This window comes from Coregonus lavaretus (genome assembly GCF_964263955.1).
Source record: "Coregonus lavaretus genome assembly, chromosome: 22".
Classification (NCBI taxonomy): domain Eukaryota; kingdom Metazoa; phylum Chordata; class Actinopteri; order Salmoniformes; family Salmonidae; genus Coregonus; species Coregonus lavaretus.
The window spans coordinates 35,707,964-35,780,052 of NC_140009.1; the positions used below are offsets into that span (position 1 = coordinate 35,707,964).

The window sequence follows — 72,089 nt, forward strand, 5'->3', positions numbered from 1 at the left end:
ACTAAGTGAGTTTCAACGGGTGGATTTGAGTAGACAGTGGAGAGCTTCTTATCTTGCTGGGTCATAGTTTGCACTCTTCACTCTGGGCACAGTGTGATGAGGTGATGTCGAAGGAGTCAGGCACAGGAGGGTAAATCACAGAATAACAGGCTTTATTCTGCAAATACAGAGTCACGCAGTAATGCGTCAAAAACACTTCAGTGCGCAAAAAAGGCGCACTGGAAAATACAAGGCACACAGGGAAATATCCCGGCGATACAAAATACACGGAGCTCCACCGAGCTTCACTCTCCTCCACAATAAACAATCACACACAAAGACAAGGGGGCAGAGGGAACACTTTTACAGGTACTGATGAGGGGATATGAACCAGGTGTGTGTAATAAACGAGACAAAACAAATGGAATGATGAGATGAGGAGCGGCAGTGGCTAGAAGGCCGGTGACGACGAACGCCGAAGCCTGCCCGAACAAGGAGAGGTGGCAGCTTCGGAGGAAGTCGTGACACACAGACGTCAGTTCAACGTCTAGTTTTGATTTACATTTCGTTGAGTTGTCAACTAACGTAGATTCAACATGAAATCAACTAAACATTTCACAATGCCATTGGATTTATGTTAAAAGTTAGGTAAGAAAAGACAAAATACCCTTACGTTGATGACTTTTTTCAAATCCTATCAGTTTTTCACATTGATTCAACGTCATCACATAGATTTTTTTAGTTGAAATTACTTGGAAACAATGTTGATTCAACCAGTGGGTTACCTCTTCTGCTCAGGCCTTAGGGTCTCCACTGTGTTTTCGAACACAGCTTCACAGGCATTAACATTGTCAATCAAACAATTTGTACTTCAGATCTGTACTTTAACTCCTCTCTGTGTTCATTCACTGTCATGGCAAACATGTATGATAATGATAGAAGAGTTAGCTACAGCACAGTATGAGATCATACTGGGAGAGAGATGAGGGATTCAGTCAGGAGTGTGAGAAATGCAGAATGTGAAGTTTTCTGCCATGCAGTATAAATAAGAGAAGGTACACAAAAGTAGCACACATTGGGTACTTCAGATTATCACAGGTGTCTGTAATAATCTCTGGCCCTCTGTGTGGCCTTATCACATGTAAAATATATGAAATCATTGAATAAGATTATTTAAAAATAAAAAATAGAATGACAAAGCTGTAAAACATTATCCTAAATATAAACCATCAACTTAGTGAATACCATTGGTCTTTCATATGAAAGTTTCATCATGAAATACAAACTTGTATTTATTTTACTATGTCAGTTATGTATTTGTTGTCAATGTTTTGGCGTCAAACTAGGGGCAGTTGTGAAAAACTTCAATAGTATGAAGAATTGCAGAGTTAATTGAAAATAATGCCATTGTTGATTAGATGCTTTTTTCATTAATTAGACTATTTTCTCTTGAACCATATATCTACTAGAAACTCATGGACAATATTGACACATATATAATAAATTAATACTATATATGAATATATAATTGTAAAGTTATTCAAGTATATATTACCAACGTTGCCATAGATTTTCTGCTTATTACCAAAATTACTGAAGATTGCGGTAACTTTGGTAAATTACCGGTAGCTTTGCAACCCTAGTAAGTATTACTTACCTTTCATAGGTGTATGTTATAGGTGTCTTCTCTCCCTCTATGTGATGGAGGAGGGGAGTGAGGATCATCCAGAAGAGGAAAAGAGTTGAAGTGTTTATAAGACAGAGAGAATGGTCATATGGGTTTATGTCGCCTGTGTAAAAAGTAGGCCCAGAGTTGTTCCTGGTCAGAATGTCCATGGAAAAACTCCTGGCTCTTATGATAACTGCCAAGGAAAATCACATCGTCAGGGCTGGTTCGATGCCAGCTGACCTCCATCACAGCATCTGGCTCAGAGGATCACCCCTATATTAATAAAATTTCATACTTGCATCTTGTCTCGGTTGTTCATTCAGTTAAGCATGCCCTCGATTGAACTACATTACCACAGAATAAGAGAACGACATAAAAATCTGAAAACAGTTACTCAAAGTTTCCAGTGATTGATACTTTGGCATGGCATGACAGGCTATTGCAAATGCAGCCCGTCCTCAACAGATGATGCCAAAGTTGTCAAAGTATCTTCCACTCCCTGCGTACTGAAGGGTTCGTTAAAGGTTAGAACCACACTGTTCCAGATAGGGCCAAAAATACAGTTCCCAAACCTGATGGACAGAGAGACAGACAAATCAAAGAAAACGTTATTGGTCGCGTTATCGCAGGTGCAGCGAAATTCTTGTGTTTCTAGCTTCAACAGTGCAGTAATACCCAGCAATACAAAACAATACACACAAATACAAAAATAAAGAAATTAAGAAATATCAAAACGAGCAATGTCAGAGTCCGGATTATATATATATACAGTGCATTCGGAAAGTAATCAGACCCCTTGACTTTTTCCACATCTTGTTACGTTACAGCCTTATTCTAAAATTGATTAAATTGATTAAATAATTTTTTCACCTCATCAAGCTACACACAATACCCCAAAATGACAAAGCAAAAACTGGTTTTTCGAAATCTTTGCTAAATTACTTCAAATAAAAAACAGAAATACCATATTTACATAAGCATTCAGACCCTTTGTTATGAGACTCGAAACTGAGCTCAGGTGCATTCTGTTTCCATTGATCATCATTGAGATGTTTCTACAACTTGATTGGAGTCCACCTGTGGTAAATTCAATTGATTGGACATGATTAGGAAAGGCACACCCCTGTCTATATAAGGTCCCACAGTTGACAGTGCATGTCAAAGCAAAAACCAAGCCATGAGGTCGAAGGAATTGTCCGTAGCACTCCGAGACAGGATTGTGTCGAGGCACAGATCTGGGGAAGGGTACCAAAAAAATATCTGCAGCATTGAAGGTCCCCAAGAACACAATGGCCTCCATCATTCTTAAATGGAAGAAGTTTGGAACCACCAAGACTCTTCCTAGAGCTGGCCGCCCGGCCAAACTGAGCCATCGGGGGAGAAGGGCCTTGGTCAGGGAGGTGACCAAGAACCCGATGGTCACTCTGACAGAGCTCCAGAGTTCCTCTGTGGAAATGGGAGAACCTTCCAGAAGGACAACCATCTCTGCAGCACTCCACCAAATCAGGCCTTTATGGTAGAGTGGCCAGACGGAAGCCACTCCTCAGTAAAAGGCACATGAAAGCCCGCTTGGAGTTTCCAAAAGGCACCTAAAGACTCTCAGACCACGAGAAACAAGATTTTCTGGTCTGATGAAACCAAGATTAAACTCTTTGGCTTGAATGCCAAGTGTCACGTCTGGAGGAAACCTGGCACCATCGCTACGGTGAAGCATGGTGGTGTAAGCATCATGCTGTGGGGATGTTTTTCAGTGGCAGGGACTGGGAGACTAGTCAGGATCAAGGGAAAGATGAACGGAGCAAAGTACAGAGAGATCCTTGATGAAAACCTGCTCCAGAGCTCTCAGGACCTCAGACTGGGGCGAAGGTTCACCTTCCAACAGGACAACGACCCTAAGCACACAGCCAAGACAACGCAGGAGTGTCTTCGGGACAAGTCTCTGAATGTCCTTGAGTGGCCCAGCCAGAGCCCAGACTTGAACATCTCTGGAGAGACCTGAAAATAGCTGTGCAGCGACGCTCCCCATCCAACCTGACAGAGCTTGAGAGGATCTGCAGAGAAGAATGGGAGAAACACCCCAAATACAGGTGTGTCACGCTTGTAGCATCATACCCAAGAAGACTCAAGGCTGTAATCGCTGCCAAAGATGCTTCAACAAAGTACTGAGTAAAGGGTCTGAATGCTTATGTAAATGTGATATTTCAGTTTTTATGTTTTATAAATTTGCTAACATTTCTTAAAACCTGTTTTTGATTTGTCATTATGGGGTATTGTGTGTTGATTGATGAGGGGGGGGGGGGGGGGGACTATTTAATCAATTTTATAATAAGGTGGTAACGTAACAAAATGTGGAAAAAGTGAAGGGGTCTGAATACTTTCCGAATGCACTGTATATATCACGGTCGCAAGGCATATAAACTAACAGGTTATAGAGCCAACAACGCAATTATCCAAATTAAATGGGCCTATTTATATAAATAAATTATTAAATATTAAAGCATTAGACCTCTCTCTAAAGGCTTCAGTCATACAAAAGCTATACTTAAATCCGAACTGGTTCTCTAGCAGATTAGTAAGAATGGCTCACCCAGTGTTCAAGAATGGCCTTTTTCCCTTTATTCAGATTACAACTATTCACTTTAGGTTATTTGAAAATAATCTCCAAAATATCGCTATTTTGAAAACAAGCCATAGAAAGTTGGTTGCAATTTCAGTTTAATCCACCAGAAAAGACAGAACAAATATTACAACAAATATTATGGTTAAACTCAAATATACTAATTGATAAAAAAAAACATTATTTTTGTAAAAAATATTTAGAAACGGTATATTCTTTGTAAATGATATCCTAAATAGGACTGGTGGAGTTATGTCACACATGCAGCTAACAAAAATATATGGAAATGTCTGCTCTACCCTAAATTACAACCAAATAATTGCACCATTACCGCAAAAATGGAAGAGGCAAGTGGAACGGGGAGAAAGTAAGGAACTTTTCTGTCGGCCCTGCATTAAAGACCAAAATTGGTTTAAGAAGATTGTGATGAATAAAAAAGTACACCAGTCTCATTTAAGAACCCAAACATTTTGGGAAGAGATTTTTTCGATATACCGATTCCATGGCACATGGTTTATGAACTGATATGCAAAACGACGCTGGATTCGAAACTTAGAGTTTTTCAATTTAAATTATTATACAAAATTCTTGCAACCAATAGAATGTTATATATACAGTGGGGAAAAAAGTATTTAGTCAGCCACCAATTGTGCAAGTTCTCCCACTTAAAAAGATGAGAGAGGCCTGTAATTTTCATCATAGGTACACGTCAACTATGACAGACAAAATGAGTAAGAAAAATCCAGAAAATCACATTGTAGGATTTTTAATGAATTTATTTGCAAATTATGGTGGAAAATAAGTATTTGGTCAATAACAAAAGTTTCTCAATACTTTGTTATAAACCCTTTGTTGGCAATGACACAGGTCAAACGTTTTCTGTAAGTCTTCACAAGGTTTTCACACACTGTTGCTGGTATTTTGGCCCATTCCTCCATGCAGATCTCCTCTAGAGCAGTGATGTTTTGGGGCTGTCGCTGGGTAACACAGACTTTCAACTCCCTCCAAAGATTTTCTATGGGGTTGAGATCTGGAGACTGGCTAGGCCACTCCAGGACCTTGAAATGTTTCTTACGAAGCCACTCCTTCGTTGCCCGGGCGGTGTGTTTGGGATCATTGTCATGCTGAAAGACCCAGCCACGTTTCATCTTCAATGCCCTTGCTGATGGAAGGAGGTTTTCACTCAAAATCTCATGATACATGGCCCCATTCATTCTTTCCTTTACACGGATCAGTCGTCCTGGTCCCTTTGCAGAAAAACAGCCCCAAAGCATGATGTTTCCACCCCCATGCTTCACAGTAGGTATGGTGTTCTTTGGATGCAACTCAGCATTCTTTGTCCTCCAAACACGACGAGTTGAGTTTTTACCAAAAAGTTCTATTTTGGTTTCATCTGACCATATGACATTCTCCCAATCCTCTTCTGGATCATCCAAATGCACTCTAGCAAACTTCAGACGGGCCTGGACATGTACTGGCTTAAGCAGGGGGACACATAAGGCACTGCAGGATTTGAGTCCCTGGCGGCGTAGTGTGTTACTGATGGTAGGCTTTGTTACTTTGGTCCCAGCTCTCTGCAGGTCATTCACTAGGTCCCCCCGTGTGGTTCTGGGATTTTTGCTCACCGTTCTTGTGATCATTTTGACCCCACGGGGTGAGATCTTGTGTGGAGCCCCAGATCGAGGGAGATTATTAGTGGTCTTGTATGTCTTCCATTTCCTAATAATTGCTCCCACAGTTGATTTCTTCAAACCAAGCTGCTTACCTATTGCAGATTCAGTCTTCCCAGCCTGGTGCAGGTCTACAATTTTGTTTCTGGTGTCCTTTGACAGCTCTTTGGTCTTGGCCATAGTGGAGTTTGGAGTGTGACAGTTTGAGGTTGTGGACAGGTGTCTTTTATACTGATAACAAGTTCAAACAGGTGCCATTAATACAGGTAACGAGTGGAGGACAGAGGAGCCTCTTAAAGAAGAAGTTACAGGTCTGTGAGAGCCAGAAATCTTGCTTGTTTGTAGGTGACCAAATACTTATTTTCCACCATAATTTGCAAATAAATTCATTAAAAATCCTACAATGTGATTTTCTGGAGAACAAAAATCTCAATTTGTCTGTCATAGATGACGCGTCCCTATGATGAAAATTACAGGCCTCTCTCATCTTTTTAAGTGGGAGAACTTGCACAATTGGTGGCTGACTAAATACTTTTTTTCCCCACTGTAGCTTGTTTTTGGTTGCAGGTTCAGAAATGGCTGAAGAACTGCAACATTTACCTGGAGTTAACTGCAAATAGCACTACTGGGTGATCTGAAAAGTGATTGTCAATCGACCAATAATATAATAATACTCTTAGCAAAAAAATTTATCTTTAATTTACAATCTGTAGAAACTTTGAAAATAGAAAGGCTCAGAACTTTTGTAAAACATCACAGCACAGTTGAAAAATACATGGCAAATATAAATCAAAGCTGGATGGTGTTCGGTGATAGATGGGAGGGGTTGAGGGGAGCTGAAAGGTGGGACTAAAAATAACAAAAATAACAAGATAACTAATGTAAAATATACTGTGTCCGTAAAATGTATATAGGTTCAGAACTTTTGTGAAACATCACAGCACAGTTGAAAGCTATATGAACACTGGTCAACGAGCAGCTAACCCCTTACCCCTGAATTTCTACCATCATTAGAATAAACTTCCCACTGGGCACAACACGTCATTTCAAAGTACAGAATTGGGTAATATTTGGTAGATACGTTGATCAATGACATTCCAACCTATTTTCACCCACTCAAAAAGACAGCCAAAAGTTTATTGAATTCCCAATGTGTTATCACTATGCTTTCAACCATTTAAAAGCACAACAAAGTTCAAATAGGAAAACAATGTCTAATATTTTGTTTATACAACAACGTAATGTGTTATCACTGTGCTTTATCTAATAGCACAACCAAATGACCTGGATTGCAGTTGAGATTACATTAAAGTACATGGCGCAAGTGATTAATATCTTATAGTGGATATTACGCTGAAAGTCTGACGTTTCAAAGGTACAAATTCTATTTTTTTTTATACAAGGTTTGTCTATGTTGAAAATTGGTGGCCATGATGACATAATACTGTGGTTAAATTTTACCCTCAAAACAACAGTTTATGTTGATTACTTTTTTTTTCTAATTGAAGGTATTTTCCACGTAGATTCCACGGTAACACTTTACTTGACACCCAGTGTCATAACCATGTCATAATATGACCCTGTCATGACCCATATATTTACACCTGTTGTGACATATAGTATATTGCGTTATTTTATGGCTGGTAATGACACCTTCATACATTTATTGTTTCAGATACTGGGGAAATAGAGAGGCAGCTGGCTAATAACTAATTAGAAAACATCAGACAACAGAAAACATCTCACTCACCATAGTGTGGGATAAATATTATTCCTCTGCAAGATCTCCCTGAATGGATAGAAGTTTAGACACAAATGTGCTTATAATGTTATGTTTGAGAGTACTCCTCATATTCTTTGTTTCCTATTGGTGCAGTGCAAAGCATGTACATGACACTGAGTCTGTCACGTGAGCTAAGTCTAATATCCAACCTACACAGTACCTACCTACTGGAATAAAACTCTAAATTGACCTAGTCAACGTGGGGCATGGTGTGAGTAGCGGATATGTGGGTCATTTAGACACAACATTGACTACAGTCAAGAATACTAACAGCATTGCAGCATAGGCATTTTGAAAAGGAACCTTTTAATGCACTCAACCGTAGTGAATGGGGATAATAATTTGTGATAGACAGATAGTCAACTCGCATAAGTGGACAAAGATTTTAAGTCCTAAACGTATCTCTCTCTTTCAGCGCTGGATAAAGAAAAGGCAGATGCAGCACATTTCAGTCAGCGTGTACTCCTCTGCCCCTCTACTCTTTACCCTCTCCATCCCCCAGTCACTGGCTGGCTGTAACCACATTATTGTATCACTGCCACACACACACACACAGTTAGTTAACCCCACGTTTGGACTTCAAACCAGATGGAACTAGACAGAGAGATATACTAGCTGGGCAATTCGAACAAGCAAGATGCCACGTTTCCATAACAAAACTCACACAGCAGCCTAAATAGTTGTGTGGTTGCTAAGCAGAGTAGGTAATGTGGTTGATCTTAAAGCAAATCTCAAAGGAATCCCCTCTTATCCCACAGGAAGTAATGCAACAAGTCAGTAACTCCCTTTTACATACTGTGAAACCATGGTTATGTTCCAACATTAACACTAGCATACTTCCAGCAATGAAGCAATATACTGAGCATGCAGTCTAAGACGTGGTATGCTAATTGCATTTTACTTAATGTATCCTATGTATCTGCACTTGCAGAACAGAAGTGAACATACCACAGGAAAAAGGTTAAACCTAAACACATGCCCAGAGGGACTACTACTTAGCCTGAGTGGCAGTCTATTAAGTACTATCATACCAACTCTGTCACTCATGGTCATGCCAAAAATGTTGGGAAGAGCACAAATCTGGGACCAGGCTAACTTCAACAGTACTCACTGAGGCTCCCAGGATGATGAAGATGTGGGAGTCAGATGGATGGGAGAGCTCTCTTCTCAGCTGTCCAAATACCTCAGAAAGGGTGAGACACTCAGGAACACCACTCATCTCTCTCTGTTGTGTTGTCTCTGTATGTCAAGCTTGGTTCCATAAAACAATAGCAAAAGGAAGATCTGAGTAGGTCTACTATGTCTGTGAACTTACCCTCTTATTCATTGTTGTCTCACTCTTTTCTCTGTGTTATCCCATTCACTCACAAAGGAGGGAAATTCTGTCATCATTGCACAGCAGAAATTGCGAAGTGAGGCATTGCTGCAACCCATTACTGCAAAGAAAGAATGTCTGACTTTGTCACTCAATACATTTCCTTATGGACATGGCTTCCCTACATTCCAGACTGTGGTATAGGTATTACTGTCATCCAGAGCTCTGCTGTAACCTATTGTTATAAATACAGGATATCTTTCTTCTTGTCACTCAACACACACATATCCCCCTCATGAAGACAATGTTCAGGCTGTAGCGAATGGAATAGACAGTACGCCACTGAAGATTTTCTTCAATAATTCATCTACTTGATGTGTTTCAGTCTAAGCCTTATTGTTTTGAAGTAATCTGTAAGGGAGCATGCTGCCATCGTTTATTACTCATTGATTAATGTTCAGATTGTGACGGGCAAGGCATGAAAGACAAGTCCCAACACATTAGCTACATCTCCACAGTTCAACAGGCCTGGTTTGGCAACTACCTTTCATTTCATCCCAGAAATACACAGGCCTACTCACTCTTCAACTCGCTTCTTTCAATCTTAGTTACAGTCACAGTCTCACACGTGTCATTTTTGTTGAGTTTAAAATTACAGAAATAAATGCATGGCTTTTGTTGAACTTTAGTCTCAGTCTCACATATGTCATTTGTACTAAGTTTTAATTAATTATCTGAAGGAATGACGTTAAGAGCACCAAACCACAAGATATTAATTGACTAGCCTATTCAACAGCTCAGTCAGTCACAAGGAGGAATGTTTATTATTGTAGGAAAGGCTTCACTATGTAGGGAATATGGTGCCATTTGGGATGCAGACCAAGTCTCTTATCAGTATCTAGGTTCCGATATGAACCATGGTCTTACCTCCAGAGTAATAAAGTTGGACCAATATCAAGCAGCACTAGCATCATCCCTCTGGATCCTGTAGGACTGTGCACGACCCCACATAATCTATACCAGGCGGTGTCAGAGCAAGGCCCCAAAAAATGTTGTAGACTCCAGCCACAGACCGTTCTCTCTGCTATCGCACGGCAAGCGGTACCAGTGCACCAAGTCTGGAACCTGAACAGCTTCTACTCCTAAGCCATAAGACTTCTAAACAAGACTGCTAAATAGCTAATCAAATGGCTACCCATACTACCTGCATTGACCCTTTTTTGACCTAACCCTGTTGCACTGACTCTACCCACACATATTTACACTGACACCCCAACACACAGTATATATATATTTTATCTTTAACTCTGCATTGTTGGAAAAGGACCCGTAAGTAAGCATCTCACTGTTAGTTTACACCAGTTGTTTATGAAGCATGTGACAATTTGATTTGAAACACCAAGTCTGTTCTAAAAACAAGAACAAGGCACGATATTCAGCACCCCTTATTAACCTTGCCAGATAATTTGCATACATTTGCATTGAACCGCTGTAGTTTACAACAATTATAATTTCTAAAGTGGAAGTTGTGAGAGTTATATTTCAGTGTTTCAGTGAAACGTAAGTGAGGGAGGCCCCGCTCTCTCGCTTTCCCAGATGTTTAGTTAATTTCATTCCGATCTCCTTTGCATTATTGTAGCCTTTTCTGTAGCCTGTCAACTATGTGTCTGTCTATCCCTGTTCTCTCCTCTCTGCACAGGCCATACAAACGTTTCACACCGCGTGGCTGCTGCAACTCTAATCTGGTGGTCCCTGCACGCACGACCCACGTGGAGTTCCAGGTCTCCGGCAGCCTCTGGAACTGCCGTTCTGCGGCCAACAAGGCAGAGTTCATCTCAGCCTATGCTACCCTCCAGTCCCTCGACTTCTTGGCACTGACAGAAACATGGATTACCACAGAGAACACTGCTACTCCTACTGCTCTTTCCTCGTCTGATCATGTGTTCTCGCATACCCCGAGAGCATCTGGTCAGCGCGGCGGTGGCACAGGAATCCTCATCTCTCCCAAGTGGACATTCTCTCTTTTTCCCCTGACCCATCTGTCTATCTCCTCATTTGAATTCCATGCTGTCACAGTCACTAGCCCATTCAAGCCTAACATCCTTATCATTTATCGCCCTCCAGGTTCCCTTGGAGACTTCATCAATGAACTTGATGCCTTGATAAGTTCCTTTCCTGAGGATGGCTCACCCCTCATTTCTCTCTGCCTCCTTTCCACTCCTTTCCTCTTTTGACCTCACCCTCTCACCATCCCCCCCTACTCACAAGGCAGGCAATACGCTTGACCTCATCTTTACTAGATGCTGTTCTTCTATTAATCTCACTGCAACTCCCCTCCAAGTCTCCGACCACTACTTTGTATCCTTTTCTCTCTCACTCTCCTCCAACACTACTCACTCTGCCCCTACTCAGATGGTAATGTGCCGTCGCAACCTTCGCTCTCTCTCTCCCGCTACTCTTTCCTCTTCCATCCTATCATCTCTTCCCTCTGCTAAATCCTTCTCCCTCCGTTCTCCTGATTCTGCCTCCTCAACCCTCCTCTCCTCCCTTTCTGCATCTTTTGACTCTCTATGTCCCCTATCCTCCCGGCCGGCTCGGTCCTCCCCTCCTGCTCTCTGCTGTTAAAGCCACTTTCTACCACTAAATTTCAAGCCTCTGCCTCTAACCCTAGGAAGCTCTTTGCCACCTTCTCCTCCCTGCTGAATCCTCCTCCTCCTCCTCCCCCACCCTCCTCCCTCTCTATGGATGACTTCGTCAACCATTTTGAAAAGAAGGTTGACGATATCCAATCCTCATTTATTAAGTCAAATAACACTGCTGGTCCTGCTCACATTGCCCTACCCTATGCTTTGACTTCTTTCTCCCCTCTCTCTCCAGATGAAATCTTGCGACTTGTGACGGCCAGCCTCCCAACAACCTGCCCGCTTGACCCTATCCCCTCCTCTCTTCTCCAGACCATTTCCGGAGACCTTCTCCCTTACCTCACCTCGCTCATCAACTCATCCTTGACCGCTGGCCATGTCCCTTCCGTCTTCAAGAGAGCGAGAGTTGCACCCCTCCTCAAAAAACCTACACTGTCAAAAAACCTCCGATGTCAACAACTACAGACCAGTATCCCTTCTTTATTTTCTCTCCAAAACTCTTGAGCGTGCCGTCTCTAGCCAACTCTCCTGCTATCTCTCTCAGAATGACCTTCTTGATCCAAACCAGTCAGGTTTCAAGACTGGTCATTCAACTGAGACTGCTCTTCTCTGTGTCACGGAGGCTCTCCGTACTGCTAAAGCTAACTCTCTCTACCCTGCTCTTATCCTTCTAGACCTATCTGCTGCCTTTGATACTGTGAACCATCAGATCCTCCTCTCCACCCTCTCCGAGTTGGACATCTCCGGCGCTGCTCACTCTTGGATTGCGTCCTACCTGACAGGTCACTCCTACCAGGTGGCATGGCGAGAATCTGTCTCCGCACCACGTGCTCTCACCACTGGTGTCCCCCAGGGCTCAGTTATAGGCCCTCTCCTATTCTCTCTATACACCAAGTCACTTGGATCTGTCATATCCTCACATGGTCTCTCCTATCATTGCTACGCAGACGACACACAATTAATTTTCTCCTTTCCCCCTTCTGATAACCAGGTGGTGAATCGCATCTCTGCATGTCTGGCAGACATATCAGTGTGGATGTCGGATCATCACCTCAAGCTGAACCTCGGCAAGACGGAGCTGCTCTTCCTCCCGGGGAAGGACTGTCCGCTCCATGATCTCGCCATCACGGTTGACAACTCCATTGTGTCCTCCTCCCAGAGTGCAAAGAACATTGGCATGACCCTGGACAACACCCTGTCGTTCTCCGCTATCATCAAAGCGGTGACCCGATCCTGCAGGTTCATGCTCTACAACATTCGTAGAGTACGACCCTACCTTACACAGAAAGCGGCACAAGTCCTAATCCAGGCACTTGTCATCTCCCGTCTGGATTACTGCAACTCGCTGTTGGCTGGGCTCCTTGCCTGTGCCATTAAACCCCTATAACTTATCCAGAACGCTGCAGCCCATCTGGTGTTCAACCTTCCTAAGTTCTCTCATGTCACCCCGCTCCTCTGCACACTCCACTGGCTTCCAGTTGAGGCTCGCATCTACTACAAGACCATGGTGCTTGCCTACGGAGCTGTGAGGGGAACGGCACCTCCTTACCTTCAGGCTCTGATCAGACCCTACACCCAAACGAGGGCACTACGTTCATCCACCTCTGGCCTGCTAGCCCCCCTACCTCTACAGAAGCACAGTTCCCGCTCAACCCCGTCAAAGCTATTCGCTGCTCTGGCACCCCAATGGTGGAACAAGCTCCCCCACGACGCCAGGACAGCGGAGTCACTCACCACCTTCCGGAAACACTTGAAACTCTACCTCTTTAAGGAATACCTGGAATAGTATAAAAGTAATCCTTCTACCCCCCCCCTCCCCATAAAAAAAAGTGGTTTTCCCACTGGCCATCCTAAGTTGAATGCACCAATTTGTAAGTCACTCTGGATAAGAGCGTCTGCTAAATGACGTAAATGTAAATGTTTTGAATACAGTACTCAGTTCATGCGATATAATATGTAAAGTAGTACATAAGCAGAACCAAAACAACTACAGAGTCTTGTAGAATCCAACCAAGCATCACAATGGTAGCAGCTATTGGATGCATTGACATTCAATTGACTAATCCACAACCATCTTCTTTTATTGAATGCTTAAGGAAGGCTGTAGTTGACATCACATCTCTTCGAGTGCATGATGTTAATAAAAATAAAAACAAGATATCTCAAAAGTATTAATTCAATTTCTATCATATGTTTATAGTAATAGTTTTCATTATCTGAGAATATCTCCTAAACGTAAAAGCTGAGACAAACATTTACATTTTTGCAATTTATCCAGAGCGATTTACAGTAGTGAGTGTAAACATTTTCGTACTAGTCCCACATGGGAATCAAACCCACAACCCTGGCGTTGCAAGAGCCATGCTCTACCAACTGAGCCACACGGGACCTGTCATTTTACTCGTATGACAAATAATCCAACTGTATACAGATAAAAACTTTATTTAAAATATTGACACCTTTCCCTTTGGCAGATATATGCATTGTCACAGCAACAACATTCACTGTATCTACATTCATTACCTGTCAAGATAAATTAGACAAGCAAAACTATGATTTAAAATCTGGAGTGTAAAGAGAAGGCACTTCTGGGTTGAGGTCCTTGTTGTCTGGAAGAGACCTCCCGCCTGCCACTCCAGGGTCGTGTCCAGTAGGGCACACAGTGGTAAAACGTTTTGCCATGGAAAACTAAAATATGTGTTCTTACTAGATAAGTTCAGGTAGTAGGCCTGTTCTCCCCGTTTCACTCCATTCCAAAACATTTTCTCCCTACTGAACACGACCCAGGCTGCTGAGTTCACTGTCCACACACTCCACGAAAAGTACAGAGGCCATCTAAAGCCTTCATTCCTGAGTCTCCATCATCATAAATATATAGTTAAAACAGTGGTTATCCTTCACTTAGGTGTGCACTGCCATAGCACAGTCAGCACTCTACATTCAACCTGTCCACTCCACTTAGGTCATCAATGGTCTCTAGTGCTTATGCTCCATGTTGTGTCCTGTTAGGTTCAGCTAGTACTGGTGCTGGTACTGCCTGCTTGACCCATAGTCTATGGGTAGATCGATAGGGTCTATAGGTTGGCTGATAGCATCTATGGGTCGGAGGTCAGGGGTCGGAGGTTAGGGGTTAACTGAATGCCCAGTGCTGGTTGAGGTCAGCTTCGTTACAGTAATCCATCACTATCTGGCCCCCTTTCAGGAGTAAGCACTTTCCACTTGCTGGGTTCTTGAGGAGATTCTCCTAGAGAGGGCAGAGGGTTAAAAGTACAGCGTAAGACCATGTACTGCAGTGGGATAACATTGGGTCAGCTGTAGCTCAGTTGGTACAGCATGGCGCTTGCAACGCCAGGGTTGTGGGTTCGATTCCCACGGGGGGCCAGTATGAAAAATGTATGCACTCACTAACTGTAAGTCGCTCTGGGTAAGAGCGTCTGCTAAATGACTAAAATGTCAAATGTAAATAAATTATCACTCTAGACCTAATCCCTTGTGCGTTGTGACAGATCGTTAACAGATAGTTACCTAAGTAGATGAAATGCATTTCATTGCGTTTATTACATCAGTCACACATGCTTCACAAAAGCACTCTTCAAGAAGGAGGAGTCTAAAATATCTCTCCTCCCAGCAGATCGAGAAATGTGTATGTGTGTGATATATATATATATATATATATATATATGCGTGCATGCTTGTCCAGGTGATGCTTCCTTACCTCTGTAAAGAGCCACTCCTGTTGTGGGGCCACGCTACTCCCTTGTCCCTTCAGTGTACAGAGCTCTATCTTAACCTGGTCTGGCTGGGGGTTGGCCTGCAGACACAGCTGCTTCCCTATGTTGTGACGCAGCTCCTTATGGGACGTGTACTCAAAGTACTGGGGAAACAGGAGGAGAGATAATCATATGTAGTCAAACATCACTTTCATATGGTGCTGGGGACTAAATAAAAATTACATTATTGAAGATCTTCAGGGCTCAATGTGTCTTAAATAAAAGTTAAACAAAAACTTTGCCTTTAAACCTGAATATTCACTTCCAAAATTGACTGAACATACTGTAGTTGAATGCTTATCAATATCAGAATATCCCTTCACACAACCATAGAGTGCAGAGTAGGCTGGTGAGAGGAGCTATAGGAGGACAGCCTATTGTAAGTCAATCATGTGGTTTCCATATGTTTGATACCATTCCATTTATTCCATGCCATTACAATGAGCCCATCCTCCTATATATCCACCCACCAGCCTCCTCTGTTAGAGTGAGTGAATGTACAGTACCTGGTTACCCCCCATATTGTGGCACGCGTAAATGATCAGTGGCTTCCCTCCTTTGTTGTTCTCTCCCACATCCAGACAGCTCTGAGCACCAGAGTTCTTAATCTGCGCGCGCGCACACACACACACACACACACACACACAGTTATCAATGAACACTTATGCATCGCCGTCACGTACAGTACTTTCCTAGTCACACTTTATTTGGATAGTCCATCTGTAGATGCTCTTCAGATGGTCATACTATCAACAAACTATTTGTTGATAAGCAACTGCTTGCTAAGGTTACGGTTAGGTTTAGAATAATGGGTCAGGGTTAAGGTTAAGTTTAGAGTTAGGGCTAGTATAGTTATTTGAAATGTTACTTAGTCTGTAGAGCATCTACAGATGGACTATCCAAATACTTCTAGCGTTTGTTTTAGGCTGCCAGGATTTGCACTTTTGAGACATTTCTATTGGTTTCATGGCAACAGGCAAGCTCAATCATGCACAGCTAAAGAATTTCAAATGACTTAAAATAGTATTTGAAACCAGGTCTGATAGTTTGTACGCCTGAATGGAACAAAACGTACCGCTCCAAACTTGGTAGGGGTGAGGTCTGGCACGAACACCTCGGGGTAAATAGTATTCAGATACCAGGTGAAGTTCTTACACTGCAGCCTCTCCCTCAGATTCACACGCTCCGAGATGTCACCAAATCCTTTCTGCAACACACACAGAGTTGTGGAAAGGAGTGAGACAGGAACAAGTGTCTTCCTCAATCCTGTGCATTTATTGTTAACTTTAAAGTAATGGTCCAGTGAAAATCGGACTTTTAAAAGTTCATATTTTGTTAACTCACGCAAATGTTGTTGACTCGTCCGATACTCGTATTTGTGGCCAAAGCATACATTTGAGAAAATTATATATATAAAACAAAAACAAAAAAACGTTAAAAACCCACCTCAAACTTTTATCTCAAACAGACCATTTAAAAAATGCTTGCTATTTCCTCAGATTATGATATCATAATCCTGAGGAGGATGAGCTGGCCAATCAGCGATCTACTTGCATGAATATTTAATGACCGGTATACGCCCACACCATTCTGTTGTTTGGGTACGCCCACACTATTCCAACACAGAAAAGCTGCTTTTTAACATACTTAATTACCATTTATTGGAAGGAAAACTATTATTTCACTCATAAGTAATTAAAGGTAATATTTAATAGAAATCTGGAAAGAATGGACAGTTACTTTAACCCCATATACCGGTAGTCATATCAAATCAAAGTTTATTTGTCGCATACATAGATTTGCAGATGTTATCACCGGTGCAGCAAAATGCTTGTGTTTCTAGCTCCAACAGTGCAGTAATGCCAAAAATAAAATAAAATAAACACAATGCCACAGATGTCTGAAATTGAGGGAGCGTGCAATTGTCATGCTGACTGCAGGAATGTCCACCAGAGCTGTTGCCAGGGAATGTGATGTTAATTTCTCTACCATAAGCCACCTCCAACGTCATTTCAGAGAATTTGGCAGTACGTCCAACTGGCCTCAAAACCCCAGAAGACCACGTGCATGGCGTCGTGTGGGCGAGCGGTTTGTTGATGAAAAAGTTGTGAACAGAGTGCCCCATGGTGGCGGTGGGGTTATGGTATGGGCAGGCATAAGCTACGGAGAACGAACACAATTGCATTTTATCGATGGCAATTTGAATGCACAGAGATACTGTGATGAGATCCTGATGCCCATTGTGAGGCCCATTTTTTTGTTAAAGGTATCTGTGACCAACAGATGCATATCTGTATTCCCAGTCATGTGAAATCCATAGATTAGGGCATAATACATTTATTTCAATTGACTGTTTTCCTTATATGAACTGCAACTCAGTAAAATCTTTGAAATTGTTGCAGGTTGCATTTATATTTTTGTTCAGTATACATGTAATGTATATACATATAATGGTGTGTAAAGACAGTATATGAATAGAAAAAGTGTGCACAGCAGTAGTTATATTGAATGAGCCATGACTATAATACATTATATACATACAAAGTGGGTAAAACGTTATGTAAACATTATTACAAGTGAGCAGTGTTCAATGACTATGTACATTGTGGGGTACAGGGTACAGTATCGGGTGGGAGCTGGCTAGAACAGTGACTAAGGCTAGTGGTGACAGTTTAACAGTCTGATGGCCTGGAGATAGAAGCTGTTTCTCAGGCTCTCGGTCCCAGCTTTGATGCAGCTGTACTGTCTCCACCTTCTAGATGGTAGCGAGGTGAACAAGCCATGGCTCGGGTGGCTGAGGTCCTTGATGATCTTCTTGGCCTTCCTGTGACACCGGGTGCTGTAATGTCCTGAAGGGGCGGCAGTGTGTCCCCGGTGATGCGTTAAGCTGACCATACCACCCTCTGGAGAGCCTTGCGGTTTCTGACGGTGCAATTGCCGTACCAGGCGGTAACACAGTCCGACAGGATGCTCTCAATGGTGCATCTGTAGAAGTTTGTGAGGTTCTTAGAGGGGGCAAGCCAAATTTCTTCAGCCTCCTGAGGTTGAAGAGGCGCTGTTGCGCCTTCTTCACCACGCTGTCTGTGTGAAGGGACCATTTCAGGTTGTCAGTGATGTGCACGCCGAGGAACTTGAAGCTTTTGATCCTCTCCACTGCTGCCCTGTCGATGTGGATGGGGGCGTGCTCTCTCTGCTGTCACCTGTAGTCCACAAATCAGCTCCTTTGTTTTGTTGAGGGAGAGGTTATTTTCCTGGCACCACTCTGCCAGGGCTATCACTTCCTCCCTGTAGGCGGTCTCATCATTGTTGGTAATCAGGCCTACCACTGTTGTCGTCAGCAAACTTGATGATTGAGTTGGAGACATGCGTGGCAACGCAGTCATGGGTGAACAGGGAGTACAGGAGGGGGCTGAGTGGGTGCCCCGTGTTAGGGATCAGCATGGCACAAGTGTTGTTGCCTATATAGGCACTCATAAGAACATATTTATTGTAGTTTAGCCTATTCCAGATAATAAATAATGTCTTATAATAAACAGATTGCAGTATGCGCAGACTGATGCATTTTGCACAGTAGTGTGTTGTCTAGCAGTTAGCCTTGATTCAGCTTTTCCTTTTGTGTCGAGCGAATGTGAGATTACCAAGTCTGGCAACACAAGATTATCTACAATTATTACGGAACATGGAGTGAATTAAAATATGCCATGGACTTAACCCTCTTCTCTCACCTCTTGTGACATTACAGCAGCGTTCTGGTTGCATCCGTTGTAGATGTTTAATGCAAAGCACTATATCTAACAGTACAGTATATGAAACTTGGAGTTGATTGAGAACATAAGCCTACCTCCTTGGCCATCTTGGCAGCATTACTATTGCGTCGGTAGTAGATGTGTTTGTAGTCATCCATCCAGACCTCTGCGAGTCGTACCTGGTTCCTCGTGATGACCTCAGTACCTTTAGGGAAGGTGTGGGGTGACTTGGTACGGAACACGTGACCCACCACGGAACACGGAATGATCTCCAGCTGGCCCCCACACTGCCACACCTGGGAGAAAGTTCATTGAAGTTAGCTGGCTAACTTAGTGACCTGCTTTGTCACTGGAGGCACAAGGACACCGATTATTCACTGTTGAATTGTATTGATGACATTCTGTGAACACTGTGCGATTCTGTAGCAGCTGACAAAGTCAGACAAAGTTGCTTTGACTTCCTACAAGCCTTTTGGGCTGGTGTTTACAGAACATTTGGTGCTGTCTGATTAGGATATAAAGGGCCTGTCTCCAAGAGGCCAGATATACATTTTCTCTGCTTCTGTGCTGGGTGGTGTCTCCTTGTTACAACTTGTAATAAACCAGATAGTTAAAGTTAATCAAAAATCTACAACTGTGCTTGTTTTTGTTTACCTGGAAATTCCTATTACAGATACACATGCTCACAAAAACAGGTTAACAGGATTCCTAAGACCTTTTCTGAGATGCTTTGTGGATACAGGCCCAGAGCCATATACAACGTCGAGGTCACATGACACCATTCAACCAATTGAATTTAGGTAATAATCAACAGAATGTCTTTGAGAGAAACCATAATAAGCAAACACTCTATATATGGCTCTGTTTTAGACTATCTTTAGTATTTGATAGATATTCCACTATAATAACATTGTTAGAGGAAAGGGAAGAGGGGAAACTAACCCTAAAGGACATCTCCACATTCTCACCCCCCCAGATCTCCATCTTGTCATCGTACGTCCCGATGTGTTCAAAGTACTTCTTGGAGATGGAAAAGAGACCACCGGCAAAAGTTGGAGTTCTGAATGAACAGACATGCAGAGATGAGTAACAGATACTGGATGTCCAATGCAACATTATGGAATATACACAGTCTGATTGCCGAGTAGTGATCTGATACATATTTCAAGTGCAGAAATATAACATATGCTGAATTGTACGATTTTTTCAAACGAGTATATTCCACAAACAACCTCAGCAATCACAGCACTATATTCACTACACATACTCTACCGGACAGACCTCTCCACTAGCTGTCGGAAGACAACGTCCTCTATGAAACATGTTTGGTGGGTCCCTAGCCCTTACTTGACGGGGTAGGTCTCGTCTTTGCGTTTGTTCCGCTCATGCTCGGGGATGCCTTCCCAGCCGAAGCTGAGGCTCCAGTCAAAGTTCCCTCTGTTGTGGGCCTTAGCGGTGGCTACAGGCTTGTTGAAGGCAAAGTTATTCAGGTTGATGGTGGTGATCTCTGGGCTGACCACGGCCGTGGGCTCCTCTACGATACGAGCCAGCAGGGGCTCCAGCCAGCCGTGGAAACACTCACCTGGGGACGGGAGAGGGTAGTGTTCACCAGGTGGAAAACTTGTACAACAAGGAGGTAGGTTGAGATATAATGAATGGAACTCAGTTGGCAAACATTGTGGTTCAGTTGGCAAACATTGTGGAGCGTTACAGATCGAGATATAATGAATGGAGCTGACACCACTCCCAATTCTACACGACAGAAAATCCTGTCTATTCTACATAATACTGTTCTATGTGAGCGTTGTGTAACGTTGCATCCTCCTGGCCTCAACAGACCCCCAGGATGAGTCCTGAGCATTCTGTCAATGATATGTCCTCTGTGTTCACAATTGCCTGACAACGTCACATATGCAAACGCCCTTGTCGGGATGACCCTGGCAATTCACAGTATTTGTGTATGTTATTGTATACATTTTATACATCACTGCAAAGCCTTTATTTCCAGTCCATTAGTATCTATTGCCTTGCATCTGTATTTATAGCCCTTCGTCACTCCACTACTTTGCATATCTCTAAGCATTCGTGAGTTGAATGGGGTCATACATCTAGTTCTAGCAGGGAAACCTGAAGAGCAGGTTTCAACGGTTCACTATTTTAAAAAAGAACCCCAGGTAGTAAATCTGTTCTAAACATGTATACAAATAAAGTTGTAACACAATGGTTGTAAATGGATTGATCTCTTGAGAACCATTTTACCCTATCCTTCCTTGTGGGCTAGGTTAAAGGGGTGATGGGGTCAATAAGGAGTGGGTTGTGTTGCTCTGGCCTTGTGAGCTAGCTAGTCACATCTCCTATCATATTGTTTGTGCTTTTGCTTTTGAATAGAAAGTAAAGGAAAGGAAATGTACAGTAGGAGGAGGAGGTCGAGTCAAAGGGCAGTGGGCTGGTATCCATATAGACTCTGGCATACATCTGAGCCTTAGGCCACCATGCATATATTCCTAGTTGGCTAGCTAGTCACAGTGTGCATCCAGGAAGGTAGGTGTCTCTCCCTGGTCCCCCTGAGATTTAGTTAATTAATCCATCCATCACTTGTGGGCTAGTTACTCAAAGTGTGCATTCAGGAAGGTGAGTATATTTCTCTGTGCCCCCCTGGCCCCTAGGAGCTTGGCTGTTATCAGGCACTCATTAATTCATCCATCCATCCATCATGGGCTAGCTACTCACAGTGAGCGTCCAGGAAGGTGAGTATCTCTCCCAGGGCTCCCCGGGCCCCCAGGAGCCTGGCAGTGATCAGGCCCTTCCTCTCCTTCTGTCTCACCACCTTCACTATCTTCAGCTGCTTCACGTACTCATCCAGCCGAGTCCCCAGGTGTTCTGGTAGAAAGGAGAAAACACATGCCTGTTATGACATTATTTTATTTTATTAAGGTGCTCTGGAGCATCGGAGGGAATCACTTAAAGGGACAGTTCACCCAAAGGACAAAATTACATTGGTTTCCTAACCCTATAAGCAGTCTATGGACAAGGTATGGACAAGGCTTTTGGTTTTGTTTACCTGGCCACTCTTTCAAATGCAAACTTTTTAGCATTTGGGGCACAATCCAATGTAAGTCAATGGTACCCATATTAGCATTTTTGTGCTTCATGTACAAATCTATAAGTAACTTAATTCAGTTATACAATCCATTTTCTTATACCTAAGGATGATTTGGACATGAAGCGCAGAAATGCTAATATGGGTGCCATTGACTTTGCATTGTGACACAAATTCTAAACAGTTAGCATTTGAAACAGTGGCCAGGTAAACCAAACCAAAGCATCGTGGTCCTCTGTAGCTCAATTGGTAGAGCATGGCGCTTGTAACGCCAGGGTAGTGGGTTCGATCCCCGGGACCACCCATACGTAAAAATGTATGCGCACATGACTGTAAGTCGCTTTGGATAAATGCGTCTGCTAAATGGCATATTATTTTAATTTTTTTATTACAGTCATACCTTGTCCATAGACTGATTACAGGATAAGGAAACAAATATGTCATTTTGTAATTTGGTTGAACTATTTAAAAAAATAGACATCAATTAAACAAACACTAAACTTCATGCTTCGTTAGGAATTTGGCTGTCTCTTCAGGTAATACAACATTATTTTCTTCAGGTGAGGGTGCAGCGGTTAATGACTGGAGGTTAAGACCAGCATCTCTAGGGAACTGACTGACAGAGAGCAGGGGTGTGTTCAGTGACATGTACATTGGAATGTAATAAATAGAGCTGACACAATTCCCAATACTACCAGTCATATCTGTTCTACATAATACATTGCTTTCTAAATGTGATGGGACAGGACGGTAACCACACCCAGTCATATTGAGAACAGACCAAACTGTAGAGGTCTGAAACTGTGTCACAAGTTTCAGTTTAGTATTAATAACACGCACTGTATGCAATGCACTGGCCACAACAGACATCACACTTCTTCCACAGCATATTATTTTTAACCACGTGAAAACGCAGCTAGCTACTATACAGGTGGTGGTTAAAACACGGCAAGAGACTAAACCAAACTATATGGTCAGGAGGTTCCAAGGCCCAGAAGTAGATATTGAACTAGGTGTCAAAGCACATCCTCTCTTAGTCTTGATTAGTGAAGCTAGGCCAATGCAACATCCTGTTCTTAAGAACAGTACCCTTAGTTTCAGAATGACTGACAAAACGTTTCGCTGTGGTGTGCCCATACAATGATGCCACAATGGGTAGACCGGCGGCCATTTTGAGTGCACCCATAGCATTCATTTTCTCTGTGCCCACCTGCGGTGCTGGCGTCGTCCACCATGATGATCTCAGTGAGAAGGGCAGCAGGGGAGGTGTGGAGGACACTGTAGACGGTACGCAACAGGGTGGACCAGGCCTCGTTGTGGAACACTATGATTACACTGGTGGTGGGGAGGGGAGGGCAGCGACGGAACTTACGCTCCACACACCTGGGAAGAAAAGGAAGAGCAAGACACTGTTCGTCATAAAAAGGAAAAACTGTCAATATTATCTGCACTGTATTTGAGTTCACATGGGGGGTGTTTGTGTCTACGTAGATGCCCTAGCCATACAATATATACAAAACATCCCTTAGCAAATATGCGTACATAAACCAAACTGATTGTGCTTTTTGGAGAAAACACCACTCAGGCTTTTCACGGCTATCAAGGTTTTGAAATGTCAAGGATTTGAAATGTTGATTAAATAAAGAAAAAGAAACATCTACAGTAATACAGAAGTAAACAAACACCGTCCCTCCATCACCATGGTTACTCTAAAGACCAAACATTGAGGACCGGTTTTCTGGAAACGGATAGACTCATCCTAGATTAGCAAGATTCTCTATTGAAAATTATTATTTGAACAAGACTAGGAAACCGCCCCCAAGAATAATACACTACCCACCCCTCAACCCTCCTTCCATCATCATGGTTACAGTTAGGCTCAAAGTCTTAGGGTGCGTCGCAATAATACAGTGGGGAAAAAAAGTATTTAGTCAGCCACCAATTGTGCAAGTTCTCCCACTTAAAAAGATGAGAGAGGCCTGTAATTTTCATCATAGGTACACGTCAACTATGACAGACAAATTGAGAATTTTTTTCTCCAGAAAATCACATTGTAGGATTTTTTATGAATTTATTTGCAAAATATGGTGGAAAATAAGTATTTGCTCACCTACAAACAAGCAAGATTTATTTCTCTCACAGACCTGTAACTTCTTCTTTAAGAGGCTCCTCTGTCCTCCACTCGTTACCTGTATTAATGGCACCTGTTTGAACTTGTTATCAGTATAAAAGACACCTGTCCACAACCTCAAACAGTCACACTCCAAACTCCACTATGGCCAAGACCAAAGAGCTGTCAAAGGACACCAGAAACAAAATTGTAGACCTGCACCAGGCTGGGAAGACTGAATCTGCAATAGGTAAGCAGCTTGGTTTGAAGAAATCAACTGTGGGAGCAATTATTAGGAAATGGAAGACATACAAGACCACTGATAATCTCCCTCGATCTGGGGCTCCACGCAAGATCTCACCCCGTGGGTTCAAAATGATCACAAGAACGGTGAGCAAAAATCCCAGAACCACACGGGGGGACCTAGTGAATGACCTGCAGAGAGCTGGGACCAAAGTAACAAAGCCTACCATCACACTACGCCACCAGGGACTCAAATCCTGCAGTGCAAGAGGTGTCCCCCTGCTTAAGCCAGTACATGTCCAGGCCCGTCTGAAGTTTGCTAGAGTGCATTTGGATGATCCAGAAGAGGATTGGGAGAATGTCATATGGTCAGATGAAACCAAAATATAACTTTTTGGTAAAAACTCAACTCGTCGTGTTTGGAGGACAAAGACTGCTGAGTTGCATCCAAAGAACACCATACCTACTGTGAAGCATGGGGGTGGAAACATCATGCTTTGGGGCTGTTTTTCTGCAAAGGGACCAGGACGACTGATCCGTGTAAAGGAAAGAATGAATGGGGCCATGTATCGTGAGATTTTGAGTGAAAACCTCCTTCCATCAGCAAGGGCATTGAAGATGAAACGTGGCTGGTTCTTTCAGCATGACAATGATCCCAAACACACCACCCGGGCAACGGAGTGGCTTCGTAAGAAGCATTTCAAGGTCCTGGAGTGGCCTAGCCAGTCTCCAGATCTCAACCCCATAGAAAATCTTTGGAGGGAGTTGAAAGTCCGTGTTGCCCAGCGACAGCCCCAAAACATCACTGCTCTAGAGGAGATCTGCATGGAGGAATGGGCCAAAATACCAGCAACAGTGTGTGAAAACCTTGTGAAGACTTACAGAAAACGTTTGACCTGTGTCATTGCCAACAAAGGTTATATAACAAAGTATTGAGAAACTTTTGTTATTGACCAAATACTTATTTTCCACCATAATTTGCAAATAAATTCATAAAAAAATCCTACAATGAGATTTTCTTGATTATTTTTTCTCATTTTGTCTGTCATAGTTGACGTGTACCTATGATGAAAATTACAGGCCTCTCATCTTTTTAAGTGGGAGAACTTGCACAATTGGTGGCTGACTAAATACTTTTTTCCCTCACTGTATCTTGTTTCTTCTAAAAATGTGCAGTCGTTCACTACTTCCCACAAATCTAAAAGCATTAGATTGGTATAGGCATGTTTATTATACCAGTCATTTCCTTTCAAAAAGAGTGAAGGGAAGTGAACAAGTGCACATTTTTGGATGAAGGAGAGATAATTGGGACATAGTCTTACTCTGGTGGCCGGGTGTCATCTCCTAGGCTACGGCTGAGGGAGATCCTGTCGGAGGAGAACTGGTTGAAACAGTTCTTGGTTATCCCCTCTTCCTTCTCTTTCTCCTCCTCTGGTGTCATGTTGTTTTTCTCGTAGCCCCTCCCATCGGCCCCGGGCCCCTGGGGGTCCTGTGGGGGCCTCTCCAGGGCCGGCTTCAGCTCTGCCTGATTGTAGTGACCTGGAGGACAGTGGCGGTCTGGTGTGGCCTGCTGCTCCTCTACCGAAGGGGGTTGGGGAGCTCCGATCTGGAAGCCCAGGTTATTGTTTCTTTATTTTATCATTTGATTTAGATTTATTGTATAATGAACAAAAATATAAAATGGAACATGTAAAGTGTTGGTCCCATGTTTCATGAGCTGTAATAAAAGATCCCAGACATTTTCCATACACACAAAAAGCTTATTTCTCTCAAATGTTATCCACACATTTCTTTACATCCCTGTTAGTGAGCATTTCTCATTTGCCAAGATAATCCATCCACCTGACAGGTGTGGCATATTAAGAAGGTGATTAAACTGCATGATCATTACACAGGTCCACCTTTTGTTGGGGACAATAAAAGACCACTCTAAAATGTGCAGTTTTGTCACACAACACAATGCCCCAGATGTCTCAAGTTGAGGGAGTGTGCAATTGGCCTGCCGACTGCAGGAATGTCCACCAAAGCTGTTGGCAGAAAATGTAAATGTTAATTCCTGTACCATAAGCTGCCTCCAACGTCATTTTAGAGAATTTGGCAGTACGTCCAATCGGCCTCACAACTGCAGACCACGTGTATCCACGCCAGCCCAGGACCTCCACATCCGGCTTCTTCACCTGCGGGATCGTCTGAGACCAGCCACCCGGACAGCTCATGAAACTGAGTTTGCACAACCTAAGAATATCTGCACAAACGGTCAGAAACCGTCTCAGGGAAGCTCATCTGCGTGCTCGTCGTCCTCACCAGGGTCTTGACCTGACTGCAGTTCGGCATTGTAACCGACTTCAGTGGGCAAATGCTCACCATCGATGGCCACTGGCACGCTGGAGAAGTGTGCTCTTGACGGATGAATCCCGGTTTCAACTGTACCGGGCAGATAACGTATATGGCGTTGTGTGGGCGAGCAGTTTGCTGATATCAACATTGTGAACAGAATGCTTCATGGTGGTGGTGGGGTTATGGTATGGGCAGGCATAAGCTACGGACCACGAACACAATTTCATTTTATCGATGGAAATTTGAATGAGATCCTGAGGCCCATTGTCTTGCCATTCATCTGTCGCCATCACCTCATGTTTCAGCATGATAATGCACAGCCCCATGTCACAAGGATCTGTACACAATTCCTGGAAGCTGAAATTGTCCCAGACATGTCACCCATTGAGCATGTTTGGGATGCTCTGGATCAACGTGTACGACAGCGTGTTCCAGTTCCCGCCAATATCCAGCAACTTTGCACAGCCATTTAAGAAGAGTGGGACAACATTCCACAATCAACTGCTTGATCAACTCTATGCGAAGGAGATGTGTCGTGCTGCATGAGGCAAATGGTGGTCACACACCGGATACTGACTGGTTCTGATCCACACACCTACTTATTTTTAAAAATTGTTTAAGGTATCTGTGACCAACAGATGCATATCTGTATTCCCAGTCATATTAATTTATTTAAATTGACTGATTTCCTTATATGAACTGTAACGCAGTAAAATCTTTGAAATTGTTGCACGTTGCGTTTATTTTTTTGATCTGTCAAACAAACAAAAAAGGATGGTCATTAAGTAAACCCACCGCCTATTCTACACCCCCCCACCAAAAGGACCCATACAGGTACCTGGAAGCCCAGGTTGTTGACTGCTCCTCGAACCATCACCAGCACCCTCTCCTTGCGTTCCACCAGATCCTGGAACCAGGGGTCCTGGGCAGAGTTGGAGCCAGAGCCCACTTCCTTCTGTAGGATCACCAGGACCACCATGAACAGAGTTCCCCCAGCCAGGGCCAGCTTCAGGGGGGACATGCGCCGATGCAGGAACAGACGCATGGTGGGTCAGAATTCAAAATGGCCACCGCTGAGAAAGAGAGAGGGGGGGAAACGGAGAGAGAAAAGTGAGCGAGAGGAAAGAGAGTTCAGTGTTTCCCCTATATTAATTTAGCAGCGGCACAACCTGCTACACTTCCAGGTTTGGCTACACTTCCAGGATTACAAGATAGCTAGCTAGTTACCTTGGAAGATTCTCGGACGATCTCTAACTTTGTAAAAAATGATTTTAAAGCTAGGGTAAAAACGATGGTGGAAAATGATTTAGGGTATATGTTTTGACCATTGTTGAAACACTCCTCCCAAAACCAATTAGACATTTACATTTACATTTACATTACATTTAATTATTAGCTTTTTCAATTAGCTTTTTCAATGTGTAAACTGATGTTTTTAAACTGCGGTGCTTTGTGTTTTATGTTGTTGTCACGAATACCGCCGAGGCTGCTCCTCCTCCTTGTTCGGGCAGGCTTCGGCGTTCGTCGTCCCCGGAGTACTAGCTGCCACCGTTGGATGTTTCGATGTTTGTTTGGTCATGTCTAGTTTAGTGCACCTGTTTCGTATTCTGTCCTGATTATGTCACCTATAAGTTTCACTGTATTATGTTTGGTAGTTGTGTATTATTGTCCGCCTGTTGTTTGTCCTTTTGGTATATTTTGTGCATTAGTGTTTTACGCGTTGCGCGTAGGTTATCGCCTCCTGTGTGTTCGAGGCCATTTATTTTTGTATTGTGTCATTGAGTCTAGTAAAGTCGTTTTGACTTATCCGCTGTGTCCTGCGCCTGACTTCACCACCACATCCACAAGTATACCGTGACAGTTGTAAATGTTTGAAACTGTGTCCTGCTTTTTTTGGCCAGGTCTCTCTTGCAAAATAGATTTTTAATCTCAATGAGACGAACCTGGTAAAATAAAATGGTAACTAGCTAGCTAGCTTGTAATCCTGGAAGTGTAGCCAACCCTATTACTAGATGTATGTAATAATTGTTAGCTAAGATACAGTAACGTAACGCTAGCTAAATAACGTTTTGGGTTAATATAGAATTGTCCTGTGATGTCATTGAGATTAAGAGATAAAAATTCAACTGTTCTCGATTTACAGATGAGTTTCAAAGGAAGAGAAAATAGTGACCTCATGAAGTGACCTCAGTCACTTAACCCCCCCAAAAAAAATCTCCCTGGTGGGGGGGGAGGATCCTAGGGGAAACACTGGAGTTAATTTTTAACTGGAGGCATTACATAGTAATAGCAGTGAAGAGCTGGAGTATTTGAGACCATTTTCTTCAATAGACACTGGACTCAACCCTGATAGAACAAAACAAAACAGAAAACACTCAAATACTTTCTTTACCTGACACCAAGGTGAATCTATGGCAACTAAGGATACGTTTTAAAATGTAGTTCTACCCAAAACCAGTCGTCTATAATAACTACATGCCAAATGTCAAAAGATGTGGTCCAGTCAGCTCTTCTTAACCAGCATGTACTGTCCCTGTGTACCTAGCCACTCCCATAGCACTCCTCCACTGTCATAGCTACTCTCCCTCCCGCTCTCCTGAGTAGAGGTGGAGCCCCAGAGGAATAGCCTCACACACACACACACACACACACACACACACACACACACACAGAGGGAGTAGAGAGAAAGAACAAACCTCTCGGTAAACAACCTGGAATATTGCACCAGTATTCACCTGCTCTAGCCAAGAACATACCTATCATATACCCACCTATTCCACTCCCTCCCGGATGCACATGGGCCTTCCCCTGTTGGCTGACTTAGCAGCTCACACACACATTAATGAATGACGCCTTACATAAACACACACACACACACTAGTAGAATGAGTATGACTGGACTTATGACAAACACACTGGACATATTTAGCTCCACAGCTAGCCTGAGTCCCAGATCTGGGTCCCACTCATTAGTGCACATCGTAGTAAAATGTAGTTTACCGTTTCGCAACGGAAAATGTAAACAAGCGTTTCTTATTTCTTAAGTTCAGGATACCCTTTGGTGAACACTGCTTAGGGCCTCTTCATTTATCATTAATTTAAGCCAGTCCTCTCAAGGAAATCCTACCTCCTTCATAATTGATCAAAGACACTCTCATGCTTCCAGAGCCCAACAATGGGCACACAGTGCACTATCCCTGACTCAAATGTCATCTTAAATTGACAACCTGTTTGGCTTGTTCTTATACCGGTAACAGACATGGGTAATGTGAAGAAAGGAAGACAGGTAGGTGAGAGGCTTGCTGCCTCAACTCTTTCTAGTTCTACCATATGATATGGAAAATGTTTTCAGAAGAACTTTGAATGAAACGTCTGCCCTTCAATTAATGTCATTAATGTGCCAAAATGCCTTTAAAAAAAGGTCCAATGCAGCCATTTTTATCCCAATGTTGAATATTTTCTGGGTAACTACTAAGTATCTTCCTGCGATTGTTTTCAATTTAAATGGTCAAAAAGAAACAAAATTAGCTTCTTAGCAAAGAGCAATTTCTGAAATAAATAATTTTACTAGGACTGCCTGGGAGTGGTCTGAGTGGAGAGAGGAAAACTGAAAACTAGCTGTTATTGGCAGAGAGGTTTGGAAGTCTCTTTCTTATTGGTCTATTAAAAGGATCAGACCCTTTATTTCCATTTTCACCTAAAATGACATACCCAAATCTAACTGCCTGTAGCTCAGGACCTGAAGCAAGGATATACATATTCTTCATACCATTTGAAAAGGAAACACTTTGAAGTTTGTGGAAATGGGAAATTAATGTAGGTGTTTATAACACATTAGATCTGGTAAAAGATAAAACAAACAAAAATACATGCGTTTTCTATAAAAAAAATGGTTCCGTCATCTTTGAAATGCAAGAGAAAGGCCACAATATAATATTGCAGTTTAGGCACAATTTAGATTCTGGCCACTAAATGGCAGCAGTGTGTGTGCAATGTTTCAGATTGATCCAGTGAAGCATTGCAATACTGGACTATTTTGTATCAAGTCTGCCCAAAAGTGCAGAATTGGTCAATTGATACATTTTCAAGTACATAACTATAGAGAACATACAAAAATGATATGGTAATACAAAATATAAGTTTACACACTCCCAGGAATGTCATACATGATGGATCATTAGCTTATACACTAACTTTTACACATCTAGATGGCTGGGCGGGGTGGTTGTGGAGCCAGAGACAGCAGGGGTTCAAACTGTAGAACCGAGTTCCTACATTTGAATATAAAAATTGATATATTCAAACAAAACTATGCTACATTTTATCTCTGGGACCTTTAGGATGACAAATCAGAGCAAGATTACTGAATGTAAGTACATTATTTACCTTCAGAGGTGAATGTATCAAACCAGTTGCCGTGATACGTTTTTTGTTGTTGTGCACTCTCCTCAAAAAATAGCATGGTATTTTTTCACTGTAATGGTTACTGTAAATTGGACAGTGCAGATAGATTAACAAGAATTTAAGCTTTCTGCCCATTTTAGACATATCTATGTCCTGGAAAGTTTGCTGTTACTTACAACAGTCGTGCTAATTACATTAGCTTAACCATCCCGTATACGGGACACCAATCCCGTAGAGGTTAACTAATTTACCAGGCAGGCCAAAACTCCATCCCACCAAAACAGGCTTAAATTTCAGGCGGTCTTTTCAAACCGCTCTTACACTAATTTGGGCATTATCATGTTTCACAATATTATTCCAACCTCAGTGTTGAAATATATATAAAACACACTGGGCCTTTAATATTTTGTTGCAAAGTTCTTGGACAAACAAATAATGGATGGAATTTGTACCATAATAATATTGCACCTCAAAGTCTTCCCTTTATGATTATCAGTGAATGCAATGCCAAATATAATTGCACTACGCATGCAGTGAGAATAGGAGGTCCACCCATAAAACTGGTTTACCAGCCATTTACACATACCAGAGACAGTACAAAAGTTCAGAAACTGAGGTGGAGTGATGTGCACCATCCATGCTACTGCTAGACACTACACTCAATGTACAAAACAATAGGAACACCTTCCTAATATTGAGTTTCACCCCCTTTTGCCCTCAGAACATCCTCAATTCATTGGGGCATGGACTCTACAAGGTGTCAAAAGCGTTCCACAGGGATGCTGGCACATGTTGACTCCAATGCTTCCCACAGCTGTGTCAAGTTGGCTGGATGTTCTTGGGTGGTGGACCATTCCTGATACACACAGGAAACTGTTGAGCGTGAAAAACCCAGCAGCGTTGCAGTTCTTGACACACTCAAACAGGTGAGCCTGGCACCTTCTACCATACCTGTTCAAAGGCACTTAATTATTTTGTCTTGCCCATTCACCCTCTCTCTGAATGGCACACCATCCTACAATCCAAACTAGATGCCCTCAACCTCACGCAAATTATCAACGAACCTACCAGGTACAACCCTAAATCCGTAAACATGGGTACCCTCATAGATATCATCCTGACTAACATACCCTCTAAATACACCTCAGCTGTCTTCAACCAGGATCTCAGCGATCACTGCCTTATTGCCTGCGTCCGTAACGGGTCCGCGGTCAAACGACCACCCCTCATCACTGTCAAACGCTCCCTAAAACACTTTAGCGAGCAGGCCTTCCTAATTGACCTGGCCCAGGTATCCTGGATGGATATAGATCTCATTCCGTCAGTAGAGGATGCCTGGTTGTTCCTTAAAAGTAATTTCCTCTCAATCTTAAATAAAAATGCCCCATTCAAAAAATACAGAACTAAGAACCGATATAGCCCCTGGTTCTCCTCAGACTTGACTGCCCTTGACCAGCACAAAAATATCCTGTGGCGTACAGCATTAGCATCAAATAGCCCCCGCGATATGCAACTTTTCAGGGAAGTTAGGAACCAATATACACAAGCAGTCAGGAAAGCAAAGGCTAACTTTTTCAAACAGAAATTTGCATCCTGTAGCACTAACTCCAAAAAGTTTTGGGACACTGTAAAGTCCATGGAGAATAAGAGCACTTCCTCCCAGCTGCCCACTGCACTGAGGCTAGGAAACACTATCACCACCGATAAATCTACAATAATCGAGAATTTCAACAAGCATTTTGCTACAGCTGGCCATGCTTTCCATCTGGCTACCACTACCCCGGCCACCAACTCTGCACCCTCTGCTGCAACTTGCCCATGCCCCCCCCGCTTCTCCTTCACACAAATTCAGACAGCTGATGTTTTGAAAACGCTGCAAAATCTGGACCCCTACAAATCAGCTGGGCTAGACAATCTGGACCCTTTCTTTCTAAAACTAGCCGCCGAAATTGTCGCAACCCCTATTACTAGTCTGTTCAACCTCTCTTTCATAACGTCTGAGATCCCCAGAGATTGGAAAGCTGCCGCGGTCATCCCCCTCTTCAAAGGGGGTGACACTCTAGATCCAAACTGCTACAGACCTATATCCATCCTGCCCTGCCTTTCGAAAGTATTTGAAAGCCAAGTTAACAAACAGATCACCGACCATTTCGAATACCACCGTACCTTCTCCGCTATGCAATCCGGTTTCCGAGCTGGTCATGGGTGCACTTCAGCCACGCTCAAGGTCCTAAACGATATTATAACCGCGATTGATAATAGACAGTACTGTGCAGCCGTCTTCATCGACCTGGCCAAGGCTTTCGACTCTGTCAACCACCGCATTCTTATTGGCAGACTAAATAGCCTTGGTTTCTCAAATGACTGCCTCGCCTGGTTCACCAACTACTTCTCAGATAGAGTTCAGTGTGTCAAATCGGAGGGCCTGTTGTCTGGACCTATGGCAGTCTCTATGGGGGTGCCACAGGGTTCAATTCTTGGGCCGACACTTTTCTCCGTGTATATCAATGATGTCGCTCTTGCTGCTGGTGACTCTCAGATCCACCTCTACGCAGACGACACCATTTTGTATACATCTGGCCCTTCATTGGACACTGTGTTAACAAACCTCCAAACGAGCTTCAATGCCATACAACACTCCTTCAGTAGCCTCCAACTGCTCTTAAACACTAGTAAAACTAAATGCATGCTTTTCAATCGAACGCTGCTGGCACCCGCCCACCCGACTAGAATCACCACTCTCGACGGGTCTGACCTAGAGTATGTGGACAACTACAAATACCTAGGTGTCTGGTTAGACTGTAAACTCAACTTCCAGACTCACATAAAGAATCTCCAATCCAAAGTTAAATCTAGAATCGGCTTCCTATTTCGCAACAAAGCCTCCTTCACTCATGCTGCCAAACATGCCCTCGTAAAACTGACTATCCTACCGATCCTTGACTTCGGCGATGTCATTTACAAAATAGCCTCCAACCCTCTACTCAGCAAATTGGATGTAGTCTATCACAGTGCCATCCGTTTTGTCTCCAAAGCCCCATACACTACCCACCACTGTGACCTGTACGCTCTTGTTGGCTGGTCCTCACTACATGTTCGTCGTCAAACCCACTGGCTCCAGGCCATCTATAAATCACTGCTAGGCAAATCCCCGCCTTATCTTAGCTCATTGGTCACCATAGCAGCACCCACCCGTAGTCTGCGCTCCAGCAGGTATATCTCACTGGTCATTCCCAAAGCCAACACCTCCTTTGGCCGCCATTCCTTCCAGTTCTCTGCTGCCAATGACTGGAACGAATTGCAAAAATCTCTGAAGCTGGAGACTCTTATCTCCCTCAATAACTTTAAGCATCAGTTGTCAGAGCACCTTACCGATCACTGCACCTGTACACAGCCCATCTGAAATTAGCCCACCCAACTACCTCATCCCTATATTGTTATTTATTTTGCTCTTTTGCACCCCAGTATCTCTATTTGCACATAATCTCTTGCACATCTAGCATTCCAGTGTTAATACTATTGTAATTATTTTGCACTATAGCCTATTTATTGCCTTACCTCCATAACTTGCTACATTTGCACACACTGTATATATATTTTCTGTTGTATTTTTGACTTTATGTTTTTTACCCCATATGTAACTCTGTGTTGTTTTTATTGCACTGCTTTGCTTTATCTTGGCCAGGTCGCAGTTGTAAATGAGAACCTGTTCTCAACTGGCTTACCTGGTTAAATAAAGGTGAAAAAAAAAAAAACACGTGCACAATCCATGTCTCAAGGCTTTAAAATCCTTCTTTAACCTGTCTCCTCCCCTTCATCTACACTTTGAAGTGGATTTAGCTGGTGACATTAATAAGATATCATAGCATCCACCTGGTCAGTCTGTTATGGAAAGAGCAGGTGTTCCTAATGTTTTGTAAATACCCCATTCATAGACGCCAACTACTTTTTGCACCTATTTTGTTAAGAGTCCCGATGCTTTCTAAACACGCATCGATTGCGGTACGGTTTTGAAAACATAAGGAATGTATCTTTCATATCAGCGAGAAATAATTTTCTAAAAACTAAAGGTTAAATTACTACACACCTTTATAGAGTTAGTGTTCACACACGGACATATCTCCACGTTACAGCGCGTGTTTGCGGAAGACAGAGGTGACCACCTGTTCTAATTAGCCATCTAGCGTGGTCTGAACGACTAACTGTGTGTAACGGAAGAAGGCCGCCAGAAACGTGTTGTAACTGAAAAATACTGCAACTGTGTTAAAGCCGTATAAAACGGTGTACAGTAAGTGTATCTTTTGGATTTGTAAATGTGATGTGATATGAAAGTAGAAAGCTTAATGTTTAGGAGAACTGTATAGCAATTGATTCACGTTTAGATGGAATATTTGGCTGTCTCTGAAAATAACATACAGTTAGCTCCAAAAGTATTGGTACAGTGACACATTTGTTGTTGTTGTGGTTCTGTACTCCAGCACTATGGATTTTTTATGATACAATGACTGACTGATATGTGCGTCTAACTTTCTCACTCATTATTCACGATTAATTCAGGACTATATGTAATCATGGGAGTATCCACATTAATGTATAAGTGTTAAGAAACATTATTCTTATTGACATTTTTTTAAAGTGAATCAAATGACAATACATTATGTACCATTCATTTCTATTGGGAACAAAATAATCAGAAACAACCAAAACAACCAGCAAATGCAGCTAAGAAATGTGTAGTCACAAGCACGAGCTTGATGTAGTCATTGCGTGCTAGGAATATGATATAATATAACAATAATACAAATACTTAACTTTTTATTACTTTAATACACACACTGTATAAGTGAATATGTCCCAATACTTTTGGTCCCCTAAAATGTACAAAAAGTGATGTACTGTCTAAGCTGTTCACCCAATATGGATGAAAATACCCTCAAATTAAATCTGACTGTCTGCACTTTAACCTCAGTCATTGTATCATTTAAAATCCAAAGTGCTGGACTACAGAGCCAAAACAACAAAACATTTGTCACTGTCCCAATACTTTTGGAGCTCACTGTATAAGGTCCTTGGACCTTAAAGGAGTAATGGTAGGACATTACTTATGAGTACAACCTTCGCCTAATCAGAAACTACAGAGAGACACTAAGTGAACATCAAAACGGCAACAATGTAACACTACTGTACTAAATAGGATTTTGAAAGTAAGTAACTACCGAATAATGGAAGGCAATGTATGCCCTGAACTGATCTACAATGAATTCAATTTCCAAGTAAAATGTTGTAGTTTTATAAACGGTCCGTGCTATACTGGATCCTTGGGACGTCCCTTACCCATTGAAGCTGAAATGTAATGGTTAAAGTTAGGGTTGTGTCTCCCGAGTGGCGCAGTGGTCTAAGGCACTGTATTGCAGTGCAAGCTGTGCCACTAGAGATCCTGGTTCGAATCCAGGCTCTGTCGTAGCCGGCCGTGACCGGGAGACCCATGGGGCGGCGCACATTTGGCCCAGTGTCGTCCAGGATAGGGGAGGGAATGGCCGGCAGGGATGTAGCTCAGTTGGTTGAGCATGGCGTTTGCAACGCCAGGGTTGTGGGTTCGATTCCCAGGGGGGGGAGGCAGTATTTTTTTAAATATATATATAAAAAAGAATGATGTATGCACTCACTAACAGTAAGTCGCTCTGGATAAGAGCGTCTGCTAAATGACTAAAATGTAAATGTTAGGGAAGGGACGTCCCAAGGACCCGTAACCCCGGATAGCACTGACCGCTTTTAAACATGTTGCCTCATCTACTAAGAAGATCTCTTTCAGCTCGAGCGTGTAAAATGATGCAATTTAGCAGGAAATTGGTTGTGACAAAAATATCAGGAAGTATTTGACTGTATCGCCGATTATAAAATACGAGTTAGTAAAAAAAAAGTGTTAATATAAAGGTGTCCCATTGATTTACACAATAACAAAATAACTAAATGTATGACAGATAGGATAAAATAGAACCATAACATGTCACCATCTTTATCGTTTATCTCAATTTACTTATCTTGTTATCCAGTGTCTCACAGGAAATTACATACAGTTATATGAAAACGTAAAGGCTACATTGTTGCAATATAAATTCACCCTATCTTGTGCAACAAGAAATAACACAATTCCTGGTAAGATACAAGAGGCGCAATGATGCGTTGTCTCCGGAAGATCTTTCTTTATGTCTTACCTGGGAACCTGTTCACAAATTTGAAGACGGCCTTACTGTGTCTTTGCGACGCTCTTTATTGAGTAATGCGAAGACGATAGATGGACGTAAATATGAACTTCAAAAGGCTTTTACTCAGCGCGAAAACGATACACTAACATCACCAATGATTTACATATACATATATATATATACACCATTGAGCACCACCACCGCGGCTTCCCCTTTGAACGTAACAAGTGACATTGGTTGAAATTATTAACTGCAGTCTCCAGGGTCCTAAAGGGAACTCAGTTCGGTCCGACCATTTCAAACACACATCCCACTGGGCACGGACACGTCTGTTCCACGTTGGTTCAACGTAATTTCAATGAAAAGACGTGGAAACAACGTTGATTCAACCAGTGTGTTCCTAGTGGGATGGGCTACTCGTTCTTTGCAACCAAGAATAGAACCTTAACATTTGTAGCATAGATAATTTAACTCTACATCATAATCACTCCGATTTTCAAGAAAATTACATTTGCTTTGTCAATAGGAAAAATAATTCACATTGTTTAATTAATGCTCAGCATAGAGTACTGTAGCCTAAGTTAACACAGCCATTACCTCAACAGAGTTACATTATTCATGTCAAGAAATTAAATACCATCTCCACTACCTCTGTCTTTAAACCGTAGAGGGATTTATTCAGGCGGCATCCCAAGTGGCGCCAAATTCCCTATATAGTGTACTACTTTTGACCGGGGCCAATAGGGTCAAAAGAAGTGCCCATATAGAGAACAGGGTGCCATTCATGTACTTCAGACATTGAGAAGAACTGAAACAGATTTTTTGACAGAGATGAATAGGAGAGAAAAGTGGAAGTGTGGTCTTTCACTGCCCTCCAGTGGTACTAGCTAGATCCTTCCGTATGGTGTGTTGGGAACAGAGAGCTAGAGATCTCTACTTGGAAATAACCCGTTTTTGCTTGGAAATTGCCATTGAGGACTTCCACAATTTTAAATCCTGACTAGTCTCCCAGTCCCTGCCGCTGAAAAACATCCCCACAGCATGATGCTGCCACCACCATGCTTCACCGTAGGGATGGTGCCAGGTTTCCTCCAGATGTGACGCTTGGCATTCAGGCCAAATAATTCAATCTTGGTTTCATCAGACCAGAGAATCTTGTTTCTCATGGTCTGAGAGTCCTTTAGGTGCCTTTTGGCAAGCTCCAAGCGGGCTGTCATGTGCCTTTTACTGAGGAGTGGCTTCCGTCTGGCCACTCTACCATAAAGGCCTGATTGGTGGCGTGCTGCAGAGATGGTTGTCCTTCTGGAAGGTTCTCCCATCTCCACAGAGGAACTCTGGAGCTCTGTCAGAGTGACCATCGGGTTCTTGGTCACCTCCCTGACCAAGGCCCTTCTCCCCAATTTGCTCAGTTTGGCCGGGCGGCCAGCACTAGGAAGAGTCTTGGTGGTTCCAAACTTCTTCCATTTAAGAATGATGAGGCCACTGTGTTCTTGTGGACCTTCAATGCTGAAGAAATGTTTTGGTACCCTTCCCCAGATCTGTGTGCCTCGACACAAAGGACAATTCCTTTGACCTCATGGCTTGGTTTTTCCTCTGACATGCACTGTCAACTGTGGGACCTGATATAGACAGGTGTGTGCTTTTCCAAATCATGTCCAATCAATTGAATTGACCACAGATGGACTCCAATCAAGTTGTAGAAACATCTCAAGGATAATCAATGGAAACAGGATGCACCTGAGCTCAATTGTCGAGTCTCATAGCAAAGGGTCTGAATACTTATGCAAATAAGGTATGTTTTTGATTGGTAATACATTAGCAAAACATTCTAAAAACCTGGTTTCGCTTTGTCATTATGGGGTATTGTATGTAGATTGATGAGGATTTATTTGTATTTTTATCCCTTATAGAATAAGGCTGTAACGTAACAAAATGTGGAAAAGTCAAGGGGTTTGAATACTTCAAACACATTCCCTGTGGTATTATGCACCCTTTCAGTTTGTTTACCAACTCATTACACGGTACCCTGTCCTGTTTATTCTGTTTAGCCTCAGCCCAAACTTTATCGCCATTACCAGTTGTTGTCTTAGCTCTCTCTAATAACACCTGTGATTGCTTTATGCCTCTCTCCCATGTCAATATGCCTTGCCTATTGCTGTTCCAGTTAGTTCTTATTATACAATTTCACTGTAGAACCCCAAGTCCCTCTCAAACTGCCTCAAATAGTTCCTTTGTTCCACCCCCCATACACGCCGAGACCAGCTCAATCGGTGCCTCCAGTGATGCTATCTCTTTCATTGTTACCCAACGCTTAGGTTTACCTCCACTGTACTCATATCCTTCCATATCCTTGTCTGTACATAATGCCCTGAATCTTTTCTACAACGCCCGAAAATCTGCCCCCTTTATTCTCTGTACCCAACGCACTAGAAGACCAGTTCTTAAACCCTTTAGCCGTATCCTTATTCTAGTCCTCCTCTGTTCCTCTGGTGATGTAGAGGCTAACCCAGGCCCTGCAGCCCCCAGTATCACTCGCACTCCCCAGGATATATCATTTGTTGACTTCTGTAACCGTAAAAGCCTTGGTTTTCTGCACGTTAACATCAGAAGCCTCCTTCATAAGTTTGAGTTATTCACTGCGTTAGCACACTCCGCCAACCCTGATGTTCTAGCAGCATCTGAATCCTGGCTTAGGAAGGCCACCAACAATTCTGAAGTTTCCATCCCCAACTACAACATTTTCCGTCTAGATAGAACTGCCAAAGGGGGTGGAGTTGCAATCTACTGTAGAGATAGCCTGCAGAGCTCTATCATACTATCCAGGTCTGTGCCCAAACAGTTTGAGCTTCTACTTCTAAAAATCCACCTTTCCAGAAATAAGTCTCTCACTGTTGCCACTTGCTACAGACCACCCTCAGCCCCCAGCTGTGCCCTGGACACCATATGTGAATTGATTGCCCCCCATTTATCCTCAGAGTTCGTACTGCTTGGTGACCTAAACTGGGATATGCTTAACACCCCGGCCATCCTACAATCCAAACTAGATGCCCTCAATCTCACACAAATTATCAACGAACCTACCAGGTACAACCCTAAATCCGTAAACATGGGTACCCTCATAGATATCATCCTGACTAACTTACCCTCTAAATACACCTCCGCTGTCTTCAACCAGGATCTCAGCGATCACTGCCTTATTGCCTGCGTCCGTAATGGGTCCGCGGTCAAACGACCACCCCTCATCACTGTCAAACGCTCCCTAAAACACTTTAGCGAGCAGGCCTTCCTAATTGACCTGGCCCAGGTATCCTGGATGGATATAGATCTAATTCCGTCAGTAGAGGATGCCTGGTTGTTCTTTAAAAGTAATTTCCTCTCAATCTTAAATAAACATGCCCCATTCAAAAAATACAGAACTAAGAACAGATATAGCCCCTAGTTCTACTCAGACTTGACTGCCCTTGACCAGCACAAAAACATCCTGTGGCGTACTGCATTAGCATCAAATAGCCCCCACGATATGCAACTTTTCAGGGACGTTAGGAACCAAACCAAACTAACAAGCAGTTAGGAAAGCAAAGGCTAACTTTATCAAACAGAAATTTGCATCCTGTAGCACTAACTCCAAAATGTTTTGGGACACTGTAGTCCATGGAGAATAAGAGCACCTCCTCCCAGCTGCCCACTGCACTGAGGCTAGGAAACACTATCACCACCGATAAATCTACAATAATCGAGAATTTCAACAAGCATTTTGCTACGGCTGGCCATGCTTTCCACCTGGCTACCACTACCCCGGCCACCACCTCTGCACCTTCCGCTGCAACTTGCTCATGCCCCCCCCGCTTCTCCTTCATACAAATTCAGACAGCTGATGTTCTGAAAGAGCTGCAAAATCTGGACCCCTACAAATCATCTGGGCTAGACAATCTGGACCCTTTCTTTCTAAAACTAGCCGCCGAAATTGTCGCAACCCCTATTACTAGCCTGTTCAACCTCTCGTAACATCTGACATCCCCAGAGATTGGAAAGCTGCCGCGGTCATCCCCCTCTTCAAAGGGGGTGACACTCTAGATCCAAACTGTTACAGACCTATATCCATTCTGCCCTGCCTTTCGAAAGTTTTTGAAAGCCAAGTTATCAAACAGATCACCGACCATTTCGAATCCCACCGTACCTTCTCCGCTATGCAATCCGGTTTCCGAGCTGGTCATGGGTGCACCTCAGCCACGCTCAAGGTCCTAAACGATATTATAACAGCGATCGATAATAGACAGTACTGTGCAGCTGTCTTCATAGACCTGGCCAAGGCTTTCGACTTCGACACCGCATTCTTATTGGCAGACTAAATAGCCTTGGTTTCTCAAATGACTGCCTCGCCTGGTTCACCAACTACTTCTCAGATAGAGTTCAATGTGTCAAATCGGAGGGCCTGTTGTCTGGACCTATGGCAGTCTCTATGGGGGTGCCACAGGGTTCAATTCTTGGGCCGACTCTTTTCTCCTTGTATATCAATGATGTCGCTCTTGCTGCTGGTGACTCTCAGATCCACCTCTACGCAGATGACACCATTTTGTATACATCTGGCCCTTCATTGGACACTGTGTTAACAAACCTCCAAACGAGCTTCAATGCCATACAACACTCCTTCAGTAGCCTCCAACTGCTCTTAAACACTAGTAAAACTAAATGCATGCTCTTCAATCAAACGCTGCTGGCACCCGCCCACCCGACTAGAATCACTACTCTCGACGGGTCTGACCTAGAGTATGTGGACAACTACAAATACCTAGGTGTCTGGTTAGACTGTAAACTCTCCTTCCAGACTCACATTAAGAATCTCCAATCCAAAGTTAAATCTAGAATCAGCTTACTATTTCGCAACAAAGCCTCCTTCGCTCATGCTGCCAAACATGCCCTCGTAAAACTGACTATCCTACCGATCCTTGACTTCGGCGATGTCATTTACAAAATAGCCTCCAACCCTCTACTCAGCAAATTGGATGTAGTCTATCACAGTGCCATACGTTTTGTCACCAAAGCCCCATATACTACCCACCACTGTGACCTGTACGCTCTTGTTGGCTGGTCCTCACTACATATTCGTCGCCAAACCCACTGGCTCCAGGTCATCTATAAATCACTGCTAGGCACATCCCCACCTTATCTTAGCTCATTGGTCACCATAGCAACACCCACCCGTAGTATGCGCTCCAGCAGGTATATCTCACTGGTCATCCCCAAAGCCAACACCTCCTTTGGCCGCCATTCCTTCCAGTTCTCTGCTGCCAATGACTGGAACGAATTGCAAACATCTCTGAAGCTGGAGACTCTTATCTCCCTCACTAACTTTAAGCATCAGTTGTCAGAGCACCTTACCGATCACTGCACCTGTACACAGCCCATCTGAAATTAGCCCACCCAACTACCTCATCCCCATATTGTTATTTATTTTGCTCATTTGCACCCCAGTATCTCTTTTTGCACATCATCTCTTGCACATCTATCATTCCAGTGTTAATACTAATTGTAATTATTTTGCACTGTAGCCTATTTATTGCCTTACCTCCATAACTTGCTACATTTGCACACACTGTATATATATCTTCTGTTGTATTTTTGACATTATGTTTTGTTTTACCCCATATGTAACTCTGTGTTATTGTTTTTATCGCACTGCTTTGCTTTATTTTGGCCAGGTCGCCGTTGTAAATGAGAACTTGTTCTCAACTGGCTTACCTCGTTAAATAAAGGTTAAATAAAAAATATAAATAAAAAAATAAAATAAAATTGAAGTAGTAGAAATGGACTACTTAAAAATGGAGATGGCCTCAATGTCGCTGCCCATACCCTCACAGACGCCATAATGGGACAGATACAAAGATGTGTCGTCTAACTAAGTCTATGGTTCAGAAATAAAAAACATACACTATATATACAAAAGTATGTGGACACCACTTCTAATTAGTGGATTCAGCTATTTCAGCCGCACCCGTTGCTGACAGGTGTATATAATCGAGCACACATCCATGCAATTCTCCATAGACAAACATTGGCAGTAGAATGGCCTTACTGAAGAGCTCAGTGACTTTCAACGTGGCACAGTCATAGGATGCCACCTTTTCAACAAGTCAGTTTGTCAAATATCTGCTATGCTAGAGCTGCCCCGGTCAACTGTAAGTGTTGTTATTGTGAAGTGGAAACGTCTAGGAGCAACAACGGCTCAGCCGCAAAGTGGTAGGCCACTCAAGCTCACAGAACGGAATCGGCGAGTGCTGAAGCGTGTAGAAATCATCTGTACTCGGTTGCAACACTCACTACTGAGTTCCAAACTGCCTCTGGAAGCAACGTCAGCACAAGAACTGTTCGTCGGGAGCTTCTTGAAATGGGTTTCCATGGCCAAGTAGCTGCACAAAGGCCTAAGATCACAATGCGCAATGCCAAGCGTTGCCTGGAGTGTTGTAAACCTCACCGCCATTGGACTCTAGAGCAATGGAAACGCGTTCTCCGGAGTGATAAATCACGCTTCACCATCTGGCAGTCCGACGGGCGAATCTGGGTTTGGCGGATGCCAGGAGAATGCTACCTGCCTGAATGCATAGTGCCAATTATAAAGTTTGGTGGAGGAGGAATAACGGTCTGAGGCTGTTCTTCATGGTTCGGGCTAGGCCCCTTAGTTCTAGTGAAGGGAAATCTTAACGCTACAGCATACAATGACATTCTAGATGATTCTGTGCTTCCAACGTTGTGGCAACAGTTTGGGGAAGGTCCTTTCCTGTTTCAGCATGACAATGCCCCCCAGCACAAAGCGAGGTCCATTCAGAAATGGTTTGTCAAGATCGGTGTGGAAGAACTTGACTGGCCTGCACAGGGACATGACCTCAACCCCATCGAACACCTTTGTGATGAATTGGAACGCCGACTGCGAGCCAGGCCTAATCGCCCCAAAATCAGTGCCTGACCTCACTAATGCTCGTGGCTGAATGGAAGCAAGTCCGTGCAGCAAATATTCCAACATCTAAAGGAAAGCCTTCCCAGAAGAGTGGAGGCTGTTATAGCAGGAAAGGGGGGACCGACTCCATATTAATGCCCATGATTTTGGAATGAGATGTTCGACAAGCACATGACCACATACTTTTGGCCATGTAGTGTACTTAGGTGTACACTATCCCTTTAGGCCTGCTCCCATCTAGCCTCCAGGGTTGGGGTCAATTCCATTTAAATTCCAGTCAATTTAGAAAGTAAACCTTAATTACAATTCCACATTTTCCTCATTGAAAAGCATTGAAGAGAATTGGAAATAGATTTTTCAGTGTACAGCCGTGGTCAAAAGTTTTGAGAATGACACAAGTATTGGTCTTCACAAAGTTCGCTGCTTCAGTGTTAGGAGATATTTTTGTCAGATGTTACTATGGTATACTGAAGTGTAATTACAAGCATTCCATAAGTGTCAAAGTCTTTTATTGACAATTACATTAAGTTTATGCAAAGAGTCAATATTTGCAGTGTTGACCCTTCTTTTTCAAGACCTCTGCAATCCGCCCTGGCATGCTGTCAATTAACTTCTGGGCCACATCCTGACTGATGGCAGCCCATTCTTGCATAATCAATGCTTGGAGTTTGTCAGAATTTGTGTGTTTTTGTTTGTCCACCCGCCTCTTGAGGATCGACCACAAGTTCTCAATGGGATTAATGTCTGGGGAGTTTCCTGGCCATGGACCCAAAATGTCGATGTTTTGTTCCCCGAGCCACTTAGTTATGTTAGGCCTACTGCTGCTAGGTAGCTCTCTCTCTGCTCTCCCCCTCCCCTCTGTCTGTCCTTGATTGCAGGAGTGAAGTCTGGTGTGCGGGAGTCAGGGTTCCAGCTGCAGCTCATTCACCATAATCACCTCAGCCTTTAAGACCCGGTCAAACTTTCCACTCATCGTCAGATCATAGTCAAGACGACCATGTTAGTCTCGCTGCCGACTCAACCTGTTTGTTTTCGCTCTTTGTGTTTTTGGCCTGTTCTATTTACTTTTCTCCTGTGCCACAGATTATGGGAACCTGACTTCTGCCTCCGCTTCACTCCTGCCACCACCATCCTGCTCCCCACTACCGGACCTCCCTTTTGGACTCACCACGGACACTAGGACATTACGGTACCACACCTGCCCTGACCTGGATCTGTTACCCTCCCTGTAACCTGGACTTGTAAATAAACCTGTTAAACCTTCTCTGGCTTGGTGTACTTGTCTGCATTTGGGTTCTAATCCAGTTAAATCATGACAGTATGATCTGACCAACATGAACCCAGCAGACAGTAGCTCGGATACCACCCCAGAGTGCACTCAAATTCGGACTGCTATATCCAATCAGGACATTTTACTTGGCCAACATGATACCCTGTTTAAGACTATTGCTGAGAACAGTCAGGTGCTGTTCAATTACTCACCAATCAGGTGTCTGTCCTTACTACCCAAGTTAATAATGCAACCCTCGGGCATGGCATACAAACTGCCCCTTCTCCTGCTCCACCTGTTTTTCCTGGCCCTCCAGCCCAGATCAGAGAGCCTTTTGTTCCTGCTCCAGAGCGCTATGATGGGAACATGGGAACCTGTGGTGAATTTTTGACTCAATGCTCGTTAGTGTTTGAACAACAGCCCCTCACCTACGCCTCAGAAAGAGCCCGTATTGCCTACCTTATCAACTCTACTAGCGGTTCCGCTCGTGCCTGGGGATCCGCGGTCTGGGAGAGTCAGTCGGACATTTGCAACGCTTACGTGGCCTTCTCCACTGAGATGAGGAAGGTTTTTGACCACCCCGTACGGGGCAAGGAGGCTGCGAAACGGTTGTTGTCTCTTCGGCAGGGGGTTCGCAGTGTGGCGGAGATGGCAGTGGAGTTTCGGACGTTAGCGGCGTTGAGCGGTTGGAATGACGAGGCATTACAAGGAGTGTTCATCAATGCTTTGTCTGAGACTTTAAACGATGAGTTGGTGTCATATGATGTATCGCCTACGCTGGATAATCTTATTTCACTCACAATCAGGTTGGATAATCGGATTCGGGAGCGCCGCCGGGAGAGGAGTGTTAGTTCCAAGCAACTGGTCTGTCGTCAACAAACTCCTTCCCGCATCTTCCCTACGGAGAAAGCCGAGTCTTCCCGAGTCGATACGAGGAGCACTGAACCCGAAGCCATGGAGGTGGGTCGTGCACGGTTGTCCTCAGAGGAGCGTGCACGTCGTATTCAGGCTCGGGTCTGCCTGTATTGTGGAGAAGCTGGTCATTTCGTTCCTTCCTGCCCAGTTCGTCCGGGAAAAGGGCCGGCTCATCATTATTGGGAGAAGTTTTGGTGAGCCGAGCAGCGGATTCTTCCTCTTCTCCCCGCATTCTGCTCCAGGCATCCCTCCAGTGGCAGTCCCAGAATTTCTCGGTTAGTGCGCTGGTTGACTCTGGTGCCGATGAAAGCTTTTTGGATCGAGAGTTGGCTCAACAAATGGAGTTAGAGACTGTTCCTATGGACTGTCCGCTGCAGGCTAAGGGTCTAAATGGACAATTGTTGACCCGTATTACTCATCAGACTGTTCCTGTTTGTCTCAGAGTGTCGGGTAATCATCAGGAGAACATTCAATTCCATATAATTGACTGCCCACAGACCCCCCTGGTCCTTGGTATCCCCTGGCTCATAAGACACAATCCACACATTGATTGGGTGACCGGTAGAATTGTTTCATGGAGCACATTTTGTCATGTGAATTGTTTGTGTTCTGCTCAGACCCCTGCCAGCACTGTGCCTCAACCTCCACTGGAGTCCATGGATCTTTCTGCTGTCCCTGACGTGTATCATGACCTGGCATCCGTTTTCTGCAAACACAGAGCTACTTCTCTTCCTCCTCACCGGCCTTACGACTGCGCCATTGACCTCCAGCCAGGAGCCCCTCTCCCCAGCAGTCGCCTGTACAATCTCTCCCGCCCGGAGACGGAGGCTATGGAGAACTACATTCGGGACTCCTTGGCGTCAGGTATTATTCGTCCTACCTCGTCACCTGTAGGAGCGGGATTCTTTTTTGTTGCTAAGAAGGATAAGACCCTCAGACCCTGTATTGATTTCCGTGGACTTAACAACATCACCATTAAGAACAAATATTCTCTGCCTTTAATTAACTCTGCTTTTCCCCTCCTTCATGGTGCAACTATCTTCACTAAACTGGATCTACGAAATGCGTATCACCTGGTGCGCATTCGTAAAGGTGATGAATGGAAGACTGCCTTCAACACACCTTTGGGACATTTTGAGTACCTGGTTATGCCTTTTGGGTTGTCCAATGCCCCTGCCGTTTTTCAGGCACTAGTCAATGATGTCCTTCGGGACATGTTGAATCGGTTTGTTTTTGTCTATCTGGATGATATCCTGATTTTTTCAGAGTCCTCCCAGGAACACGAACTGCATGTGCGCCAGGTGTTGCAAAGGTTGTTGGAGAACAAACTGTTTGTGAAGATGGAGAAATGTGAATTTCATGTGTCTGAGACCTCTTTTTTGGGTTACATAATAGCTCAGGGGGAGTTGCGGATGGACCCAGCTAAGATCTCTGCTGTCACGGACTGGCCAGCCCCCTCCACCCGCAAACAACTTCAACGATTCCTGGGGTTTGCGAACTTCTACAGGAGGTTCATCAAGGACTACAGCCGCATTGCGGCGCCACTCACCGCTCTCACCTCCATCGCACGACCGTTCGCTTGGAATGAAGGGGCCGAAGCAGCGTTTGAAGAACTGAAACATCGCTTCGCCTCGGCTCCCATTCTGATGCAGCCGGACCCCGACCGCCAGTTTGTCGTGGAGGTGGATGCATCCGACACTGGGGTAGGTGCGGTGTTGTCACAACGTTCACCGGAAGATAACAAACTGCATCCCTGTGCTTTCCTTTCACGGAAACTTTCTCAGGCAGAGAGGAATTATGATGTTGGCAATCGTGAACTGCTCGCCGTGAAGCTGGCTCTCGAAGAGTGGCGGCATTGGCTGGAGGGGGCGGAACAACCCTTCATCGTTTGGACGGATCATAAGAATCTGTCATACATCCAGTCAGCGAAGCAGCTCAACCCCCGTCAAGCCAGGTGGGCACTATTTTTTGGTAGATTCAATTTTTCTCTGTCTTACCGTCCTGGGTCATGCAATGTCAAACCTGACGCCCTGTCTCGTGTTTTTTCTGCTGTTGATACTGGTAGTAACCCTGAACCCATCTTGCCTCCTACCTGCAGTATTGCGGCCATTACATGTGACATCGAAGGGATTGTTAGACAGGCTCAACATCATCAAGCTGACCCTGGGAGCGGTCCTCCTAACCGGTTGTTTGTCCCTGAGTCTGTTCGCTCCCAGGTACTTTAGTGGGCTCACTCGTCTCCCCTTACCTGTCACCCTGGAGTTACTCGGACCCTTGACTTTGTGCGACGGAAGTTCTGGTGGCCCAGGATGGAGGCGGACACTCGAGCCTTCATTGCTGCTTGTACGGTATGTGCACGTAGTAAGAACTCCACCCAGGCCAGCGCTGGTCATCTAAGACCTCTGCCAATACCCAGCCGGCCCTGGTCCCACATTGCCTTGGATTTTGTCACTGGACTTCCCCCCTCGTCTGGAAAGACTGTCATTCTTACTGTTATGATCGTTTTTCTAAGTTTGCTCATTTTTTGGCCCTACCTAAACTGCCCACTGCCAGAGAAACGGCTGATATTTTGGTTGAACATGTGTTCCGCTCTCATGGTCTACCCACGGATATTGTCTCTGACAGGGGTCCCCAGTTTGTCTCCCAGGTTTGGAAGGCTTTCTGTAAAGCTTTGGGCATTACATCCAGCCTGTCCTCTGGATATCACCCCCAGACCAACGGGCAAGCCGAGAGAGCGAACCAGGAGATGGAGACCGCTCTCCGCTGTGTCACAGGGTCTAACCCTGGGTCGTGGAGCTCCATGCTCCCCTGGGTGGAATATGCTCATAACACCTTGACTAACGCTTCCTCTGGTTTGTCTCCCTTTCTGTGTGCTCTGGGTTATCAACCTCCCCTGTTCCCTTCTCAAGAGAGGGAACTGGCGGTACCCTCGGTGCAGTCCCACATGCGCCGCTGCTTCAAGGTCTGGAGGAAGGCCAGGGTAGCTCTGTCCCGAGCTTCGGCGTACATGCAGAGGCAAGCCAACCGTCACCGGTCCCAGGCTCCCGGTTACTCTCCTGGTCAAGAGGTATGGCTTAAGTCACGTGACCTTCCGTTGAAAGTGGAGTCTAAGAAGATGGCGCCTCGTTTTATAGGACCGTTCAAGATACTGTCTATTGTTAACCCCTGCGCGGTTAAGCTACAGCTTCCTGCCTCCCTACGGGTTCATTCCACCTTTCATGTTTCCCAGATTAAGCCTGTGTCGGTTAGCCCTCTGTGCCCGCCCTCTCGTCCCCCTCCTCCGCCCAGGATCGTGGGTGGGGGTCCGGTCTACACTGTCCGGCGACTTCTGGATGTTCGCCGCCGGGGTCGTGGTTTCCAGTACCTGGTGGATTGGGAGGGTTATGGTCCTGAGGAACGTTCCTGGGTGCCCAGGAGCTTCATTGTGGATCCTGCTCTGGTCCGTGAGTTTCATAGGTTACATCCTGATAAACCCTGTCGGTCGCCAGGTGGCGTCCGTAGAGGGGGGGGTACTGTTAGGCCTACTACTGCTAGGTAGCTCTCTCTCTGCTCTCCCCCTCCCCTCTGTCTGTCCTTGATTGCAGGAGTGAAGTCTGGTGTGCGGGAGTCAGGGTTCCAGCTGCAGCTCATTCACCATAATCACCTCAGCCTTTAAGACCCGGTCAAACTTTCCACTCATCGTCAGATCATAGTCAAGACGACCATGTTAGTCTCGCTGCCGACTCAACCTGTTTGTTTTCGCTCTTTGTATTTTTGGCCTGTTCTATTTACTTTTCTCCTGTGCCACAGATTATGGGAACCTGACTTCTGCCTCCGCTTCACTCCTGCCACCACCATCCTGCTCCCCACTACCGGACCTCCCTTTTGGACTCACCACGGACACTAGGACATTACGGTACCACACCTGCCCTGACCTGGATCTGTTACCCTTCCTGTAACCTGGACTTGCTCTTCCCCTATTATTGGAAACCTGGACTTTTTGAACATTGTAAATAAACCTGTTAAACCTTCTCTGGCTTGGTGTACTTGTCTGCATTTGGGTTCTAATCCAGTTAAATCATGACAAGTTATCACTTTTGCCTTATGGCAAGGTGCTCCATCATGCTGGAAAAGGCATTGGTCGTCACCAAACTGTTCTTGGATGGTTGGGAGAAGTTGCTCTCAGAGGATGTGTTGGTACCATTCTTTATTCATGGCTGTGTTCTTAGGCAAAATTGTGAGTGAGCCCACTCCCTTGGCTGAGAAGCAACCCCACACATGAATGGTCTCAGGATGCTTTACTGTTGGCATGACACAGGACTGATGGTAGCGCTCACCTTGTCTTCTCCGGACAAGGTGTTTTCCGGATGCCCCAAACAATCAGAAAGGGGATTCATCAGAGAAAATGACTTTACCCCAGTACTCAGCAGTCCAATCTCTGTACCTTTTGCAGAATATCAGTCTGTCCCTGATGTTTTTCCTGGAGAGAAGTGGCTTCTTTGCTGCCCTTCTTGACACCAGGCCATCCTCCAAGTCTTTGCCTCACTGTGCGTGCAGATGCACTCACACCTGCCTGCTGCCATTCCTGAGCAAGCTCTGCACTGGTGGTGCCCCGATCCCGCAACTGAATCAACTGGCGCTTGCTGGACTTTCTTGGGCGCCCTGACGCCTTCTTCACAACAATTGAACCTCTCTCCTTGAAGTTCTTGATGATCCGATAAATGGTTGATTTAGGTGCAATCTTACTAGCAGCAATATCCTTGCTTGTGAAGCCCTTTTTGTGCAAAACAATGATGACGACACGTGTTTCCTTGCAGGTAACCATGGTTAACAGAGGAAGAACAATGATTTCAAGCACCACCCTCCTTTTAAAGCTTCCAGTCTGTTATTCTTGTCCTCGTCAACACTCTCACCTGTGTTAACAAGAGAATCACTGACATGATGGCAGCTGGTCCTTTTGTGCAGGGCTGAAATGCAGTGGAAATGTTTTTTTGGGATTAAGTTCATTTTTATGGCAAAGAGGGACTTTGCAATTAATTGCAATTCATCTGATCACTCTTCATGACATTCTGGAGTATATGCAAATTGCCATCATCAAAACTGAGGCAGCAGACTTTGTGAAAATTAGTATTTGTGTCATTCTCAAAACCACGACTGTACTTCCTGTATTGACTGGAATTGAAATGGAATTGACTCCCAACCCTACTAGCCATCCACCATCCTGATCGATGTGCTCTCGTTCCTTTCACTTAATGGACAAGTAAACTTTTTATTTTACCAAATCTGTATTTTGGATGTATATGAAATGTTAAAGAAGTGTCCAGACAATTTACACATTTTTGAGAAACTTAGCCCACCAGCGGTAGACTTCCTCATGCTTCTATAACATGCCATTTACATCCAAAATACAGATTTGGTTAAATAAAAAGTGAACTTGTCATTTAATCCATGTAGCGAAACAGAATGTCAGCTCATGGGATCAGGTGTCACAGCGACGTGTATGCGGTAGGCGAAGTCAAGAGCAGGACACCGAGCTACTGGCAGAAACTTTACTGGATGCAGTGCAAAATACAAAGTACACAGGCAACCTCAAACAGCAAGGAAACAATAAGACCCGCACACATGGGCAACTGCCGCAAAGACCAAAACAATAACGCACAATACACAATGTGAAACAGAGTGTTATAAAGGGAACACAATAAAACATAATGGGAAACAGGTGTAAACAATAAAGACCAAACAAGACATACACCGAAACATCGATCGGCAGCAGCTAGTACTCCGGGGACGACGAACGCCGAAGCCTGCCCGAGCAAGGAGGAGGAGCAGCCTCGGCTGAATCCGTGACAGTACCCCCCCCTCGGGGACGGCCAGGAGGACGCGGAGCAGGGTGAGTCGGATGACTCCGGTGGAAATCCCTCAACATGGAGAGATCTAGGATGTCCCTCCTAGGGACCCAGCACCGTTCCTCCGGACCGTACCCCTCCAACTCCACGAGATATTGCAGGCCCCCCATCCGACGCCTCGAATCCAAGATGGAACAGACTGATGTCCAGCGGGGGCGGAGGAGCCTCTCGTACCTCACTCTCCTGGAGTGGACCAGCTACTACCGGCCTGAGGAGAGACACATGGAACGAGGGGTTAATGCGGTAATTAATGGGCAGTTGTAACCTATAACATACCTCATTCAATCTCCTCAGGACTTTAAATGGCCCCACAAACCGCCGACCCAGTTTCCGGCAGGGCAGGCGAAGGGGCAGGTTTCGGGTCGAGAGCCAGACCCGATCTCCCGGTGCATACACCGGAGCCTCACTGCGGTGGCGATCGGCGCTCGCCTTTTGCCGCCTGATCGCTCGCTGTAGATGGACATGCGCAGCGTTCCAGGTTTCCTCCGAGCGCCGAAACCACTCGTCCACCGCAGGGGCTTCGATCTGGCTCTGATGCCAAGGTGCTAGGACCGGCTGATAACCTAGCACACACTGAAAAGGCGTAAGGTTAGTTGAGGAGTGGCGAAGTGAGTTTTGGGCTATTTCTGCCCAGGGGATATATTCCGACCACTCCCCCTGCCGGTCCTGGCAATAGGACCTCAGAAACCTACCCACATCCTGGTTCACTCTCTCCACCTGCCCATTACTCTCGGGGTGAAACCCTGAGGTAAGGCTAATCGAGACCCCCAGACGTTCCATAAACGCCCTCCAGACTCTAGAGGTGAACTGGGGACCCCGATCAGACACTATATCCTCAGGTACCCCGTAGTGCCGGAAGACGTGTGTAAACAGGGCGTCAGCAGTTTGTAGGGCTGTAGGGAGACCTGGCATAGGAATGAGACGGCAGGCCTTTGAAAACCGATCCACAACGACCAAGATCGTCGTATTCCCCTGGGAGGGGGGAAGGTCCGTGACGAAATCCACCGAGAGGTGAGACCACGGTCGTTGTGGAACGGGTAGGGGTTGTAATTTCCCTCTAGGTAGGTGTCTAGGCGCCTTACACTGAGCGCACACTGAGCAGGAGGAAACATAAACCCTCACGTCCTTAGCCAAAGTGGGCCACCAGTACTTTCCACTAAGGCAGTGCACTGTCCGTCCAATACCAGGATGGCCAGAGGAAGGTGACATGTGAGCCCAATATATTAATCGATCACGATCCTCGAGCGGCACGTACCTCCGACCCTCTGGACACTGTGGGGGAGTAGGATCGGTACGTAACGCCCGCTCGATGTCCGCATCAACCTCCCATACCACCGGTGCCACCAGACAAGACTCCGGAAGTATGGGAGTAGGCTCAATGGACCTCTCCTCTGTGTCATATAGTCGGGACAGGGCGTCTGCCTTAGCGTTCTGTGACCCTGGTCTATAGGTGAGCGTAAATACAAATCGGGTGAAAAACATAGCCCACCTAGCCTGGCGAGGGTTCAGCCTCCTCGCCGCCCGGATGTACTCCAGGTTACGATGGTCAGTCAAAATGAGAAAAGGGTGTTTAGCCCCCTCAAGCAAATGCCTCCACACCTTCAGGGCTTGCACCACAGCTAACAGCTCCCTGTCCCCCACATCATAATTGCGCTCCGTCGGACTGAGCTTCTTAGAAAAGAAAGCACAGGGGCGGAGTTTAGGTGGCGTACCCGAGCGCTGAGACAGTACAGCACCGATCCCAGCCTCGGACGCATCCACCTCAACTTGGAACGCCAAAGAGGGATCCGGATGTGCCAGCACCGGAGCCGAGGTAAACAGGTCCTTCAGATGCCTAAAAGCCCTGTCCGCCTCAGCCGACCACTGCAGACGCACCGGACCCCCCTTTAGCAGGGAGGTACTGGGAGCTGCTACCTGCCCAAAGCCCCGGATAAACCTCCGGTAGTAATTGGCAAAACCCAAGAACCGCTGCACCTCCTTCACCGTGGAGGGAGTCGGCCAATTGTGCACGGCTGAAACACGGTCAATCTCCATCTCCACCCCTGACGCGGACAACCGGTGTCCCAGGAAGGAGATGGACTCCTGGAAGAACAGACATTTCTCCACCTTTGCATACAGGTCATGCTCCAACAGTCTACCAAGCACCCGACGAACCAGGGACACATGCTCTGCGCGGGTAGCGGAGTATATTAGAATGTCATCAATATACACCACTACACCCTGTCCATGTAAGTTCCGGAAAATCTCATCCACAAATGATTGGAAGACTGAAGGAGCATTCATTAACCCGTATGGCATGACGAGGTACTCATAGTGACCCGAGGTGGTACTGAATGCTGTCTTCCACTCATCTCCCTCCCTAATACGCACCAGGTTGTACGCGCTCCTGAGATCCAATTTTGTGAAGAATTGCGCCCCGTGTAATGACTCCGTCATACTAGCAATCAGAGGGAGAGGATAGCTATATTTGATGGTGATCTGATTGAGACCACGGTAGTCAATACACTGGTGTAAACCCCCATCTTTCTTCTTCACAAAAAAGAAACTCGAGGACGCAGGGGAAGTGGACGGCCGTATGTATCCCTATCTCAGCGATTCGGCGACATATGTTTCCATAGCCGCCGTCTCCGCCTGAGACAGAGGATACACATAGCTACGTGGAAGCGCAGCGCCTACTTGGAGGTTTATCGCACAATCCTCCTGTCGATGGGGTGGTAATTGAGTCGCCTTCTTTTTACAGAAGGCGAGAGCCAAATCAGCATATTCAGGTGGAATGTGAATGGTGGGAACTTGGTTCGGACTTTCCACCGTCATGGCCCCTACGGAAACACCCACACACCTCCCGACACACTGATCAGACCATCCCTTGAGAGCCCTCTGTTGCCATGAAATGTTGGGGTCATGAGACGTCAACCAGGGAAGGCCCAACACCACGGGAAACACAGGAGAGTCAATCAAATACAACCGAATTATCTCCTCATGGCCCTCCTGCGTTTTCATCCTGAGCGGTGCCATGACCTCCCTAATCAACCCAGACCCCAAAGGGCGACTATCTAGGGCATGGATAGGGAAGGGCACATCCACTGGAACTATAGGAATCCCTAACTTATGGGTGAAATGGCGATCGATAAAATTCCCAGCTGCGCCTGAATCGACTAGCGCCTTATGCTGGGAATGAGGAGAAACCTCGGGAAACACAACTTTAATACACATATGCGCAACAGAGAGCTCTGGGTGAGTTGGGCGCCTACTCACCTGGAATGACTCATCAGTGCGCGGCCTACTGCCTCGATTCCGAGGAGACCCTCCCCAGCACCGACCAGCAGTGTGTCCTCTGCGACCACAGTTGGTGCAGGGGACGGCCTCTCTCCTGGTCTCTCTCCTAGTACCAGCACCTCCGAGCTCCATCGGGGTCGGCTCGGAAGTGCTGGGGGATGGAATGGACGGCCCCGAGTCCGGACGTCCGCGGGTAGCCAACAGGGTGTCCAGGCGAATCGACATGTCCACCAGTTGATCGAAGTTTAGGTTGGTGTCCCTGCAGGCCAATTCCCGACGCACGTCCTCCCTCAGGCTACATCTGTAGTGGTCGATGAGGGCCCTCTCATTCCATCCCGCGTTGGCAGCCAGTGTCCGGAAGTCCAGTACGAACTCCTGCGCGCTCCTCCTCTCCTGTCGAGGGTGGAATAGACGTTCACCCGCCGCCTTACCCTCTGGTGGATGATCGAATACTGCCCTGAAGCGGCGGGTGAACTCTGCATAGATGACTGTAGCGGCGTCTATTCCCCCCCACTCGGCGTTGGCCCACTCCAGCGCCTTGCCGGACAGACAGGAGATGAGGGCGGACACGCTCTCGTATCCCGAGGGCGCCGGGTGGATGGTTGCCAGGTAGAGTTCCACCTGGAGCAGGAAACCCTGACACCCGGCAGCTGTGCCATCATAAGCCCTCGGGAGCGAGAGCCGAATCCCACTGGACCCTGGAGATGAAGCGATGGGCATAGCTGATGGTGGTGGTATCATCGGAGGAGGTGTAGACCAACTTCTTCTTTCCCATCGCTCCACGGTTTTCACCACCTGTTCCATTGCGGGGCCGAGAGCCTGGATCATAGCCGCTTGTTGTTCTACGCGCTCTTCTATTGATCCAGCTGGCACCGCCGCTCCTGCTGACTCCATGTCTAAAGGTGCGTTATTCTGTCACAGCGACGTGTATGCGGTAGGCGAAGTCAAGAGCAGGACACCGAGCTACTGGCAGAAACTTTACTGGATGCAGTGCAAAATACAAAGTACACAGGCAACCTCAAACAGCGAGGAAACAATAAGACCCGCACACATGGGCAACTGCTGCAAAGACCAAAACAATAACGCACAATACACAATGTGAAACAGAGGGTTATAAAGGGAACACAATAAAATATAATGGGAAACAGGTGTAAACAATAAAGACCAAACAAGACAAACACCGAAACATCGATCGGCAGCAGCTAGTACTCCGGGGACGACGAACGCCGAAGCCTGCCCGAGCAAGGAGAAGGAGCAGCCTCGGCTGAATCCGTGACATCAGGATCGTGGTACGAGGCTAACTCCCATCCTAAAACCATGTAATTACATAGCAATTCCTATACAGCTTTAGTGTTGTTACTAAAGTTATTATTACTGTATAGTTACATACAATACAGGTCAAAAGTTTGGACACACCTACTCATTCAAGGGTTTTTCTTTATTTGTAGTATTTACTACATTGTAGAATAGGCCTATATTCTGTATACCACCCCTACCTTGTCACAACACAACTGATTTGCTCAAACTAATTAAGAAGGAATGAAATTCCACAAATTAACTTTTAAGAAGGCACACCTGTTAATTGAAATGCATTCCAGGTGACTACCTCATGAAGCTGGTTGACAGAATACCAAGAGTGTGCAAAGCTGTCATCAAGGCAAAGGGTGGCTATTTGAAGAATCTCAATTTAATAAGAATTAAAGGCACACTTAATCAGCATGGCTACCACAGCATTCTGCAGCGATACGCCATCCCATCTGGTTTGGGCTTAGTGGGACTATAATTTGTTTTTCAACAGGACAATGACCCAACACACCTCCAGGCTGTGTAAGGGCTATTTTACCAAGAAGGAGAGTGATGGAGTGCTGCATCAGATGACCTGGCCTCCACAATCCCCCGACCTCAACCAAATTCTAATGATTTGGGATGAGTCGGACCGCAGTGTGAAGGAAAAGCAGCCAACAAGTGCTCAGCATACGTGGGAACTCCTTCAAGACTGTTGGAAAAGCATTCCAGGTGAAACTGGTTGAGAGAATGCCAAGATTGTGCAAAGCTGTCATCAAGGAAAGGGTGGCTCTTTGAAGAATCTCAAATATAAAATGTTTTGATTTGTTTAACACTTTTTTGGTTACTACATGATTCCATATATGTTATTTCATAGTTTTGATGTCTTCACTATTATTCTACAATGTAGAAAATAGTAAAAATATAGAGAAACCCTTGAATGAGTAGGTGTTCTAAAACTTTTGACCAGTAGTGTACACATGCAGAGATCATCCGTTCACCTACTCTGCGTCTCACAAAGACACGGCGGTTGGAACCAAAAATCTCATCAGACCAAAGGACAGATTTCCACCGGTCTAATGTCCATTGCTCGTGTTTCTTGGCCCAAGCAAGTCTCTTCTTCTTATTGGTGTCCTTTAGTAGTGGTTTCTTTGCAGCAATTTGACCATGAAGGCCTGATTCACGCAGTCTCCTCTGAACAGTTGATGTTGAGATGTGTCTGTTACTTGAACTCTGTGAAGCATTTATTTGGGTTGCATTCTGAGGTGCAGTTAACTCTAATGAACTTATCCTCTGCAGCAGAGGTAACTCTGGGTCTTCCTTTCCTGTTTCGGTCCTCATGAGAGCCAGTTTCATCAGCATGGCGCTGGAGAAGATGGCTGCCGTTTTACAGCCCTCTAACCAATTGTACTATTATGTGTGTTTTTCCGCGTTATTTGTCATTTATTTTGTACATAATGTTTCTGCCATCGTCTCTTATAACCAAAAAGAGCTTCTGGATATCAGGACAGCGATTACTCACCTCGTATTGGACAAAGATTTTTTCTTCAACGAGGTGGCCGCGAAGGATATCCTACAGACACCCGACAAGGCCCAAATCCCTGTCATTCGCATGAGAAAGAGATGGAGATATCGTGGACGTAGGTCGGGGTGCCTTGTAAGGATCCGACGGCGAGCGAGTAAACTGCCTCTCCCATCAATCCTATTAGCCAATGTTCAATCATTTGAGAATAAATTGGATGACCTAAGATTACGGTTATCCTACCAACGGGACATTAAAAACTGTAATATCTTATGTTTCACCGAGTCGTAGCTGAACGACGACATGGACAACATACAGCTAGCGGGCTATACACTACATCGGCAGGATAGAACGGCTGACACCGGTAAGACAAGGGGTGGCGGTCTGTGTATATTTGTAAACAACAGTTGGTGCACAAAATCAAATACTAAGGAAGTCTCTAGGTTTTGCTCGCCTGAGGTAGAGTATCTTATGATAAGCTGTAGACCACACTATTTACCAAGATAGTTTTCATCTATATTTTTCATAGCTGTCTATTTACCACCACAAACCAATGCTGGCATTAAGATTGCACTGAATGAGCTGTTTAAGGCCATAAGTGAACAGGAAAATGCTCATCCAGAGGTAGCGCTCCTAGTGGCCAGGGACTTTAATGCAGGGAAACTTAAATCCGTTCTACCTCATTTCTACCAGCATGTTAAATGTGCAACCAAAGAAAAAAAAACTCTAGACCACCTTTACTCCACACACAGAGACGCATACAAAGCTCTCCCTCGCCCTCCATTTGGCAAATCTGACCATAACTATATCCTCCTGATTCCTGCTTATAAGCAAAAACTAAAGCAGGAAGCACCAGTGACTCGGTTAATAAAAAAGTGGTCAGATGACACAGATGCTAAGCTACAGGACTGTTTTGCTAGCACAGACTAGAACATGTTCCAGGATTCTTCAGATAGCATTGAGGAGTACACCACATCAGTCACTGGCTTCATCAATAAGTGCATCGATGATGTCGTCCAGCAGTGAGGGGAACGGCACCTCTGTACCTTCGGGCTCTGATCAGTCCCTACACCCAAACGAGGGCATTGCGTTCATCCACCTCTGGCCTGCTGGCTCCCCTTCCTCTGCGGAAGCATAGTTCCCGCTCAGCCCAGTCAAAACTGTTCGCTGCTCTGGCACCCCAATGGTGGAACAAGCTCCCTCACGACGCCAGGACAGCGGAGTCACTCACCACCTTCCGGAGGCATTTGAAACCCCACCTCTTTAAGGAATACCTGGGATAGGATAAAGTAATCCTTCTACCCCCCCCCCCCCCCCCCCCCCCAAAATTGTAAAGTGGTTATCCCACTGGCTATAGGGTGAACGCACCAATTGGTGAGTCGCTCTGGATAAGAGCGTCTGCTAAATGACGTAAATGTGCCCTTGAGCAAGGCACTTAACCCTAATTGCTCCTGTAAGTCGCTCTGGATAAGAGCGTCTGCTAAATGACTAAAATGTAAATGTAATGTAAAATGTCCCCACAGTGACCATACATACATACCCCAACCAGAAGCCATGGATTACAGGAAACATCCGCACTGAGCTAAAGGGTAGAGCTGCCGCTTTCAAGGAGCGGAACTCTAACCCGGGCGCTTATAAGAAACGTGTACTCCGAGCATGTGCTGACCAACTGGCAAGTGTCTTCACTGACATTTTCAACATGTCCCTGACTGTAATACCAACATGTTTTTATTTAAAATAAATGCACTGTTGGTTAAGGGCTGTAATTAAGCATTTCACTGTAATGTCTTCACCTGTTGTATTCGGCGCATGTGGCCAATACAATTTGATTTGATTTTTGTGACTGCACTTGAAGAAACGTTCAAAGCTCTTCATGTCTTAAAGTAATGATGGACTGTCATTTCTCTTTGATTATTTGAACTGTTCTTGCCATAATATGGACTTGGTCTTTCACCAAATAGGGCTATCTACTGTATACCACCCCTACCCTGTCACAACACAACTGATTGGTTCAAACGCATTAAGGAAAGAAATTCCACAAATGAACTTTTAACAAGGCACACCTGTTAATTGAAATGCATTCCAGGTGACTACCTCATGAAGCTGGTTGAGAGAATGCCAAGAGTGTGCAAAGCTGTCATCAAGGCAAAGGATTGCTACTTTGAAGAATCTCAAATATAAAATATATTTAGATTTGTTTAACACTTTTTTGGTTACTACATGATTCCATATGTGTTATTTCATAGTTTTGATGTCTTCACTATTATTCTACAATGTAGAAAATAGTAAAAATAAAGAAAAACCCTGGAATGAGTAGTGGCGCAGTGGTCTAAGGCACTGCATTGCAGTGCTAGCTGTGCCACTAGAGATCCTGGTTCGAATCCAGGCTCTGTCGTAACCGGCCGCGACCGGGAGACCCATGGGGCGGCGCACAATTGGCCCAGCGTCATCCAGGGTAGGGGAGGGAATGGCTGGCAGGGATGTAGCTCAGTTGGTAGAGCATGGCGTTTGCAACGCCAGGGTTGTGGGTTCGATTCCCACGGGGGGTAAAAAAATAATGTATGCACTCACTAACTGTAAGTCGCTCTGGATAAGAGCGTCTGCTAAATGACTAAAATGTAAAATGTGTCAACTTTTGACTGGTACTGTAGGTATAGGGGCAACTCAAGATATGTTACCCATTATTATGATCATGACATTACCAATAACTTATCCAACTTATTATTTTAATAAAATGTGCATTGCAATGAAACAGCAGCAAAACACATAGGCCTACATTGCACATTGATTAGGGGAAGAGACTGAATAATAACAGAATAATAACTAAATTATAATAATCAATAATACAAAACAGTAATTTATTGATTTTGTTTTAAGGGGAAATCAAACCAGATTACCATTTCATTTCTTCAATTCTGCTATATTGTTATTTTTGGAATGGAAAAACAAACAAACAGTATTTTGTTGGCCTTTCAACTCAAATACAGTAAGAGACTAATGGGAAGAGAAAAAAGAAAAGGGGGAACAAATACAACTTCATTCAGAGATCCCTCTTACACACAGGTTGCTCAGGATCAGCAGGCTCGTGTTCATTAGGGCACACAGTAGAAAACCGTTTTGCTACGAAAAACCTAAACAAGCCATTTCTTATTTGACAAGTTCAGGTACTGTAGTACCTTCCTGTTTCACTTATTTTCTTCTGTTCCTAATGAACATGACATAGGTTGAGGAAAAAGATGGACAGAGACCCCAAGTCACCACGGTAGGCCCTTCATACTGTAACGTACTCCCTGATACAGTACAGTGAATAAGTGGGATCAAGGGACATAAACTTTCATTTCTATGCAATAGTACTTCACATAATACAGCAGTAGCTCTTCCTCTCCCTGAACCCTTTTGCCATGTTGGTATAACAGAAAAGGCCACGTCCCTGTCCTGATCCGGGAGCCTGTATTGGCACCATTAAAACTGGTAATTTCTTTCAATACAAGCCAGATAATGTTTGTACCACAAAAATAATGAGTAGTAGTGGTGTCACCATAGACATACAGTATATTTTGTTATTTTCGTACATTCATAAGATAAGTTTCAAAATACAGTACTCCTTTGTGGGGTAAAGAGCTTCTATGTGCCAAATACTATTAGATACCAATACTATTGGATGGTGTGAAATACTATGGAGTACAGATACTACCATTGATGTACCTCTTACTTCAAGGTAACAGCCAGAAAACCTTTGTGTATTCTCCTGTAACATTGTACTGTAGGCTATAGGCCCACTGTGTGTAGATGACCACCTCCTTGCCCATATGTTTTAACACAATCCAAAATCAATTTGTGGGTTTTTAGAATGAATTTGGAATGGAATTGTGATCATAATCACAGTAAAATAAATGGCATGAAGTAAAGGTGATTTAAATAAATCAACAAACATAAATCAGGAATGAACACACAACTCCAAAGTATAAGATATAAAAACAACACGCATGCCTTGCAGCATCAATTTGGCATGGTTGCATCCAAAATGGCACCCTATTCCCTATGTAGTGCACTACTTTTGACCAGAGCCCCGGCTCTGGTCAAAAGTAGTGCACTATATAGAGAATAGGGTGTCATTTGGGAAACAACCCATTTGTCATACAGAATCTTTAAAAACCTCACAGTGAAGAATTATGCCCCTTTAAAGATAAAGAACAGCATACAGTTACCCTCCCACGCACACACTTATTTCATATAAAACATCTCATCTCATAGCAATTAAAACAATCTCTCCAGTACCATGGTAGCAATGCAGTTGTTTGTTTGTCCTTCACTAAAATTTCTGTTTTGGCTTGTACCAAAAAATACATCTAGAGAGAGAAAGTCATTGACGATACATAGAAAAGAGAAACACAACCTTATGTGGGTTAGAATTAGCCTGCACACAATAGAGGTCCTGAAAGGAACACAGAAATCCAATCCAAGGCTGCTCTGTGTGTGTGTGTGTGGTCTCTCTTCGTTCGCAGTGCACAATCAAAGACAGATTTCTCAGCTCTCCTTCATATTATCAAGCATATCAAGTCAAAAACAATGTGTTCGCCGCTATCAAAGACAATGACGTTTTTTTCCGTGGCCTTTGTTGTCAAAAGTGACAAGAAAGAAAAAGCTGAAAAAACAACAGATTTGCAGTTGTTCAATCTTCAGTCATTTCAGTTGTTCGATCCGCAGTCATGTCAGTTGTTCGATCCGCAGTCATGTCAGTTGTTCATTCTGCAGTCATTTCGAACAGAAATTGGTTGATGTGTGTAGAGTCAGTCCCTCATAATAAAACATTTGTTCTTTGGTCGTTTTCATCTTATCCTTGAATATTTCATATAATACATATATAGATTTTGTTACAAGGTCGTCACGACAACAAAAAAATCCATCCATTTCAGTGAAAAATAAATAATAGCTCCGGATGTGAAGTATTTGTTGTGTAGCTCACGACAAAACAAATGTAGCCTTTTGTTCAGTAATTTCCTTCTAAGGCAATAGGTCTTCATTATAATTCTTTAATTATATCTTTCAAGTAGCTTTGTGTCATAAGCCTTGAAGTAAGAACGGAATTCCTGGTGTGCGTCCCATATGGCACCCCATTCTCTATACAGTGCATTCATTTTGACCAGGGCCCTGGGCCTATACAGGGAGCCATTTGAGACCCAAACCTAAAGTAGTGTGCATAACAATACATGATCGCACACAAACACATTTCCTTCATGGCTTTGAACTGTTTCTTTCTTTCTCTCTTGTCTCACTCTCTTTTCTCACACACCCACTTCCCGCTCTCCCTCTCTCTTCCTTTCCATATCTCTCTTCTTCATGTATGAGCAGCCAGTGGTAGTCCCGTGACCGTCGTGGTTAACTGCCCTGGGTACCATTGGGACCACTGGTCAGGAAGTAGGTGGTCATCTCTCCCTTCCCCTTCACCTTGACCAGGCCTCTGTGGTCCAGTTGGTAGCCTTTGTTTACCAGGACATGGTACAGGTCTGTGGTCACCTGGGAAAAGACAACACAAGGACACGTGTGTGTGCATGTGTCATTTGACTCTCCACAGATAATGTCAGCCACAGCTACACAGCAGCTATCCTCTTCTATTTTGTTCTGTTCTATTCTAGGATGATCAAGGCACTACATGGTGGAAGGAAAAGTATATAATGGCAAGTGTAGCGATAGTTGAAGTGGAACACTTGGTATCTGGTTACAATTCTTGTTCCTTTTAACTAATGGTTGCAAAATACTGTGCTGCAGTAGGGTTTTATATACAGTAGGTGGCAGCACTGAACATAGAGGACACTGAATCTACAGTATATTGCTATATTGAGTTCAAGGTCATCATATGTCCATCATCCAATTAATTACATTGACAAGATTTAATTTAGCATTTAAATAAGTGTAAAATGGTTGAACGTTATATGACTCTCAATGACATATCTAACATACAGTGGATATCAAAGATATGTACAGTAATTGGGCGGCAGGTAGCTTAGTGGGTAAGAGCGTTGTGCCAGTAACCGAAAGGTCGCTGGTTCTAATCCCCGAGCCGACTAGGTGAAAAATCTGTCGATGTGCACTTGAGCAAGGCACTTAACCCTAATTGCTCCTGTAAGTCGCTCTGGATAAGAGCGTCTGCTAAAATGACTAAAAAAAAAAAAAAAAAAAAAAGTAATTCTTAAAATCAGGCAAAGTAGGTGTATCTACCTGTATGCAGTCTGGGACTCCGGTGCTGTCCATACGACTGGCCACATTGACAGTGTTCCCCCAGATGTCATACTGGGGCTTCTTGGCCCCGATCACCCCGGCCACCACCGGACCCATGTTGAGACCTGCATGAGCAAACAAGACACAGTCAACCTGCCTGCCTGCATTGCACCCCTTCACCCATCTATAAGTAAACCATTCAATTTTGTCCTAGAGGGCTGCAACGTGCCGGCTTTCGTTCCACTCCAACACATCTGATTCAAATAGTAAACTAATGATAGACTACTGCAGCACTGACCAGGATTGATTCTTATTCTCGTTGTGTTGTCTTTACAAAGGGACACTTTGCCACACATGTAATACCACTCATCTATCTTCATCTGGATGTTATTAAAGGAGCGTTCGTTGATGTACTTCATCTGTTCCCTAAGTCTCATGGCTACTCCTACTCCTAATACTACTACTCCCAACCCCATCTCTACCATAGGTCTAGGGACTCACCTATCTTCATCTGGAAGTTATTGAAGGAGTGTTCGTTGATGTACTTCATCTGTTCCCTAAGTCTCATAGCGTAGTCTGCCAGAGCCAGGATGTGTGATCGTCCCTCACGGTCGTAGGTAGAGTCGTTGAGGCCAGAGGCAGCCATGTAGGTACTACCAATGGTCTTTATCTTTTCCAGCTGGCGGAAGTTGTCTTCACTGATGATCTGGGCGGTCGGGGGTAGACAAAGGAAAAAGGGAGGGAGTTACAAACAACAGTGCCTAAAAACGCACACAATAACAAACGTTGAGACTGGTGTTTTGCGGGTACTATTTAATGAAGCTGCCAGTTGAGGACCTGTGAGGCGTCTGTTTGTCAAACTAGACACTCTAATGTATTTGTCCTCTTGCTCAGTTGTGCACCGGGGCCTCCCACTCCTCTTTCTATTCTGTTTAGAGCCAGTTTGCGCTGTTCTGTGAAGGGAGTAGTACACAGCGTTGTACGAGATCTTCAGTTTCTTGGCAATTTCTCGCATGGAATAGCATTAATTTCTCAGAACAAGAATAGACTGACGAGTTTCAGAAGAAAGTTATTTGTTTCTGGCCATTTTGAGCCTGTAATCGACCCACAATTGCTGATGCTCCAGATACTCAACTAGTCTCAAGAAGGCCAGTTTTATTGCTTCTTTAATCAGCACAACAGTTTTCAGCTGTGCTAACATAATTGCAAAAGGGTTTTCTAATGATCAATTAGCCTTTTAAAATTATAAACTTGGATTAGCAAACACAACGTGCCATTGGAACACAGGACAGATGGTTGCTGATAATGGGCCTCTGTACGCCTATGTTCCATAAAACAAATCAGCCATTTCCAGCTACAATAGCCATTTACAACATTAACAATGTCTACACTGTATTTCTGATCAATTTGATGTTATTTTAATGGACAAAAAAATTGCTTTTCTATCGAAAACAATGACATTTCTAAGTGACCCCAAACTTCTGAACGGTAGTGTACATTTTTTTATAACTTAATTGTGTGAATTGTTTGCGTATGATTTTAAGTGTATATCAATTCCCCATTAAATATATCACCAGTAGTACATTTACCGTTAATTCCTATAATTTCTAATCTACAATGTTTGTTACTTTGGTTATGGTAATTTATGTTAATGCATTCAATATCTTATTCCAGTTATCATTGTCGGAGTAGACACAATGTTTGCAGAGTGCACAACCTATGCTACACTTGTGAGAAACAAGTTTGGTCAATTTAGTAATTGTCTTTTGTTTGGTGCGCGCCTGTCAATGTTGAGTTAGGATGCGCACGCATAGAAGTAGTCTTATAGGCTACCTGGCCTGCATGTAAATGTAGGCATATAAATGTGCCCATTTGGGGATCTGACTGTATTTGTTATTGCTTAAGGTACCACCACTAATGACCTGTGGAGCTTCTCAAAGTTTTCTTTACCTCAAACAGCAAGCAAACAAAGTCTGTTTTTACATCCATTGAGAATTACAATAGTTCCTCAATGAATTTGAAAAATCTTTCCAGCTCTCTCCCTTTTGATAACCACTCAGCGTGAAAGGGAAAAATGTCATGCTGATTACCTCTTATCAGTGCTTGACTTGGACTGAAATAGGTTCCGGTACTCATGTTGGGTGCTGGTACTGTTCATATTTAGGTGCAGGAGCTCCACAATATTTTTGAGCTAATATTCTATAATCAATAGGAACAGGAGCTCGAGCAGTAGAAAAGTTGAGGTGCCGGTACTCAGCTCTGGTGAGCTCCTGCCCAAGTCAAGCACTGCTTCTTATCCCTTGCGCAAATAGCCTACACGGGAAACTCTGAGCTCCCAGAATATTTTATTCAATGTTGCAAGTTCGCTAGGGGCCTGACCCAAGTTAATAGTTGATACAACGTTTCAAGTTCGTTGCAGACAGGCCATGTGTAGCCAATTTGATTTATAGGATATTTATTTTTAAATCAGAACATTTTCTACCTGCAGGCTGCAATGTTTTTATTTGTTGGATTTATGTAGGCTATTTTTACATAGTTGGCAATGGCAATAGAAGTTACATTTTAGGTTTGTATCATTTTCATTTAGATTGGGATAGAATTTTGATTAACCACATGACAATATTTTGAGATATGAAGACGTTATTATAAATTAAATTAAACTGTTAAACGAAAATGTGCATATGAAAACCATAAGTGGCATGCAGAGCAGTAGAAATGGTAAGATAAATTGGCATTTCACATGAGAAAGGTTGGCGACTCCTCATGTAGCCTATTACCGGCAACTTCAGGAGCGTAGTGGCAGAATCTGCGAAAGCCAGCAGGAGAATAGTTGAGTCAGGTCTAGATCTCTGGCGCCCTCTTGAGGCAGTTGTCTTATTTCATCAAACCGTAAGCTCAATGCATATAGTTGATTTGATTAAAACACATAGGCTGGGTATATATATGCAAAGATACACATGTAAAAATGTTGACCAATTGAACATGACTTTCGGTTTACCAAGATTTTTTTTAGTCGGGGACAGCCCTAGATAGGCATTTTTGGTGAAGCTTGCATACAATTGCCACTCCCTGTTGCACACAACAAGCTTCCATTCCCGTCACAAATTGTTTTGGGACAGAATGTTTAAAATTAGGTGCAAGTTACCCAAAATGTACTCAGCTACATCAATCGCTATTCTTTCTCTCCTGGTGACTTTGTGGATTTTATTCCAGACCACAGCCTTTGCGATCTACATCCTACCTCTGCACCCATTTCTCCCCTCCCACCTCCTCCTATCTCCTTCTCCTCCCCCCTCCCACCTCGTAAAAGTCTGCGATGATCTTGTTCGGTAATCTCAAAGATTCCATCCCCTCGTTGTCTCTCCTCCCTCCCCCATTCCCCCTTTCCTCCTCTCCTCTCCTCCCTCCCCCACCTTTCCCTTTATTTATACAGATTATTCTCTCTCACCTCGTCAAAATCTGCGATGATCTCGTTGAGCAGCCTGAGACACTCCACTCCCTCGTTGTTGGCCTCCAGCTCCACGTAGAACTCAGAGAAGTTGGAGATGGAGGCGAACATGACAGCCACACACTCACAGGACTGGTAGTAGAGCTCGTCGTTACGCCGTTCCCGCGCCAGGAAGTGGGCGGCCACGTCTTTAGGCAGGATGTTGTGGAGGAGGCGGCGGTTGTAGGCCTGAAGCTCCTCCATCTCCTCTTTCTCCTCTGTAGCCTGGAGGGAACAGACACAGGGGAATGGGGAAACGGTTTGTTAAAAGGGATGAGAAAGTGACAAAATGATTAATAGGTCAACCTCATCGCTGTCTGTCTATAGGTATGGAGAGGAACTCAAAATGCTGATTGGTGTTTAGTATTCCACTGAACGTAGACCAGAGTCGGGATTAAAGTCACTCTGCTGCAACCACTTTATCAACAGACAAAGACTGAGGTCTGCTGAGTGATGTCACCAGATACAGAAACCGAGGCATGTGAACTCCACCTGCTGGATGTGTATGTGTGGGGGGAGGGGGGGGGGGGTTTCCAGGTCCTACCTAGCTTCCACAGGAAATCGAGGCATGCATGTGTGTGTGTGAGTGATGTGAAAAAATCTGATTATTTTAAAATGTTTAAACAGCTATTTATTTTATTGTTTTTCCGTTAAAATGATAAGAAAATGCATAAAATGCCACGTGAATTCAAAATGCAGCTGCGCTTCTGCCAGCAACGGTTTGGTCTCACTGTGCGTGCCTTTCAGATGGCTAAGCATTGCACCTGTACTACCATTACTGTACCTCAATTCCACCTCGCAAAGTTAGCATTTCCTTCTCATTTAACTTCTCAAAGTTTTGCCATACAGGACTTTGCTGCTGTCGCTTGCCTTTCTCTGACGTTTTTCCAACTGTTAATGACGATGACATAGTGGTGGAGTCGACTTTCCAAAATAATTGATTCCTTGCACGTCAACCCCATTTCTAAGTGTCAAGATTCAGTATTTTTGAAACAGAGGAGACTGATTAGTTGCCGTATTTCAGAGAACACAAACACTTGTGTCTTTCATAGCGAGCTAGCGAGGGACAGGGAGAGAGAGGGGAGGGGCACAGTATAGACAGGTCAGCCACCAGGCAGACAGAGTCAGAACTGTGCACTAGGCCTATCTATCGGCAATAAAAAGGTGTACCTCGCAATTTCTTGGCTTGCAATGTCTCGCAACTTCAGTAAAGCAGGGCCTATCATCAATGAAGAAGTTATGATATTTTACACGCAACAGACCGAAGACTGAATACACACTCGCACCATTAGCATTAGTGGGAACCAAGACTGTTCTAAGTGCAGGTCTGCTGGTTTTGACTAGCAGAAGTGACTTTTCGTAGCAGGTTAGGAGAACTTATGCAGCAGGTTAGGATAATTAACGTGGCAGGTTAGGATAATTAATGTGGCAGGAAGAAACATGGAGTGCATAGGTCTTGGTCATCTGTATCTCGTCTTGCATGCCTTGCAAATTCACCAAAGTAACCTACATTTCGCCTCTCCCTCTCTGGTTTTATTTAAATTACAAAACTTTCTCCAGGCGTTTATAGCCTATCATCTAATTAATATGTTTTGTGATAACTGCACTGTGATTTTAATTTTGTGAGGGGGAAAACAAAAAAATATGTTTTTTCAGTTAGGGATTTTTCTTAACGTTAAGGATCCCAATTTAAACGTTCACACCCTTAGTGAGTGTGTATGTGTGTGGCACCAGGTCCTACCTGCAGCTTCCACAGGAAGTCGAGGCGTGCAGTGGACTCAACCTGCTGAGCGTGTAGGTACAGAGCCAGGACGAACACCGTCAGGATGACAGGGGTCATGACCTTTAGAGACACCTTGGTCACACTCTCCTGGCTGGGGGGAGGGAGACAGGACTACAACCAATCAATCAATCAAGCAATGAATCAAGCATTTAATCAATGGAGGCTCCTCAGAGGATGAAGGGGAGGACCATTTTCAGAAAAATACAAATAGTGAAACATTAAGAAAAGCTATTTTCCGTCCTCCTCTGGGTACATTGACTTCAATACAAAACCTAGGAGGCTCATGGTTCCATATACTTACACAGTAATTATGACAACTTCTGGAGGACGTCCTCCAACCTATAATATCTCTTGCAGTATGAACTAACATCTTGTCCATCCAATCAAAGGATCAGAGAATAAATCTAGTACTGAAAGCATACTGGTAAACTACAGCTAGCTAGCACTGCAGTGCATAAAATGTGGTGAGTACTTGACACAAAAAGAGAGAAAGAAAATACTTAAAGTTTTTTAATTAGTTTCTTAAAAAATTAAGGAGAAGCAGCAGAGAGAGAGAGCTAGCTATATTTCGTATTTTCTTTCTTCTTAGTTTACCTTTCACTTACGTAGCTAATGCAGATGATTTAGCCTACTCAACAACCTGACTCAAACAGAGAGGAATGCTGTTTATGTTAGCTAGCTGGCTAAGCCTATCCAACACCACAACTCTTACAAGTCAAGGTAAGCTTTCAGTTTTATAAATGTATTGCCACCGGGGCCTGCCGGTTTAACTGCTAAACTGCTTGTGCTACAAACTGTACTGCATGATTTTACACATGGATTGGCTTGTGGGTTTACTAACACGTTAGTTCTAGTTTGTTGACTATGATGTTAATATGGTGAAAATGATGTAGGCTGTAGCAGTAACCTTATGGTATAAAGGTTTGGCTTGGAGAGCTTATTGAGGGAAAAGTTAGAGAAGGAGAGCGCGTAGATGCGAGAATGAATTATACAACGAGCAAAACGATGATTCTGTATGTGGCTGCTATGAAAGTGAACTGTGTTTGCGGGTGATCAGGGGTGTATTCATTCCGCCGATTCTGTTGCAAAACGTTTCTTAATTAAACAGACCTACCTGAATTTTTCCAATAGAATCTCTTGTTTTAGTTGCAAAATTGAATGTTTTGCAACTGTTTGGACTAATAATTACACCCCAGATCAGCTAGATGCAGGCAAGAGTGTGCAAGGCGGTATTGTTTGTGTCACTGTCTGTCACCTTGATTTCTCCAATTTGTCTCTCGACCTCTGCACCTACGTTACAAACTTTCATTTTTAGGCTAGGTTGTAGCAACCTCATGATGGGTAGGTATACTGTAGGGCAACTTTTAGTATCACATAGTAACCTAAACCTATCGATGTTACACTGAGCTGGGTGAATGGAATATGAATGACAGTCATCCAATATGCCATGCTCATGAAATAAAAATTGGTCTCCCTAATCTTGATGGGCATGAATCGCCACTCTAATCAATCAATCACACTCCTGGCTGAGGGGAGACAGGGGGAGAATAGACTCAGTCTAAGAGTGGACATGCACACTAACATGGACATGGTAACAGTGCATTGACCAAAATACTAATAGAGAAGAACAAAAGATAACAATGAACTTACCATGTCTCTGTAACTGTTTCATTGAAACTAGGAAACCAATCTAGAGAGTCATTCAATGGTGTGAAAGAGCTAAGGGCAAAAACAAAACACAAAATGATTAAATACCTTCAACACTTGACAAGACATTTGTGCTTTGCACACCACAAAGGTAGACACAAGTGCACATTGACTAGAATTGTATATTTGCGCTCTTGAGCTTGTAATGTGGACTGCAATGTGATTCAACCTGCCTTGAGTACCATATGGTCAGGGTTT

General features: G+C 44.2%; 1 protein-coding gene and 1 pseudogene across 2 annotated transcripts in view; both read right to left on the reverse strand.

The window, feature by feature from the left end:
• Positions 1–13,732: 13,732 nt before the first annotated feature.
• LOC311150043 (polypeptide N-acetylgalactosaminyltransferase 6-like) lies at positions 13,733–37,777 on the reverse strand. The gene is made up of 12 exons (XM_084187286.1): positions 37,601–37,777; positions 27,820–28,054; positions 25,967–26,250; positions 23,502–23,674; positions 21,922–22,071; positions 20,539–20,773; positions 20,134–20,251; positions 19,287–19,487; positions 16,521–16,652; positions 15,952–16,053; positions 15,391–15,549; positions 13,733–14,919 (listed from the first exon to the last, which is right to left on the reverse strand). Exons 2-12 carry the CDS (start codon positions 28,024–28,026, stop codon positions 14,806–14,808), a joined length of 1,875 nt encoding a protein of 624 aa, XP_084043412.1. The 5' UTR covers positions 28,027–28,054; positions 37,601–37,777; the 3' UTR covers positions 13,733–14,805.
• A 23,627-nt stretch (positions 37,778–61,404) lies between these two features.
• The window catches only part of LOC311149341 (adenylate cyclase type 6-like), an 86,967-nt pseudogene continuing 76,282 nt past the window's right edge, over positions 61,405–72,089 (reverse strand). Inside the window, exons 17-22 of the transcript XR_014615682.1 lie at positions 71,835–71,903; positions 70,143–70,275; positions 68,363–68,626; positions 65,416–65,620; positions 64,915–65,039; positions 61,405–64,212 (exon numbers count right to left, since the gene is read on the reverse strand). The product of XR_014615682.1 is annotated as an adenylate cyclase type 6-like (transcript). The remainder of the gene's footprint in view (positions 64,213–64,914; positions 65,040–65,415; positions 65,621–68,362; positions 68,627–70,142; positions 70,276–71,834; positions 71,904–72,089) is intronic.

Excerpts from the sequence above, each read along its gene's own strand:
- LOC311150043 (XM_084187286.1), bottom strand. The coding sequence starts at position 28,026 with ATGCGTCTGTTCCTGCATCGGCGCATGTCCCCCCTGAAGCTGGCCCTG. Across the intron at positions 22,072-23,501 it reads GGACGACGCCAGCACCGCAG|AACACCTGGGGACTCGGCTG; the intron begins GTGGGCACAGAG and ends CCTTTCTACCAG. Across the intron at positions 20,252-20,538 it reads GACGAGACCTACCCCGTCAA|AACTCCAACTTTTGCCGGTG; the intron begins GTAAGGGCTAGG and ends CTGTTCATTCAG.